General features: G+C 44.0%; 4 protein-coding genes across 4 annotated transcripts; 2 read left to right on the top strand and 2 right to left on the bottom strand.

Moving 5' to 3' along the window:
• Positions 1–15,868: 15,868 nt before the first annotated feature.
• Positions 15,869–25,028, top strand: CHRNA6 (cholinergic receptor nicotinic alpha 6 subunit; the record flags this gene model as incomplete). Its single annotated transcript, XM_082301158.1, has 6 exons — positions 15,869–15,947; positions 18,295–18,434; positions 19,601–19,645; positions 20,694–20,803; positions 20,944–21,928; positions 24,906–25,028. The coding sequence occupies 6 exons, from the start codon at positions 15,869–15,871 to the stop codon at positions 25,026–25,028; spliced, it is 1,482 nt and encodes a 493-aa protein (XP_082157284.1).
• Positions 25,029–30,865: 5,837 nt separating this feature from the next.
• On the bottom strand, positions 30,866–37,928 carry CHRNB3 (cholinergic receptor nicotinic beta 3 subunit; the record flags this gene model as incomplete). The annotated part of the gene is made up of 4 exons (XM_082302258.1): positions 37,887–37,928; positions 33,405–33,514; positions 32,298–33,180; positions 30,866–31,000 (listed from the first exon to the last, which is right to left on the bottom strand). Exons 1-4 carry the CDS (start codon positions 37,911–37,913, stop codon positions 30,866–30,868), a joined length of 1,155 nt encoding a protein of 384 aa, XP_082158384.1. The 5' UTR covers positions 37,914–37,928.
• Positions 37,929–55,986: 18,058 nt separating this feature from the next.
• THAP1 (THAP domain containing 1) lies at positions 55,987–63,379 on the bottom strand. Its single transcript, XM_082300928.1, has 3 exons — positions 63,119–63,379; positions 62,569–62,764; positions 55,987–58,526 (listed from the first exon to the last, which is right to left on the bottom strand). Exons 1-3 carry the CDS (start codon positions 63,187–63,189, stop codon positions 58,059–58,061), a joined length of 735 nt encoding a protein of 244 aa, XP_082157054.1. The 5' UTR covers positions 63,190–63,379; the 3' UTR covers positions 55,987–58,058.
• A 3,266-nt stretch (positions 63,380–66,645) lies between these two features.
• On the top strand, positions 66,646–68,386 carry LOC309584727 (transcription factor Jun-like; the record flags this gene model as incomplete). The annotated part of the gene is made up of 1 exon (XM_082300927.1): positions 66,646–68,386. One exon carries the CDS (start codon positions 66,646–66,648, stop codon positions 67,936–67,938), a length of 1,293 nt encoding a protein of 430 aa, XP_082157053.1. The 3' UTR covers positions 67,939–68,386.
• Positions 68,387–71,372: the final 2,986 nt, after the last annotated feature.

The following is a 71,372-nucleotide window of genomic DNA, read 5'->3' as shown; positions in this document are numbered from 1 at the left end:
GAAGGGATCCTGAGTGTGGAGGATAGAATAGATTTATCCCTCAAACCTCAACAGTCTTTGGTACTGTCTTTGCTCCTAGAACTGGCATCAGTACACAGGGTGGACAGGGTGTGGGGAGTTGATTTCCACAGCTTGCTCTGCCAAGCTCATTTAAAAAGAAGTCAGCATAGACATCAACTGCTCTTCCCTCATTCATCCAGGTCTTTGTTTCGTTGTAGGAAGTCAGGTTGGCCAAGCATGATTTCCCTTTAGTGAGACATGGCTGACTACTCCTTATACCTTCTTGTCATCTATGTGGATTGAGATAGTCTCCAGAATGAGGTGCTCCATCACCTTTCCAGCAACTGAGGTAAGGCTGACTGGCCAGTAGTTCCCTGGGTCCTTCTTCTTGCTCTCTTTGAGACTGGGGTGACATTTGCTGTCTTCCAGTCCTCAGGTACCTCTCCTGACCCCCATGGCTTCTCAAAGATAGCTGACAACGAGAAGGGAAACTTTCAAATTCTCTGGTTCAGCAGTGGTAGTGCTGTGTGCTACCATGCGAAGAACATTAACCAGTGGATCTTTCTCAGCACTGAATTGCACTTCATGCTACTAAACAAGTGGCTGTGATCAGCCACTGGTAGCTGGGCATGAGCAAATTCTTGCACTGTGGTTACAGTTTCCAGGTACTCCCAAATGCTACAAGGCATGCATGCCAGCTTTTATTTTGCAGCTGAACAAGATGGGAATATTTATTTTTTATATATCTATTTTTAATTATCACTTAACTTATCATTTGCCATAATGCTCAGTAAACAGAATCCAGAAGACTTTTTTTCTTTTTCTTTTTTTTTTCTTTTTTTTTTTCGTGAATTACAATTAAAATTCTGTGTATTTGGTCTGAAACCAAGTTTTGGAAATCTGTGATGCTGGTTGTGCTAATACGAAAGATGACTCATGGATGCAACTTTAGGTTCAGGGTAGATGCCAGTCAACAATTAATAAATACACGTTTGGAAGCCTGCCCCCCAAAATAGAGAGGCACAGGATGTACAAATTCTTACTTGTTTGTTCCACAGGACATGGATTGTAACTGATGTTTTGTGTGGGCTGTGGAGAGGCAGAGGCAAAAATAATAACAAATCAAAGAGTCCTCTAGAAAAATCAGAATGGCCACTCTCTGAGTCCTCTGGAAAGCTTACATTGGCTCATTTTGTCTAAACAGGTCAACCCAGATGTACTCAGTTAAAAATATATCTCCTTTACAAAGCTTTTGCCACTTTGACACAAAGTATGGCCATAATTTCTGTGTTAGACTTCCTGTGGCTATCACATGAGTTTGTGAGTCAACCCATTAGAAGCTTTTGCAGTTATGAACCATGTCAATAACTGAGAACGTAAGTACTCTCACTGCGCTGTGGTTGTGAGGCAAGTAAAGAAAACTAAGGGCATTGAGCCACTACCCCTTTCAAAACAAGGAATAAAGGTGTTTTCCTCTGCCTTCACAGCTTTATTGCTTATAACCAATCAACCAAAGTTCAAAAATAAATGCTTTCATTCTACCATTGCTATAACAAACCTGTGATTTGTCTCTAATCCCTTTTATGTCTCTCTAGTATAAGCCCTAATTAATGTTTAATTCCTTACTAAAGTCTTCCATTAAGGATTCACTTTATTTCTGGGAGGCATGGGGCCATCACAACTAACATGTATCATTTGTTTGACAGTTTTATGGTTCAGCTGGAACAATTTGCAGAGCTGTCCATCAGTATCTTCCCCATAGCTTTTCAGCCTTTCTATTTTAGTCATGAACTGCAGAGTAGAGCAGAGTAACAGGCCACTAAGTGATACTTAGAAAGTGAAGGAATAAAGTTCAGAAAAGCCACTGGAAATATTCTGCCTAATAATTTATTAAGTTGTTTTAGTTGTTTTGCAAAGGTTTAATGCTAGTGCATTAGAGCAGGAGTTGTGCTTCAGAGATACCTTCTTCTCTGCAGTGCAGTACTTGGAGTATTTTTGTTTCGTGGTTACACAGTTCTCTCCATCAAGAAGTAGCACTAACTGTCACTTCTCTGAAGCAGTAGAGGGGATGAAAGACACCTATGCTGTCTTAGCATGGCCTTGGCAGTGTGCTCTGAAAGGCTGGTAAAGCCTTTCTGTGCTCTCCCAGTGTTTGGGCATCATCTGATAAGGTACCAGCAGGGAGAAAGGAAGAGATGTCAACAACTTCAGCTGTTGGGCAGCTCTGCAGGTGCATTGCCTTGCAAGACCAGAACAAATCTATGCACTTAGCTCTCCAGAGCTGGGCAGTCTCAAGTTGTCTGTGAAATGGCTGGGCATCTCCTTTAGGTACTTGCATATAATTCTTTGACTTTTATCCTCCCCTGCACTACTGGTCTTGGACTCATAACAGATATTGTATCTTGATAGGTTTACCTGTGGTCACAGCTGTACACAAGCCATAAATAAATGGTGACAGTTTGTGATAACATTCCCATTTCATTGCCATTCCAAATGATAGTGCAGAATATTCATGCCAGCATTTCATACAGCTTCCCTATGAAGCCCATTCTTCTACAAGAGCCCCTTGCCAGCTGCTTCACCATTTTATACAGTGCTCTCAACAGGCTCTATCTAATGGCAGGAGTCTGCTAAAACACACAGTACTGCCGTGTGAAAAGCCCAGGGTTTGCACATCAGCCTTATGGCCACGCTTAGACTATGCAGAGTGAGAGAAACAAGTACTCCTGAGAATATGTGGGTGGGCACAGTGATACCCAAGCTAAAGTAAGGCGGACTTGTTGCATGGCTTGAAAGATTGTTGCTGTGCTTACCCCCGGTTTTCCATTAAAGGAGAAGGTGTAGGTTATAATTGTGGGTAGATAATTAATGGTTAAACTTCTCATGCAAGGTTTTCTCATTTGCACAGTAGAGGAGTGGGTGTGCTCAAATTCACTGAGTACTCTTTCTCAGGGAAGAGAACTCTTAAAATAATGCATGTTAAAATTGGCCGTTTTTAAAGTTCAGACAACATATTAAAAGAGACCACAAGGTCATTCAGCTTCAGGGGTTTGCAGCTGCTTCCCACACAGAACATGTGAATTCTTCTGCACAGTTAGAATTCCCAGTTTTACCTACTGCTGAAAATGGACTGGTGAACTCACTGAACTGGAGCACGACTGCTTTCCTCCAGAGCCCAAAGCATATTTAGCAGCTCAGCAGACATGAGCATTGCACACTCATCTGGGATTTAAGGGATATAGGCATCTGTACCTTTACATGCTGTGGTGCAGCCTGGACAGAACAGCACCATTGGAGGGATAAGTTTAACACAGTGCATCCATTTCAAGTAGTCCTTGCACTTATCCTTCCCTACCTATTGACATGAGTAGTAAAAATGTATATGCATGCGCAGACACAAACACACAGATAGATATTCCTCTTACCAAGAGTCAACTCTCAATTTCTTGTCAATCAGTTGTTGCTGTCTGCAAACATCCTACATTATGCTTTCCCTACCTGCTGGCTTCATTTTTCTTCGTGGGGCATATTTTGCTGCTCCCAGATTTCCATCTGACTAAACCTATATTTTCCAAACCAGATCCTCTTCTTTGGCATCTGTTTTGCAAACTTCAACCGTACTGATAAAAATTGCTTTACAGTTGTTGGAACTTTTTGGTTGAAAGTGGAAGGATGAAACAAACTACAGAAACAAGAGCAACAAAATAGAACTGAGAAACAGCTTTGATAGCTATTTTTGTAAGAAGTAACAAAGTATTCTGTGTGTACAAGCTACCAAGGCACTAAAATCTAGAGTGTTTATCAGACTGGCTTTGATTTTTAATAGTTTTCCCTTCCTAAAACTGACCATTTTCTTTTCAAGATATCAAACTTCAAAAAACCCCACAAATTAGTGAACTTAAACACAAATCAGTTTACCTGAAAAATTTCTACTGGCCCCAGAGGTGACCATGGAAAATGAGGTGCTCTTTGCAAAAAATGTGGTTTATTTCCTTTTTTGCCTTCTTGCAAACTCTGATCTTTTCTGAATTGCAAGGCTTCTAGCCATCTCTAAACAAGGGGATCCTGTTGGCTGAGCCAGCAACACTTTAGTTCCAGCAGATGTTAGCTGTCATTGCTGCTCACTTCTCATGGGTCTGCTCAGGGAATTTCACCCTTTGCTCTTCCTTGTCAAGCTGAAGCTCATTGACAATGTAAATATGTCAGACAATCACTGGCACTCTTGCTTGTCTTGGTGCTGATGTTTGACATGGCACCAACAGGCTGTGATGCCTAGCTGACACTGTGTGTGAGTTTTTTCTCTTCATCATGTTTTCCCCATAATGTTCACATTTGTGGCCCTGGAACATTATAGCTGAACTTGCACTCTGAATCCAAGGGGTGTCCTGCCAATTTATATTTACCTTCTTATCCTTTGATTCAAAACTGCTGCATCTTCTCTAGTACGAATGAATGACAGTTAAAGTTTGCCTGGCCTTTTTTGCACATTCCATCTCAACACATGCTCTGGCTTAGATTATATTTTCATATTTACATCCCTCCTTAAGCAGGTAATGCAGGATGATTTCAGAAGTTTTTAATAATGTGTTACCCAATGCTCTGACGAAAAACAAATCACAATACTTAGTTACAGCACTCAGCTGCCCAACTCTATTGGTGATTGTTATCTTGTTTTGCACCAGTTTTTGCTTCATTAGATACTAATATAGATGAGCCATGAGCTCAAATACCATAGATGTACAATATTACTGTTAGAATGCCTTGAGGCATCTATCATATAAAGTTAAAATGGGACCTGCTGCACAGCCTCGGAGGCCTGCAAAGGAATTGCTATTTTTTTTCCTCACTTCAGTCACCAAGTTTTCTCCGTAAAAACAAGCAAATTATTCTCATTATTCATGTAAGTCTACCCTGATTATTATCCATCTGACTGTCTTCCTTGTTACTGCCTATGTTTCAAGTTTTAGAGGGTGTTGATTGGTACAAGCATACAGGGAATGGATTCTGTGCCAGTGTCAGAGCCTAGAGAAGATCTGAGAGGCAAAACTTTGTTATTCTGTTGTGCCAGATAAAACAACAGGAGGAAAAAGGATAGGATCTAGCTAGCTGAACCTGAACCACCCAGAAGGCAGAGTTAGCTAGTCCCTGCAGAACAGGCTCTGAGATGTCTCTGTCGGAAGTCAAGCTCTGCAGAAGCAAATCTTCATTTGCGGATAGCAGAGAAAGCCTTGAAATGTACGCCTCATTTCTGGATAGCTAGGGCTAGATGGAATTAATCCCCATTAATCGGGTTATCTACTTCTGCCTGAAGCAAAGACAGGAATATCTCAGCTCTGCCTAAACCTAAAATTGCATCACAAAGACTGTCACATTGGCAACAGATCACCAAACACCCCTGGTCTAATCCTACTGCTATGTACAAAACTTGTACTTCAGACACTGCCTTGCTAGATAATAGCCAGTGGCAATACTTGTGTAACTAAAGCAGATGATGTTTTAAATTAATTTTTCCACTTCCTCCCTCTCTCAGTCACAATGTCCATTATGAGGCTGCTGACATTCTTTCCAAAAGCCTTTTCAGAGCACAAAAGAAAAGATGGTTTCTGACCATAATGACATCAGGCTTTCTCCTCACACTTTTTGGCCAGAGGCACAAGAGGTTGCTCAGCCTGTCCTAGAAATGTCAGAACTCATGTGGTTCTCAAAGCCATGCATTAAATGAAGTGTACAGGACTCTAGCTGCCAGACAGTAATTTAACAAAAATAAAGCTTTGCTATAAAAAGAAGAGTCAGTCAGCTCTGCTGATGGCCTCATGCCTCCTTCACTAATACAAAGTTATAAGGAGAGATGGACAAGTCCACTGACCCTCCAGAAGCGGGATCTTGCCACTTGATTGTTATTAACCTGAGTGCTTCCATTTGTGCCTTCAGTTACAAAATGACTGTTTTGTTAGCAGGATTGCTCTTCAGTAACAGAGGATGAGGCGTTACTTTTTCCTTTCTGAATTACCCAAGATTCGGATCTTAATTCATTATCCATTTAAATTGTAATGGCCGGCTGCTAGTCTCCTTTGGCGGACTTGAAGTGCTCTCCTTCCAATTGCAAACTTAAGCCAGCCTCAAAAGGTTAAAAAATTATGTTTCAGGACCTCTGGAGCTTTGGTACTTACACTGCAGTGTCTTTGTTCTTTATGCTGCTGCCGATTTAAATTCTGTCAGTCCTGCAGCAGTCTCTTTCTCAGCACACTTCATTTGAGAGCCATCAATTAAATAAAGAATTAAGGGGTTCCGAAATCAGTTTTTAAGAGGATTAAAAATATTCTCTGCTAAGGAAATGGATTTTTGTCTGAGTGGTTCTGCTTAGAGAAGGATGGCACCATTTTCTAAAGATAAAAGAGTCCTCTCCCTGTCCCTCATATAAATCAACTGACAGCTGAAATATTTTGCAGAGGAAATACGATGAAATTTCATGGGAGATGTCACTTGGCTGCTTGCTCTTCTGAAAGTATTGTATGTCATTGCAGTCATAGCGTGCTTCCCCTCCACAGGAGCTCTGTCAGGGAGTTTAGGTTTGGCCAAATACTCCTTTTGTTAATTTTTCTCAATTTACCTAAAAGGAAATTAAAATTTCTTGTGAGAATCTGCATGATTTTCTGATAAACTGTAGGAATGGCTCAGGTAAATAGCTTTGGGGTATTTAAACCAGCACTACTAAGGCTTGTCGTCACAATCTGAGTACAGGTTCTATGGCACAGTTCAGACTCATTTTTAGCACTGAGGTAACAATTTTCTCTTTCAAAGAGAACAAAATTCTCCAGAGACTCACACAGTTCCTTCTGGAGGGGAAAAATGTCCCCTCAGAAGAGTTCTGACAAAGGTCTCAGTTGGTGGGAAATCCAAGCACACTTAATGTGCTTTATGGCATCTGTTAAGGATCTGACATCAGTGCTGCTCTAAATTTGTGTGCTTTGATTGGTTTTCATGGCGTCTAAAGAAAAATATTTACACAATTTTTCAGTTCCACATGGAATCCTTACAGGACTATTGAGGTCTGACTGACTAAGTTCCTGCCTGTTTCTGTTGTTGATCTTGCTCTAAAATTTCTCAGGAACTTGTGTCTATAGTTTTAGCCAGAAGGGCTCCTCCTCACCAATTTCCAGTGAAATCTGATGAAAAACAGAAAAAGAGGCTTATTTTCAGATGACATTATGATTGTGAGTATGCCTGATTGTCCAGAAAGTATCTCTTAGTGGTTAGTGCATTGAAGCCCACATTTTCTTGTTCAATTTTTGTTGACTCCTCTGATTGCTCAGTGCTTTGGCTTTTCTAGTTGTTCATGTGACCACTGAGGTTCTTTTCCTCCTTGCTTTGCCTCTCATACCAGTTTAGAAATTGACTGCTTTGAAGATTGTCTGTCAGAGTGTTTGTGTAGAGGTCTTGCAAAGCAAATCTTTTTGACACTGGGGCTTTTTTGACACTGAAATTTGGCTGTCCATGCATTACGTGACTGCATTCTCACTTCCCACTGGCTTTATAAAACTCCAGAAACCTTTTGTGATGGATTGGGAAAACAGGCAGAAGGGGAATGCTCGGTTCTCTCAGAACCCAGTAGTACAAACACTTGTACTACTACTTTTCTTGTTCCGTAGTGGTGATGTGGTCTTCAGGAGCAAAAAGGGAATTAGCGAAGTTGAAAAGAGTAACATTCTCAATAATCACAAGGGATCAACACTGCTCACAAAACCAAGCACAGATAATCCCAAACAAGACTGTTTCTTCAAAATCTACAGGACACCAAGGATAAAAGCATCTCATAGACTCTGAAACAAATAGGATTACTTAATCTTCCAGCCACCATTTAGATTGTTTTCCATTCATTTGCATTTAATAAAGCAAGTTCCCACACAAAATTTTGAGTATGTCTTAAATATATTGAGCTCTTTTGCCATGTGCAAACATCCTTGCAGTGTCCATAAAGTGTTGTAATATCTTGGGAAATGTTGGAGAGTTGGACATGAAGAATTTTTAAGAGAAACATTAGTAGATCATCCCAGTGTTCCAGAATAAGGACTAAGGACTGAAGCCTTGAGAAATTTCAAACAAAGCTTGCAACCTCTTTTTGATATGTGTAGAAGCTGTGTCCTTCAACTTTCTCATCAGCTGAGAAAGTGTTTCAGATTTCAGGCCAAGGTACCATAGATATTTTCAAAGGTTCATTGACTAGTCTCATTTCAGGGGAAATCTGAGAAGTGAATGGCAGAACTCCTACAGACGTGGATTATTTACCTCATTTATTCACAAGTTCTCTCAAATGGAACATTTTTTTTATTGGATGGGATGCCTGCTGTGAACTCAACTCTGATTACCCGTATATTGCTAAGGCTTTCCTCCAGCATCAGCAAGGTAAATGGGTGTACTTTGTTTTCCAACCTGACAACACCTTTCCCCTTACTTAGCTTTCCTTAAGTTCTGTCCTCTGACAGCAGTAGTGACAGATGAATGTCAAGTTGCCTGGTTAGACCTGGTGCATTTTTGAGGTTTCTACCCCAGTTAGAAGCTACCATTTAATTACATTAGTGGATACAATGTTTATCACCATGAAGTCATACATTTGTTAGTTCTACTGCACTTGGATATCTTGGGGGCCAAATATTCTGGGAAATAAACCTTATTTGAGAAGATTTATCCTTAATCTTCAATCTAGTGTTCTTCCTGCTCCAGATTTTGGATAAAACTTAGGACAGGTACTGTATTTAACTTATTTCCCGTCTGATGGTTTGTTTTCTATGTATGTTGCTAATGGTTGAAGGAATAGAACTGTTCTTTATGTCATCCCTGCTTCCTGTTCAAACAGTATTTTTTCTTCACATATTTTTCTGTCTATTCACTGACCCTTCCAAATGTCAGTTTTTAATGAATTTTACAAAAAATTAAGTTTCTGTAAATTTATTGTGAATCAAAAACTGCAAAGAGGGAACAATCCAAATGACATTTGTCCCATCTGAAGAAACAACAGATGGACTATATATCTCATTTGGAAGTAGCCACATGGTTAGTCAGCACATACATGTTAGTTCACCATACATACACATAGCTCCTGCCTAGCTTCTATACACGTGGCTTTGTACCCCTTAGGAATGTAGAAGGGAGCAAGAGGAATGGTCACAGCTGTTGACATAATGGAAGTTTGGGGGCAATAGACTCATGCACAAAAAATAAGCTTCCATCACTCCTCCAGCTCACTGACCAGCCCATTTCCCTAATGACAACTGTGGTCCTTCTTTTTCAATTGTTAGGGGATTTTTTCCACACTAATTAGTTTAAGGACTCTTTTTTCCCCCTTTTTTTTTCTTTTCCCAGCCACCAAGTTCTCAATGGATTTTATAATTTCTTTGGAACACACCCATAAATTTGCTAAAATATTGTTAAGATTAAATCTCAGTCCACTAGAATACAGCCTCAGAGTAGTTATTAAGCCAGTGTATGACTGTAATCTTGAACTGTTGGATCAACAAGAGCACTGTGAGGTGTGCTCTGTTCACATGGTGCTTGAGTTACTTGCTCTTTGCAGTGGTCTATTATTTCATGAACTTGTAAGGGCTAAAACTGGGAATTTGCATCTTAATCCCTTTTAGGCTAGGCAATTTCAAACATTCCATCTGGAACTCTTTACTGCAGTCATATTCCCATCACTCACTTGATCAATCTGGCCCTGTACCTTTTGCTAAAGACCCCTACCCTTTCCACTCACCACACTCATTGCTATTGTATTTTCCCTAACAATATTGCAACTACACCCATTATCCTCACTACAGGGAAAGGATATGAAGAGACCTCCCTACAGTCACTGAACCCAACATTTTCAGGATGTTATGTCACAGCATCCATATGAGCACTTCTGTTTACACTTCTGCTTGATTTGGTTTTTTCCCTACTTAAGAAATGCTAAATTTCTTAGAAATAAAATGTTGGCTATACTAGCATCCCTGGAGGCACTGCAGATGTCAGTATAGAATTTGGTGGCTTCCACAAGATCATATTCAAGCTTGTGTGGTCTTTATGTTACTTCTGCTATCACAACTACGTGCATAAAGCTAGAGATTTCTGCTGATCTCTCTCTGTTATAGCTCTTTAGAGTTGCTTCAAAATATTTTGTGATTTCCATTTTGGGATTAAGGAGAAATGGCATCTATGGCAAGGAGGGTACAGAAATATCCAGTGCACCCTCCCTATAGTGTCAAAGTATGCTTGCAGCAAAGAAAGGTATTTACATTTGGAAAGTGTGGAAACATATATTTTACATGTTGAAAACCTACTCCCATGAACTGTTGCTTTTTTAGAATTCTAAGAAAGCTGAACGGAGGTGATTGGTTTGAAGTTTCGTTTCTTGAAATGGATCAGGTTTTATCAGCCTATATAGTATCCATCAAGTTACAAGAAGAGTTGGTCCAAGCTGGAGGTCAGTGAAGGTTAAAATAAGTGATGCTTTTTTACAGTGGAAGGTGCTTTGGGGATGTTGCCATCAGTGATGCTTTAGCTTTTAAAAAATGGATCTCTGTGTTGTACTCTGGTTACTGCCTCTGCTTAGCAGACAGGATCATGGGAATAGACATCCCCATTAATGTGCTTGGCTATTTGGTGTATATTGACTGCCTGACTTACTGACTGCCCACTTCACAGCTGGCCAGCAGGGGCAGACTCATAGAGGTGCTGTGGTTCAATCTCTTTAATACAAAAGAAAAGCTAAGAAAGGACTTTATTACAAAGCAAGCTATTGAAGTGGAGAAATCCTGAGCTCAGTTTGTGGAAATGCCCTAATCAATGCAAGCTTCAAGGCCTCTTCCCACACATCATTTAAAATCTGACTAACAACAACAACAACAAAAAGCTTTAATAAAAAAGATCCTGAACCATGAGTACATTATTCTGCATACAGTAGCCATTGAAGTTCCATCTTCACTCATACTTCACATCTCCTGCACACTGGAAGCCACTGGTCGGTGTCTGGTGGATCAGAGAGCAAACATTGTTGGCACATGAGATCCCAGAGCATGAAAGAGGCCAAAGGCCAGGGCTTAACACATGGGTGAGATCCAGGTTTTGCTGCAGAGAGTGTGAATGCACTTCTCAGGGTGTGACACTTGGCAAGCTGGACTGTACTAACACTTTAGCAAAGGGTAGTGTCCCAGAAGGGCTTCTGTGGCAGTCAAATGACTTCCAACAAGGCAGTGAAAGCTGGATTCGTAATATTCTTCTGATAAATTCTTTATTAGCCTGATTTATTGTAGTGATGTCAGAAGCTGAAACAAAACATTGGATCCCAACAGCACTCATGGCTAACACAGATTAATAGCAATATTTTATGTCTATGAGACTGCAGTTGTCACATAAAGGCAGGTACAGCTGCTGTCAGTATTGGTTCTATGAAGCCGTAGGAAATTATACTGTGTTGGGGAGGTGAGAGGTGGAACACAGACAAAGAGCCCATCAGACAATCATTTGCCTATTGAAGCGGGGAGAAGAGATAGGGCTGGGGGAATACAGTTCAGAAACAGGGCAGGAGTAACCAAGAAAAACAGCTGAGAAAGCATCTAGATGATGTCAGATAGGAGAACATAGAGAGCAATGATTTGCTCAGCCTTAGTAACAGAGGCACACTGGTCAGTGAAGGATAACTCTGACAACACAAAAGAATAGAATTCTGCTTTTACCTTCAGAAAGTATAAATATTTGTGACCCTTTTACCCAACTACTTGTGTGAAAAATGTCTCCTGGGGAGTCCTACTTTGAGCCCAGTGCTTGCTGAGATCAAACGCTTCCCTCAGAGGGTTGTTACAGGTGGCCTCTGCCTCCCTGCCTAATGTCTGCAAAGCCTTGAATGGTTGAAAAGTCTGCTTTATTTCTACAGGCACTGTCTTGAAAGATGTGGAAGATGACGGTATCCAAATGCCATGAATCAGAACAGAGCGTTTTAAGGTAAAAATGCTGATGAGTTGCCCATGAAGCACAGACATGGAAAAAGCACTAGTCCAAATAAGCTTTGCAAGCTAAACTATTCCTTCATCACTCAGAAGCTTCTAAGGAACTTCATGTTCCAGCCTTTAGAGCTTGTCCTTCAATTGCCTGCTCAATTTAAGCATCTCCCATTCTCAGAAATCTCATCTCTGTGAGCTTTAGCAAGTTTCCCGTTTACCTTAATTTAGCTAATGCATGAGATATCCAAGGCTGACTACAGAACTGTCAGTAAGATGGGAGAATTTGACTGATTCTTTCCCTATTCCATTACGGTTTCCTTCCACTGGCATCCCTTTTTACTGGCAGTAGGTGTCCCATGCCCAAGGAAGCACTGTGTGTGAATATGCAGAGAGGAGCAAGCTCTAATGAGTTGGTTGATTCCCTAATTGCTGTCTGCTTGCAAAAGCAGTAAGCAGCAGAGTAGACATAAAATTTAATGCTGCTGAGGTCCCACTCAGCTGTTTCAGGGAAGGCACTACAAGCAAATGTATGGGTATCCCTGAGCAAGAAACCAGTGAGGAGTGGCTCAGATCCCCAGTGCTTCCAGACCAGCAAAGGGTAACAGGTGCCCCTAGTGCAAACTCACTTGCCTAGTGGTAGTTAGCAAAGAGTTGACAGACTGTGAACTTCTCCACTGGATGCAGGGGCTTCTCAGCAGATGATCAGGACATGAGTGTCTTATGATAGAAAAGGTGTTTGTCACAGAGGTGTTTGTACCTGTCGCACTGCAGGTTAACCCATTGCATTGTCAAAGCCTACAAACTCAGATACAGCTCTTCAACAAAGGACTACTTGGCTCTAGAGGAGGAAATCAGCCATTCAAACCTAAGCCGCACTCCAGATGGATCTGTCATTAGGATTGCAAATAGCACCAGGGTTAGTACCTTCAGTTCCTGGGTGCACAGGCAACCCTCCAAAGGGGTCCTCTTGGTGTTGTTTTTTTTCACTGTCAATACCACGTACCTGTTACAACATCAAGCTCCAGTGGTGCAGTGCATCCATGTGCTAGAAACATTTTTGGTGGGCAGATTTTGTGCATCCCTGCAGGTTGCTTGCCCTCTTTTTCCTGAGCCACCTACCTTACCTGAAGAAAAGAAATCAGAGATTTTTTTCTGAGTGAATATATTCTTGGAGGGTAAAAGTACATGTGAAAGGACTAAATCAGCCTCTTCTTTCACACTTAAGAGGACAAAAGAAAAATGAAAGCCTGTCAATATGTACTTTCTGTTTGGGCCTGGCATTTTGATGGCTGTTTTGGCCAGCTCATATTAGATTAAATTAGGTACCTTCCGAAGCAGCAATGAATGATTCACAACTTTTTGCACTGCTTCCAGCTGGCATCCTTGTGCTGAGGCAGTATCTCAGCTGGTCTCTCTGCATTCTCCATCTGGGTGCCTCAGCAGCAGCTTGTCATGAGTCATTTTGAACTTTGCCTTCCTCTTCAGCCTTTCCCAAAGGCAGCACCCGCTCCAGCAGGGTCTTAGCAGCACAGCCCCTCCTGCCATCAGCTCACTGAATGACTGGTATTGCCTCCAAATTCAGCCTGCTTCCTCAGTCCCTTTCTCCTCATAACCAAGCAGTTCTTTCCCTCAAATGTGGCAGTAAGGATCATCTTTGCCAGCTGGCCTTGCACAGCTCTCCTTCTCTCTGGAGGGGAAGCACACTCATTACCCTCACCTCTGAAGACCTTTCAGTCTGCAGACATGCATGTGCAGGTCTTTAAGTTCTCCCACCTGATTCCCTGGCCTGGTACATTTTTTGGAAGAACAAAAAGTTTGAAAATGTCAAAACATTTAAAGTTGGGGTGAATTTGTTTTCAAATTGTATCTGACTATCTCACCATATGTCATCATCTAGAAGCACTAGACTTTAACAGGAGTGCATATGCCCTGACTGCAGCCAGCCACAGGCATCCTGTGATGCTGCATGGCTGCGTAATTCTGTTAGCCACAATGCACTACAGGCACATAAATTCAGGAAGAAAGTATGAACTCCATTCATTAAGGTGAGGAAACTGAGAGTTTATGGACCTGGTCTGTTAACATCAATCTAATAAACATTGCAAATTGGGAAAATTGGGCACAAAGCAGAATTTTTTTGTGGTTTTTACTTTTTTCCTTGGAAAATGTTGGCAAAATGGAAATTTAAAAGATAAATCACCATGCTGAAACCCACATTTTCGTCTTAAAATTATTTGCAAGGAGACTTTATATCTAATTTCTGTTTAGAGATGCCTCATAGCCATGCCTTGTGGTCTGCACTTACACTGCTGCTTTTGAGAGGGCAAAATGACTCCCAGACTTCCAAAAACACATGTGGTTTGTTTCTTTTGCTTTCTCATCTCTCTGCTGAAGGCTCCCTTGTCTCCAGTGAGCTCTGGAATGAGGCTTCTTCTAGTAATCCTTCAAGATTTATTTTTCATTCCTCAAAACTTGTCACATCCCTCAAAATTTACCATAGGCAACTTGGTCCTCTTCAGGTATCTTCTTTATGCATTCAGCTCATTCCTAAATCTCTTTCTTCCAGACAGCCCTCTTCCTTCCTATCCATACTTTAACAATTTGTATAAGTGACAAATTACTTTCTTATTCTGAGCTGCAGCTTTGCCTCTGTATTTTGCAGTATGAAGGGCATCCTTTTTTCATATTCTGTTTTTTTTTTTTTCTTCTCTCTATACTTACACAACAATGTAAGTGCCTGAAAATCAGCAGCATTTCTGTTTTGATGAAATTATTCATCCAGTCACTCAGATTTGTTCATGCTGGATTGAGCACACATAAAGGAGATTCCCTGGCTGAGCTGCTTTCTGGGAGGGTGGATGGCACCAAATAACCTGTGGTGCCTTCCACCCCGCTGCAGCTAAACAGGACCCTCAGTTTCTCAGATCCTTTTCCTACAGATTCTTTTCAGGCATTCCTGTTGCAAGGACATGTGTACTGAACACCTGAGGAGGGAACATGCATTAACCTCTAAGGGATCATGAGATCACGTTTTTTTAACTTCTGTGATTAAGAGTAACACTCTGTTTCAGAGAACTTTGCGTGTAACAGCACCTGGTGGCTTTTTTCTTTATTCAGCTCTCCCATTTCCATACTAGCATACTGGCACAGGAGACTGCGCACATAAGGTAAAAAAAAGTTAGAAGAATTGATGTTGTAAGCTGACTTGACTGCCAGGAAAGAACTTAGCATGCTTAGTTGCTCCTGTCAGATGGCAATAATAAGTCTACTTGCCTTAGATTTATTCACTCAGAATACTGTCAAGCAATTCTATCACTTGATGCTGTGCTTATTTCAAGATTCATATGGATTCTCGTAGAGGTGTTAAAACCCTATAGCACCCATTTCCATCACCCAAAGAGTCAGTCCTCAGCCAAGAAACTGAAGCTGTTTCACCTCTGCGTATTCTGACAGACACACTGAGGTGACCACCAGGCAATAGCTAAAGCAGCTGCTTTAGCAGGATGAGAGTTCTTAACCCTTGGGTAAAGGGCTGAGGGAATGTTCCCCCTGCTCCATGATGGCTCTCCTGTGTCTTGCCTTCCTTCCCTCTCCTGCACTCTTATACATTCCCCGAGGCAGGGGTGCGGGTGACTGGAAATGTGAAGTCAGCTGATAGGATGCTGCCGGACTCCCTTCGCTCTGCACGGCTTAAGCTCTCCTTGCCTAGCGCTAGTGAAAGCAACTCGGCAAGCCTTTGCTCAGCTCAGCAGGCTGCCGTTTGCTGCAGATACAAAACCGAAATCCATCCTTCCACCGCCTACTTACCATCAGGAGGGTTATATGTCTTCTTGCCTCTTGTTTCTTTCCCCAAACCTGTGTTATCAAAAGGAAGCTCTATTCTGCTGCTAGCAATGCGTCCTGAGAGGTGGCTATGTTGGTGTTGCCCTGCTTTCTGTGTGTGGGCATTCATGTTCACATCCTTGATTAAAGGTAGGCTCTCTTTGATACCAGTTTCTAGAATATTTTCTAGTCACTGTCTCTGCTTCTGTTTTCTTGAATGAGTTCAACGTAAAGCTTCTACCAGCTATTTCTAACCTGAAAACTGTAACATTTCAACAGTATTTAAAAAGACCTAAAGCAATACTGGTTTTCTGACGTAAAACTCTTCATTTTTGTTTGATAACTAATTGAAGAACTGTTTCTAGAAAACAATAAAAATGGAAGAGGAGTCCTAGTAATTTCATTTGGTGCTTGAATTTGCAAGTGCTCAAATAATGCAGGCTATGGATGTGCATGGTCAGTACTCACACTTTCAAAAGTGAGAACTTAATCTATTGTTGTTCACATTTGGTTTTGATCTGTGTTTAAATATGCTGCAGTCATTTCTGCACACAACTCTCACTCAGTTTAGCAGGATTTTTCTTTTAGGACACACATCTGTTTTGAAAGTCTCGCTTCTGCAGATGACCAAATGTGCATTAAATATAGTGCTTGTGTTAGCAAGGCATAAGATATTGTCTTAAAGCAGCACCATGAGATAAGACCTAAATACTTGTCTGGTTCTGTCACTTTGTTTTAAAGCATGTGTCTATTAAGAAGCCAGTGGGAAAATTTCAAATGAAACATGATTTTAGACTCATTGACTTTAGTCACGAGGCTTTATGTTCCCACAGCAGTGTACTTCTAGTCACAGTGCTATGGGCGGTGATGACGAAATCTGAAAAGAAAAATTTTGGTTGTTTTTTGAATTGAACAATGCACCATCTAAAAGCATCCAAACTTTATAGACATTCATGTGTCTTCTCTGAATGATGGTGAAAGGATGAAATGAAACATCAAGTTTTAAAATTTTTACTAAACTTTTCTTTCCATACATTTAAGTGACCAGTAGCCAACATTTCAGCTTGCAGTTATGATAATCCCCTGCAATTTCAGGATGCTTTGTATCACCTTGGAGGCAAAATCTCTTTTTCAAGAACAGGGAAAGGGCAGTCTAAGCATGGAAGTGCAGCATACTGAGACCAAGCGTCTCCCTGCAGGACATCTGTGCATCCACAGGCCCTTGTATTCACTGAGGGATATGTAAATTGCAAATTTGTGTTCTATGCTGTGCCAGAGACCATGCTGCCTGACACAAACCCCTTCTGTGTTTAATATTTGCAATCATAAAGGCTTATCATGGTTGCTTGTCTAATGTGTGCTAGTGCAGTCTGGGACTAATGCAAAAAACTTATGACAATGAGTCTGAAAACAAATTTTTCTTCAGTTCTATCAGTAATATCTTTGGGATCATCCTATAGCTTTGATAACACACCTGTGTACAACATGAGAAGGAAATTCTAAATCTTGACCTCATAAAGTATTTCTATTTTAGGTGCTGAATTACAGCAATGCATTGTAATAGCAGAGTTATTCCAGAAAATTGTTCTTCTGAGCTGATGTTGCCAGAGCCAGTATTATTTAATATTTTCCTTTTGAAATCAAAATGTATAACCTTTAACATTGTGAAAATGACTGTTTCAGGTTTGGACTATGTGTAGCAGGTTAGGAGCATTTTTCTTAACTCTGAGTCAGCTCAGTGCCTGTCACATACCTTGTTTCTTCTAAGCCACCTGGTCTGTTCTTCTTTAATGAGGGTTACAGCTGTGATCTGCTTCTTCCCAGAGAACATAGATACACGCTATAGATACTACACAGATGCATGCTATTCCATAAGAAATGTTAATGTTTCCACTTTTTTCTTGTTCACAAAGTTCATTAATAAATAAACTTTCTTCAAAGAAAAACTGTGCTATCTGGAGATTGGAAATATCAAACATGAGGATCAAATGCAGTCGTAGTGTTCAAGATGAGGAGGCATCATTGTAGTCACCTAATCACCTGACAGAGATTTTGATACAGTAGTTGCAGACTCAAGCTTTTAATTTCTAAGTAGCTATGCTTCTCATAAACACCCTCTTTTACCAGGAAGATTCACAAAGATTACATCTGTCACATTTCTACTTCTTCTATTTCACACCACCTTATTCTACTTTGATACCAGGTGTGATACCAGGGTGGGCCAAATGGAGCCCATAGGCTAAATCCAGTTTAGGGGACACAAAGATTGAAGCCATTACCTTACTCTTTGAGGAAACAAGGAGTAGCCAGCATTCTGCAGGAGGATGCTTTCAACTGACAGCATACTAGTAACCCTCTCCTCTCTGTGCTCTGATGGCTTTAAAGATGGTCAAAAGCATGAGATCCATAAATATAGCACAGACTAGTATGTTATCCAGCACCTTCTTCCCCTTTTTCTTACCTCTAGCTTAGCTGTTCTTTATCTTTACTAACACAGATACCACAGCCTGCAAGTCAGAGGAACGGTTATTTCACAAACTCTTCTCCCAGTACAACCAGTTCATTAGACCAGTGGAAAATGTGTCTGATCCTGTCACAGTGTATTTTGAACTGGCCATTACCCAGCTTACAAATGTGGTAAGACTCACTACAGAATACTGCTGAGCTTTGGGGATGGTTGTAAACACACGCAAATCGCTGAAGCAGGAGATGGAAATGTGATGGCTGCGTGCACCCACAACTCTCCTAGCTGGTATTTCATATGTGTCTAAGTGCACATACTGAGACCTTTGCTGTTCTTTCAGTCAGACAGGTCGTTCCAGTTGCTTGAACAGGCGGTTTGAATGACACGGATTCGTTTGCTTACTCTGTAGCAACAAACCCCTCTGCTTCAGGTAGCAGCCTCCAGAGCCCAGGGCAGAAGTACTGAATGTTCAAGCCCACTCTTCACAGGGCTAGCCCACTCCAGAGACATCTGATGTGTCCATGTTTTGTGTAGCATATGACCAGTTCTCCTGTGGGGCTACTGTCATTTCCCAGTGGTCCTGAGGGGAAAAATCTTCTCCTTTTTTACATGGTTTTTTTCAGTCTATTTGTTTCAAAATGACATAAGGAAAAAGTGGTGTTGCAACTGGAAGAGTGGTGTTTTAAAGCATGGAGGTGGGGATGAATGTTATGAATGTTGCATGTTTTGGAATGCAAATGGGTGTGGGGCAAACACGATGAGCAGGAGAGAGGCAATCTGGAAGAAGCAAAACGTCACCTTTCTGATTCATGACTGATTGGCAATTGCATTAAGTGACTGCAAAAAGAAGGTCTCTGTATAACAGTTACCTAATTTAGTGCTGGTCAAGTACATCTGCTCTAGAGGTCTGCATAGAAATCCAAGAACATTGTGATATGTGTTCAGATGGCATTTTCCTTGGATCTTGACCAATTCTGTACTGTGTAATCAGAGCTTTTTAAACACTGAATCTGACAAAATACACAGCCACAAGAAGAAGCTTATTCCTCTGGTACAGATCAGAGCAATTCTAGGTTGTGTGCTCTCCAGATATTCAAGCTCCTGGCAAAACAGTGCAGCTTTCTGTATGTCTGATATTTATGGAGCATGATTTTTCAGTAAAGCTTTATTAATTTTTCAGTAGGGCTGCACACAACTGTGTACAATGTGTAAACCTCTTGAAAGATGCTAGAAAAGAATCTGGCATTAGTTAATGTGAAATTCTATTTTCTGGTTTTATGGGCTAAGTTTTTGGTCATCTCAGGACACTGTAACTGGTTATTGCCTGTGTTTTTTATAGGATGAAGTCAATCAGATTATGGAAACAAATTTGTGGCTAAGACACGTAAGTGACTGTGTTGCATTTCTCATGCATTCTGCATTGAAATGATGAAATGTGTGTTATCTTATAAGTTACATCTATCGAACAAGTTCTTGTTTTGTAACAAGGATTTTAAAAACTAATAAGGAGAAGCTCCACAGTTGAAAAAGTAATTTCTCCATTCTTTTTACCAAGAAGTTACATCTTCCTTCTTTCCTGTGGGATATATTTTTCTTCTCCAACTTCATGATGATAGGTTTTCTTCTGGAAAATCTAGCTGGATGTACTCCTTAGAGTGATTAAATATGCAGCTCTGCAGTCCTAGGTCATCTCCACCAAAACATTTATTAGAAAAAGGAACATACCTCCATTTTTCCTGATAGTTTTAGTGCTTTTACATAGATAAAGATACTTAGAGGACCTAAACTGCTGCAAAAATATAGCTAACTTGCATCATTATTTTCAGGCACTGATTGTGGTCCATGCAAAGTTTTCTGTAAATGATACTGTACTTATGATAGGAGAGAGACCATGGAGCATGGCCCCATGATAGGGCAATAGCCAGCAATGCAAGAGAGCTGCTGTGCATCCCTTGCTGCCCTGACCTGGTTCCTACTCCTGTGGAAGCAATACTGTCTTCTGGCAGCAGCTGCCTGTTCGTGTGCATGTGTGCTGCCTAGCTCATGAGGGTACTGGTCTCCTCTGGTGCTGTTCTCCCCTAACCAATGGGGTGCTGCAGCAAGGCCCCTATTTCCTCTGGCAGTGGGGAGGTTATCTTTCACAGACAAGGCTCTTTACTGATGTGGGAAGACAGAGGAGAGATCCCAGCATGCCAGCAGATCATAACAATTGTCACCCCATGGCGTCACAGAGAACAGAGTAGCTAATCAAGGGGAGCAGTATTCACACATCCAGTGTTTCTCCAGGTCATGGCTTTGCTGTCTTTTGGACCATTGTCCCCTTCTCTGTGTGCTACACTTTTATCATACTTTCTTGTTTTACAGGAAGATCTGAGAAACAGATATTTGTTGATAATTTAAGGTTTTAAAATCCTTGTCCATTCTTCTTCCAGATTTGGAATGACTACAAACTACGGTGGGATCCCAGACAATATGATGGCATTGAATTTGTTCGGGTACCAGCAGATAAAATTTGGAAACCAGATATTGTCTTGTATAATAAGTATGATGATTCATTTTACCCATTTTATTGATTCATTTGACTCTTTCTCTCAAAAATATCCCCTTGCAGCACCTATGAAAGCACCCATTACTTTTTATTTCCATGGTAATTTTTTTTCTTTGCCTCATTTGTCTTTCCAGTGCTGTGGGAGATTTTCAAGTTGAAGGCAAGACCAAAGCCCTCCTTCGCTATGATGGAATGATCACCTGGACCCCACCAGCTATTTTTAAAAGCTCCTGTCCTATGGATATTACCTTTTTCCCATTTGATCATCAGAACTGTTCACTCAAATTTGGCTCATGGACCTATGACAAAGCCAAAATTGATCTTCTGATCATTGGATCCAAAGTAGATATGAATGACTTTTGGGAAAATAGTGAATGGGAAATAGTTGATGCTTCTGGCTACAAACATGATATCAAATATAACTGCTGTGAGGAGATCTACACAGACATAACATATTCCTTTTATATTCGAAGGTTGCCAATGTTCTACACCATAAATCTGATCATTCCCTGTCTTTTCATCTCATTCTTGACTGTGTTAGTTTTTTACCTGCCATCTGACTGTGGTGAGAAAGTTACTCTTTGTATCTCTGTGCTTCTTTCTTTGACTGTATTTTTACTGGTGATCACAGAAACAATCCCATCCACTTCTTTAGTAATTCCCCTAGTAGGTGAATATTTACTCTTCACAATGATATTTGTGACTCTGTCAATTGTCATCACAGTGTTTGTCCTCAATATACATTACAGGACTCCAACCACACACACAATGCCCAAATGGGTAAAAACCATCTTCCTTAGCCTGCTCCCCAAAGTCCTGTTGATGCAGAGGCCACTAGAACAGCAGAAAAAAAACACCTCCAGAAAAAACGAGAGAGCATCAGAAAGTAAGTTGGGCAAGTCAAAGCGCAGCAAACACAAAGACACCAAATTGCACACGGAGCAGCGCTGCAGCCACTGTGATAAGGCAGCTGAACTCCCAAGGACCAAAAGACGGCTGAGCCATCAGTCCCTGAAATGGATGGCAGAGCACATGGAGTACTCCCCAGAGGTGAAGGATGTCATTAGCAATGTCCAGTTCATCGCAGAGAACATGAGGTCTCAAAATGAAACCAAAGAGGTAAGGGAGGTAACCATCCCATTAGGGCTTGTTTTGATTGTATTGAAATCAATGGTGATGACAAGGTGGAGTGCCTGTGGGTAAAGATCAGGGGCGAGGTCAGCAGGGCACATGTCCTGGTAGGAGTCTGTTACAGACCACCTAGGCAGGATGAACAGGCAGACAATGAATTCTGCAGGCGGCTGGAAGAAGTATCATGATCACCAGCCCTTGTTTTCATGAGGGATTTCAACTTGCCAGATGGTTGCTGGAAGTATAACACAGCAGAGAAGAATCAACCTAGGAGGTTCCTGGAGTGTGTGGAAGATAATTTCCTGGCACAGGAAGCAAGCCAACCAGGGAAGGTGCCCCACTGGGCTCACTGTTTGTGAACAGAGAAGGACTACTGGGAGATGTGATGGTTGGAGGCCGTGGTCACAGCGACCATAGAATGATAGTTTTCAATTTGGGGTAAAGTTAAGAGGGATGCTAGCAGAACTGGACCTTCAGAAGCTAGACTTTGGCCTGTTTAGGAGGTTGGTTGTCAGAGACACTTTAAAGTCAGTCCTGAAGGTCCAAGGAGTCCAGGAAGACTGGGCATGGTCTAAGAAGGAAATCCTAAAGGTACAGGAGCAGTAAGACAGGTTGCTGGGGAAGAAGACCATCTAATGAATTTGCTTGTGTGAGGTTATAAATTTTTTATCCTATTTGGGATTACTGTCATAGAAAATGATGCACATTGGAATTTAAAGAATTCTGGGGCCACATCCTCATGTGTAAACACAAGCAACTAAAGGAAACTGCAGAAAGATGTGCTGACACTGAGACCTCACAAGGAGCAGGAATTCTCTGACACTTCAAGATATTTTTAAAGTGTTTAGAACCTAATGAAACATATATCTTTGATCTGTCACGGAATTTTTGCTTTTGAAGTTTTTTAGGTGCTCTATGATGGTAAAATCCATTTCAAAACTAAATACTGCTCTATTTGTATTGAAATTCACAAAAGCTTTATAAGGGAAATGTTGATGTGCATACTTTCTATCAGAATATTGTGTTGGAATTCATGCAACTTCTGTGAAACCTAAAGATTACCTTTTTTCCCCTAAAACCTAAAGATTACACTTTCTCTATTCCCTGCAGAAGAATTTTCATCTGAAAACAAAATCCATTAATTTCTGAATAAAGGACTAGAGTTAAGCTGGTGACTGAATTCATAGAATGAGCATGTAGTACGTGCCAGCCCGAAGCAAAAGACAGGAATTTATTGCCATAGAGGAATATGGGGTTTGAGCTGACCCTTGCTCAGTACCTATGCCCTTAGTGCTTTCCTTAACCCAAACATTTCGGCCTGGCTTTCATTATCACACCAGCTGCATAAAACATATCCATGTACTGATTCAGCTGCTTTCTCTGATGCTCTCCCAAAAAGAAGAAGTTTTGCATGCAGTCATCCAAATAACTTGCTGTCCTGATTATGCAGCTCAGGAGAAGTCCTCCTTTGCTAGTTTTGCTGATTTGCATTTTGCAAATCTCTCCTGACACATGAAATTGTATTCTTAGTCCAGTGTGTTCATCAGCAGCTTTGTACCTTACCTTTCAAAACATATTAGGGATAGGAAGCATGATTTTTCATTTACAAAAATCCCTTTTTCAGGGAGAAAATGGGATTTTTTCTCAGGCAAGGACAGACAAAAGTGATTCTGAAGGCTGCTTCTGCTTCAGCCAGATATACAAAGCAATATGGGTGATACTATGTACTAGTCCTGCATAAATAAAAACTCTTTAAAAATTGTAGCAACACTTACAGCTGTGGGAGTTCTTCCTGCATGTTTTTTCATGCAAAATACAGCTTCCATTTCTGATTTTCAGAAGTCCTCCAAGTTCTTCCCTGACTTCCAGCATGTTACTATCCATGGTCATGAAGTTTTCTTCAACCACCCTCTTTTTCATAACATCCCCATCACTCAACCCAACACTACTGATTTTACAGCTATCGTCTCAGCAGCCTTGGGAGGCTGGATAGGATTAAACCAAATACAATCCTGAAAAGTCTTACCTTATTTATCTTTCTCACCTGGGCTGAATTACCTTTATCATAGTTTACAACTTTGAACTTACCCTACTTGACTTTTACTTATGCTCCCCAATAACTGCCGCTGTATTCCTCACCCTCAATACAATAAAAATCCTAAACCCAGTATTTTCTGGGAGGAAAATATAATGAAATTGGGAAAACACATGGAAGATCCCTCAGCAGAGAGCTCTTGAACAGTCACTAGTTTATATGAGTGAATGTTCTTCTGCAGCAGTGTTTCTTGTGCAGTGCAAGTTTAAAGCTACGGTTTGAAGGACAGAAACTTCATTGAATGTGGTTCTAAGGTCTGTCTCTCAGCCATACAAAATCCACTCTGTCCTGCTTAGCACAAGATGCTGCATTGTGCTCAGTCAGAGCCCTTGTTTTGCTATAGTCCATGTGTCCATGTGTCCAGTTTTCTGAAATCAGTTGGGCTTGATTGGAGAGACCGTGTTTCAGGTCAGACCAGTATAATAGCAAACTGTGTCTTGCATGGGCTGTCAGGATAAATCCTTTGGCAGGGTTTAGTGATGTGCAGCTATGGTGGCTGTGCCTGCTGTTAAACCACCCCACCCCACTCTGCACCACTGATCTGCACGATCAGGTCCTATTTGTTAATGTCGGCATCACAACCATGGATGGGCTGCCCTCAGACTTGAATATTTAGAAAAATTCAGCAGACTAGGACAGTGTTGTATGTTAGCAGCCAAAAGTGGCAAAATACCATTAGAAAATCAGCCCTCTCTGAAGAGACTTGAAAACTGCAGCAACTATAAGCACAGCAAGCAACATTCCTGACTTGCATGTGTGTTCTTCCTCACATTCAAAAGCACAAGAGGCATTTCTATTGCATAATGTCAACTCACAATTGCATGTAACATTTCCTGTCGTTTATCCTTTTCTTTTTTTATTCTCTTGCAGGTGGAAGATGATTGGAAATACGTGGCTATGGTGATAGACAGAGTATTTCTCTGGGTATTTATAATTCTTTGTGTGTTTGGGACTGTAGGGCTCTTTATCCAGCCACTAATAGCAAAGACATAACTTGATCCACTGCTTTTTATCCACTTTTGTTCTTGTTTCATTTTTGGGTCAGAAATTTACCTTTTATTTCTCTCCTCTAACATAACCCTTCTGCTCACCACCTCCTCAGCACCCAGCCGCAGAGGGTCCCAGAACAATAAAGTATGTGTTGACATTTATGTTTGAAATCAGACAAGTCTTAAACAGTTAAATCATATTTGAAAACAAACGGACTTAACGTTAGAATGTGGTTACCATGTGAGGCATATACATTTGAAAACTACATACTTCTAAAATCTTTCCAAACGAATTTGATCTGCCACTTAGCTTTGCATGTGACCGAAGTCCCCTTTACTTCCTGATGGTGTGTACCAAGACCTTGATGAGCTTCAGCAGGACTTCCAAGCCACAGCTCTTGTCAGTTACAGTGGTCCTAGCCCACAGGTTCTGGTCTGAAAACTCTTGCTTGCTCAGGCTCAGACATAAACCAAACAGAGAAGGGTCTGTCCCTGAGCAGCTACTTGTCACAGACAGAATTGGTTTGACAGCATTGGATTGATCTGAATTTTCCCATTTTTAAAACCCAAGACCAACCTGGATTACACACATCCCCGTAGAAAAAGGCTGGATACCGTGAATCCTGTGCAAAGCTGAGCACCTTGTTTCAAACAGCTGTGCAGCAATGTTCTGTTTGCTGGCTCCTCGTGGGTCTGTGCTGTGTGTGCAAGCCTGTAACTGTAGGGACATGTCCTTTGGGGCTGATGTCACTGCTACGTAATCAGGTCCCAATCCTAGTGTGCTTCATCCTGAAACACTTTGCAGATGTGTTCCTGATGTGGTTTCTATAAAATGTGGATGGTTTACCCTTAAATCCCTTGTTTGTTTGTATTCCTGTTAGTTCTGTGCTAAAAGATTCTTCTTTAAAAGGCACCACTACAATTAAACCCAATGACTTCAAGAATACAAATCCCTTCTCTCTTATAAGAGCCTCTAAATTTAACTGTGCAGTGTCAATGCAGTGTTTTCAGTGTCTGACATGTATCAGTCTCGGCTCTGAACATCACCAATCCTTGGAATGTATGACTCCCTGTTTCTGAAGTCACTGACTGGCCTTTTACTCTTTTTTGATGTTTCATAATAAAGAGAATAGGAATGAGTTAGTGTATATGTTAGAGACAAAGGTGGAATGACAAGAATATAACTGTCTTAATCCACCCAGTCATGATTGTAGAAGAAAAAGTAGAAGAAAACTATTATTTTCTGTAATCCCCCTGAATGTTGCTTGATTATATAGTGACAGACAGACAGATTTATGAAAAAGCATGGTTTATTTTGTCAGCCTGTTAATTAAATATCACTCCTGAGATAAACCTTCTTGAAGAATTTGTGGTTTGTTGGGTTTTTTTTAATATTTCCTGTTGTGAAATGTGTTTATAGATGCTACTAAATGACATTTACTATGCTGGCTCTTTAATCAGAAAGAAGGTGAGGGAAAAGAAAGGAAATTCGAAGAGGAAAGCTGAATTCTGACACCAAAAACTTCGTTTCTACAGAAAAAACATCTGAGTGCCAACATTCACTGTTGCATTCTATGACCATCCAAACCATGAAAATATTGTGGCTCAAGGTGCACTGCAGTGGTGTCTTAAACATGACAGCTACAACCCCACAGTCTGACTTCAGCAAAATCCCTGATTTACAAAGTCGTCTTCTGTCTCTTTCTAGTGTACTATTGCCCCTTCCTTCCCTCGACTCAGTAACTTTTGGAGCCATCTTTTTGCCATTCTCAGCTGTGTTTGGCACATTCAGTACTGGAGCCTAATGTACTGCTGCCAGCTTTGTGAAGGTAGTTGACTGATTATCAAGAGTGGGGATGGGGGATACAATAAGCATGTCAGCATGTCGCCTTGAAGAAAGCTGCAGTGGGGCTGCCCCTGTAAGCAGACATGGAAGAACCCACACAAAAATGACATTTTTGCTTGCCCCAACTCTTGCTGAAGTTTGGGGGACCTCCTAACTGAAATAACAAGAAAAGCTACAACTAGAGGTGGTGCCATGCCAGATGTAGTTGGGTCACACATTGTGCCCAACCACAGGAAAGGTCTATTCTCACCCCATCAGCTCCAAAGCCACAGCAGCAATGCCCCTTATTATATCTCAGTGATGGCTGTACCACTGGCAGCAAGAATTCTCCTTTCCTTGGGAGTGATGGCATCTATGAATTAATTTTAAGAGCACACCAGCAATTCAGCATCTCAGCATCTCTTTACATCCTCTTCCCAAGGAAGACCATTTTTCCAGTTTGCCTCCACTAAAAGGCCCAGAAGAGTTTGTCATATTTATCTTTTGGTGAGTGGGTGATATATGTGGTCTTGCCAAGCAAGGCCACGGTCCCAGCAAACCAGTGTCCAGAAACCAAGGCAGCGTGTGTTGAGATAGTAGTAAGGCAGAGGGTTACTGGGTTTTTTTAAGATTTGGGATTTGCAGTGCTGTCATCCACAGGCAGAGCAGGTGGAGCAGCAGGAGGGGCCCCACTGGAGGACTTCTGCCCAAATATCCTCCCTACTTGTGTTTTTAGTGGCAGGCCTTTGTGGGAACATGTTGAATGCTTTTGTGGGCCAGATTTAGAGAAGCTCAGGAACAGGCAGCACAAGGGAATGAGAAGTGAGGCTACAGAGGCAGCAGTTCCAGATGCAATGCTAGGAAGACTGGAGGCCAGAAGCCATACCTGTGCAATGTTCATACATCTCCCACACATGAGCCCTGCTGATCTTCACCAGCATAAGCCAGAAAAAGCAACTTGGAATCAGACACAGACGTGTGAGACAGAGCAATGTGTTGCCTGCGGGTGGGCAACAAAATTGTTGCATGGCGGGGACAGGACCATCTGTCAGATGAACACCTGAGGCACTTGCCCAGGAGAGGAGGTTGTCATCTGTCACAGCTAACAGGCAGCCTCCTGGCAGCAGAGCTCACAGGGAATACCTATCACTACTGCAGCCCAAGAGTCTGGAAGCCCAAGAGCTTCCTGGTTCTTTTCCTACAAGTATTTCACAGTACTGTCTAGTGGAACAAATGCACTTTATGCGAGAAGAGAAGAGCAACTGATAGAATGGTCAATGTGAATGAGTTTTAAGCCAGTATCTTATGCAAAGACACCTCTCTGTATGTGCTAAGCTAAATGGATTTGCTCCTTGTTACGATCCGGTTTAGACCCAGAAAAGCAAAGCAAGCTAAGTCTCTGTGCATAAACCAAAAAGAACTTAGAAGGTTCAAAATTTTTCCAGAAATGAGATTAAAACCAAACGAGGTTAGATGTTGTTGCCAAAAAATTGATGTATTTTATTTAATAGTAAAAGAAGCAAAGAGAAGGGAAGAGAAAAGAAAGAAAGAAAAAGAAGTGTGCAGGGGGGGTGGGGGAACAGGGAGAGGTGACAGGGGTTAGGTGGAAGCAGATCACCCATCTGAGGGTCCCAATGACGTCTCGTTGCTCCCCTCCATCCGGTCTGCTCGTGGTGAGGGTCCCCTGTCACTGCCATGGCCACGCTGCCACACGCTGTGCCAGGCCGCCACACGCTGCCACACGCCCAAAGAGTACAGAATCCTGTGGATTAATACACACTTTGGGCCAGGTGGGAATGCCCACGTGCCTCTCTTGCAGGGGCCAGCTTGACACACTGTCCCTTGCAACACTGAGGGTCTGCTGCATCATCTCTGGTGCTCTGGTGCAGGGTCTGAGGACCCCTTTGAGGGGGGCCCCTTTGATGGGCCATGTCACCCCTTCTGCTGTGGATAAGCTTCACCCCCTGGTGAGGACCCCTCAGCTGGGCTGCTCTGCACAGTGGAGGATGGGCAGTCACTGCACCTCTGACCAGAGGCTTTTCCCAGATACCCAGAGCCTCTCCTCCCTCCACCCCTTGGTGCGAGGGTCTGTTCGAGCCTGGCAGCTGATAGCCCTGAGGCTGTGGTCTCCATCTTGGAGGTGTTAAGCCCATGCTCAGTGAATGTCCCCAGCCCTGAGTTGTTACTTTATCTTATCTTCATCATAGAGCAGTGTCAGGCCTCAGCACCCCATTCAGGGTGTGGGAGTCTTCTCTTCAGCTTTTGTAATACAGTTTTAAAAGTCCTTTAAGAAAATGTTTAAGTCATAAAATATAATATTTCAGTCTCTGACACTCCTACAATATAATAACCAGATCTGAATGCTTCTTGCTCAAACTCACATATAGAGCTAAAAAGTAATGCGGACTGCCAATCCCTCTGTTTGAATATAATCTATTCAAACAGAGGCAAAACTTTCAAAATGAGCTACAATCTAGCTTTGTTGGCAACAAATCGACAACATAGCCCAGTGTATGGACACCTCAGGAATCATTTACTAAATACATCTTTATTAATAATAATTGCACAAGTGAACAGAAGTTTTTGCATTGACACAACAAGATGGGATTGCATTGTCATGGAGGTCTGGTGTGCATGCATAATCCAAGCACAAGAACACCTCTATGTATTTTTAACACTTTCTAACCTCCATCCCTAGGGAGACAGTTTCAAGGCTAGCTAAAACTTTAACACATATTTAGATTGTCAAAAATTGGATCTCCAAACTCCTACTTAACCTTGAAAACATTTGCAAGTTCTGAATGGGATTTTCTAAAACACACCATGTTGGAAAACACTGTTCCAGCAAAAGTGGTGAGAGCTTCATTCCTGTGTTCAGGAGTTTCACCTGGATGTTTTCAGTCACATCTCACTTGCTTAACACTTTTAAGAGCTGTTTCTAATCATGCAAAAAGATCCCAAAGTAAAGGAATCAAAGGAATGAAATTCTGAATTGCCTGGGTAATATGGACAAGCCAACATCCAAAAATATATCTTCCTGGCGACCAGCCCACCCCATAGATCTCAAGAAAAACCCCACTCCTGCAGCAACCACAAGTTTCATCTGCCAAAAGCTATGTTTGCAGCTTCCCTCCAGCTGAACACTTCAGGAATATCACTGTTGCCTTATGGAGTAGCATAGCCACCTTCCTCTGTGCAGTATGCTTAAGTGATGTTCCACTTGTGAGCAAGCAGGTGAAGGAAAAATAGTTTCTAAATGTGGAGCAAGGGGAAAAATCCTCACTTCGTCAGCCTTCTGGTACATTACAGAGCAGCAAGCAAAATTACAAATAATACTGAAAGGTGGGCAATACCTCGTAGTTTCCTGATGGCTGAGGTGAGAGATCAAGTGTGCATGCCATAAAGGCTGGTAGCAGAGTGTTAAGTTCTGCTTCTGTCGAGCTCATCCTACAGCAAGGTTAGGCTAGAGAGTCAAGGTTTTGAGCATCCCATCCAAGAAGAATTTATACTTTTTCTGATGCATATGCCATGCAATTGCCAGTTCTGACACATGCATAAAGCAACCTGCAGAGACTTAGTGGTTTTCACTTGGAAACACAGATAAACTGAGTAGAGATTTGTGTTCCTGCTGTAACTTTTTTTATAATGTAGCATTTTAACTGGCAGATCTGCCTTCTAAGTATAATCATTGTGCAAGAGCCTCTATTTCCAATTTTAACTAATAATCTTGGGTTTTATAGTAATACTACCAAGCTAACAAGAAAATAATTATAACCCCATTGCACAGCTCCAGTTTACTTTAGGACTTGGCTGTACACCAAGCTCTTCTCTGATTTCAGCGGAATCTGTTACTGGCAGAGTTATATGAAGACTGAAAGCAGTAATCAATGCCCACTGTTACCACCACCTTCCTTCTTTCTGGCTGCTGCTTCCCCTCTTGCACAGCAGACACCAAGCTCAAAGGCACCACCATCCCTTGGCACTGTGCTTGTTTTATGTTACTGTAGGAGCATTTTCTACAGAGTGTTATTCAGCCACATCCGTAATGCAGGGGTAAAGATGAGAACTGAACCCGTCACTGACACCACCAGAAATAACCACAGGAAGATCCGATCCAGGACTTGAGCTACAAATTTCCAGTCTTGTACAACCTGGAAAGGACAGAGGGAGGATAAACATAAACAGTAACAAGCCTGGTACTTTGTTGATACTGCTACATATATTTCAGCCCCCCAAATCTGGTTTTAAAATTAGAAGTCTGTAGTATGCGGTAGCCTAAAACTAGCAGGGATCACCTTTTCAGCACTCATAGCTGCAAATTGCTCAAGGCTCCAAAACAGTTCCATAGCTCTATGCACATGGTGATACAACTCCTTCAGCCTGCGCAAAAGCTTTTAGTTAAGTGCATATATGAAAGTTTACAGACTTAGCTTTGAAGGTGGCTTTATAGTGAACTGGATTTCTTTTTACAGACCTGCATTTCCCTCCAAGTGCCAGGATGAGGCTCTGGCACAGCACTTGGACACAGTACAAGGGCTTTGATTTACTTGTGTTTGCTTAAGTGACTTGTTGACTCAGATTGGGTACACTCAGGAGGGGAATTTTGAATTTTGAGTATTGGCACAACTACTACAACTACACACAAAAGTGTGTTTATTAAGGTGATTCAAGGGACCTTTTTATTACAGTTATTTCAGCTTCAAACAGGTTTCAGTCATGGACAGTATACACATACTACATGTTTGATTTACTGCTCTTCTTTGTGCTATAGTCCTCTCAGCACAGTTTGAACAAAGCCCTAGCTCTTGCTAGGAGGGTGCTAACAGAAGTTTTTCTCTTTCCAAATGCTGCCAGATGCACTGCTCTGCTGTCCTACCCTTGCATGAGATGCATTGTTTGCACACAGTAATTTGCCATTTTGAAAGCCAGGAGGATCATTAAGAGGTGAAGGATAGCAGTTGGGAGCTAATCTGAACAGGTGTTAGTGAAAATCTAGAAGACCTCCACTCAAAACAGAGCAGCTACACAGTGCAGAATATGTGCTGGGAGGCCAGGACTGACACCTGGCAAATATCATAGAGCCTGCCTGGAAGTGTGAAAATTACATTTTCAGAGCATATGAGAGTTTAGAGGCTTCCACATTCAAGTGTACCCCAAATTTACACAACAAGGTTATTAAAATAATCCCAAACCAGGAATTCCTCCAGGAGAGGCTGCTGGAGTCTCTTGCCTCTGTGAAGAGCAGGGACTCCCACAGCAGAATACACTTCTCCTTAAAGCTATGTGTTGTCTCAGGAAACACATTATTTATCAAGATCTGAGGAAGAATATGTCTCAGAGGAGAGCAGGAAGATGAGGCAAAGACAAAAGCATGCAGAAAAGAAAAGAGCTTGGAGGCCATCGCTGTCAAGGAAAGTGTGATTCCCGCCTTGCCCTCCTTCCACCTACCTGTCTGATGAAATGCTCCTTTTTAACGTGCCTGGAAATGTACCGAATGGAGTCAGCTGCCTTTTCCAGAAAGGCAATAACAACTTTTTCTCCATCTTTTGCTTGCTTGTATTTCTGCTTCCCCAGAAACTTTGATTTCGAGGTGGTTTCCTTTTCTTCAGTCTCTGAGAACGAGTAGCGATCTACATGGCCCTTCATGCAGAGCAGACGAGGCAACTTCTGGAGAAAGAGCCTTTTAACCCAAGGAGCCATGGGGTGGTAAGTTGCTGAGGATCGGTGGTGGACATTGATAACAAACACAGTCACGATGATAGAGAGGGTCACAAAAATCATGATGAAGAGCAGATACTCACCAATCAGAGGGATGACTTTGGAAGAAGAAGGGATTATTTCCTCAATCACTAAAAGGAAAACAGTGAGGGACACTAGAACTGATGTCGACAGTGAAAGCTTTTCTCCTTCATCTGAAGGCAGGTAAAACACCAGGACAGTTAGAAAAGACAAACCCAGGCAAGGGATTATTAAGAAAAGAGTGTAGAACAATGGAAGGCGTCTCAACACAAAGGAGTAAGTGACAAATGGGTAAGAGTACAGCCCATCTTTCCTGTTGCCTTTCATACCTTTGGCGTTTAAGATCTCCCACTCCCCATTATCAAAGAAGTCTTTTCTGTCTACATTTTCATCCACTAAAATCAAGTCCACCATATTGCCATCATATGTCCATGACCCAAACTTCATGGAGCAGTTCTGCCTGTCGAAGGGGAAGAAGGTCACATCCATTGTGCAGGAGCTCTTATAACTGGCCGGTGGTGTCCAGGTCACCACTCCATTGTACTTCACTATGGCTTTGGTCATCAGGGATCCCTCAAAACGTCCGTCAGCACTGGGAGTTGGACAGGAAGAAACAGTACCGAGTTCAGGACTATGTTTGCCCCAGTCCTACCCCCTCTCAGCTCTGCTTTCTGTCCCTCACCTGGAGCACACGGTGCACAACATTCACACTGCCTAAAGAAGCAGCCCTCTGACAGCACACACAAGCCTCACAGTAGCTGACGTGCCTTGCCCAAGCTCTGGCCTAAGCCCAGAGCAAGGAGCCACACTACTCACTTTTCAAACAAAACAATGTCGGGAAGCCACAGAGACTCAGAGGGGACCCGGATAGCGGTGATCCCACCATATTCATCTGGATTCCAGGAGAGCTTGTGGTCGATCCATTCCTATAACGAAACAGCAGAGTCCTCTGCCCACTCATATGCAGCAGCCTCTTTCCTCACCCCTGCCTGTGCCTCAGAAAAACTGCATGCACAGCGCAGCGGGTAGAGCCTGGTGTGAGGCTGTTCAGCTGCAGAGAGGATGCCAGACAGGCACGGCTGGGAGACGTTAATCCCCACAAGCACTGCTCCTCCAGATACAGGTGAGACCCAAGAACCCATCCCTAGGCTGGCAACCTCAAGGCCAGCACTCCTGGAGAGCACTTGACTCTCACTTCATTCACCACCCTGCACAGCCCACCTGAGAGCAGGCTAGAAGGAAGGAGCCACTTCCCTTTAGTACAGCAGCTTTCCCTCCCACTGAGAACCAGCCCAACCTGGTTTTGGCTGGCAGCGACCCCATGGAAGAGCCAGGTGGTGTGGGTACTAGTACCCAAATGAGGAGAGGTGGCCTTAATTCACTTTTCAGTGGAGACCTGCCTTTTTTCAGTGGATGGAATACAACACCTCATACCTGCACACTGTCCTTGCAAAAAATAAATTGCTCTTTCATCAGAAAGACCTGCAGACTATTTCAGGAAAAATAATATGATGCTATTGTAAAGCATTTTGTTAGAAAAGCAGGGAGAGTCCTGTCCATTTTCATCATGCTGAAGTCTAGAATAACTTTTGTCTCCTTTTTTGGTTTTCCAAATAGGGAGATCATAACAAAGTGGCTCCAGCAACCTGGAGATTTCCACAGAAAAGCAATGGAAAACCAGCTCTCTGATCCTTGTTCATTATTGATGAGGATTTTCATTTGTCCACAGAAATAGCAGCAACATGATGCAAGAGCTGTAGGCTGTGGTCAATACCAAGAAGTGGAAGATGAACCAGTTTCCATTAAGCTGCAGCACTAAGAGATCTCCAGGGATGTGGAAGTCTCAGCCTTCACTGGGCAATTTCCTCCATGACTTAAGGATGAACCAAAAAAGCAATGTTCTCTATTAATTCTCCATGTTGTTCCCCTCTTATTTCTTTGATTCCACATGCTTTTCACAGCTATACCTACAGACATTTGTTATTGTTCATGTGTGGAAAGAGAAGAGGGGCCATTGCTGCTCATAACCTCAGCATCAGGGACAGAGAACACCACTTTTAGTATTAGCATTTCTCTGAGGATGGGTATCTAACTTGTCTCCAGCAGCCTAGGCGAAGTGGTCACAGTCTCACATATGTCCTGGACACTTCCTGCAATAGGTACAATGGGGCTGGAAACACACATCATGTAAGGGAATAGGCAGGGCTGAGCAGCAACCAACACAGTCAGCTTGTAGCTGCCACTAACACAAGAGCAGCAAATACCCTGTGAGCCACCTGGAATAGAATCATCCCTCTGGAGTTGAATTGGAGCAGCCCCTCGGCCTGGGTTATTTGCTCCGTCTGCAATACTCCTCACTTTCCCCCTGCCCTGCATTGATTTCTCTCCCAGCTAAAGTGCTCTTTTGTGTCTGCAGGGCAAATGGTTATGCCTTCCTACTAGAGCAGAGTATAGGTTGTGTGCAGATTTTGAAGATGAGCAGTTTAAAACAGGAATCTCCCTGTGGGCTATGCCGACACACACTGTAGCAGCAGATGCATAAGGTTCTTTCCTCTCTTCTCCCTTTTTTCCAAGCTGCTCCAGATGTTGCAATTGCTATGTCCAATTTCCCATTTCTGTGCTGTCATTGAAGAGTTTAACCCACCACTAGTGGAAGAAAAATCTGGACCCGGATTCTCGACCTGTGCTGGTAGACCCCGTAGCTTGCCTGAATCCAGACACTTTCTCAGCAACCACTAAAGGCTCCTCTGAACCTTGTGTGTCAGCCTGCTTGTTTATCAGGGACCACCATCTTGGGCATCAGAATGTTTGAAAAAAAAAAAAAAGAAAATGCTTGTGTCTAAGCTTTGCTTATCCAAGAAAAGTAAGACTCTTGCAGAGAAATTATGAAGGTGATCAGGAGCAATCAGCATGGATTCACTAAAAGTAAATCATGCTTGACCAACCTGATTGCCTTCCATGATGAAACAACTCCCTGGATGGACGAGGGGAGAGCAGTGGGTATTGTCTACCTTGCCTACAGCAAGGCTTTCGACACCGTCTCTCTCACAAGGTCCTCATAGGCAAATTCAGGACATTTGGACTGGACGAGTAGACAGTGAGGTGGATTGAGAACTGGCGGAACGGCAGATCCCAGAGGGTTGTAATCAGTGGACAGAGTCTGCTTGGAGGCCTGTCACTGGTGGTGTCTCACAAGGTTCCATACTGGGCCCAGTGTAGTTTAACTTATTTACCAGTGACATGGATGAAGGAGCAGATATCTTCTCACCAAGTTTACTGATGACACAAACTTCAGAGGAGTGGCCAATATCCCAGAGGGCTGGGCAGCCCTTCAGAAGGACTGGACAGGCTGGAGGGATGGGAAGAGAAGAAACTTCTGAAATTCAACAAAGGCAAATGCAGGGTCCTGAACCTGGGGAGGAAAAATCTCAGGCACCAGCACAGGCTGGGGGTAACCTGCTGGAAAGCAGCTCTGGGGAGAAGGACCTGGGGGTCCTGGTGGACAACAAGCTGTCCATGAGCCAGCAGTCTGTCCTGGGGGCCAAGAAGGCCAATGGGATCCTGGGGTACATTAGGAATAGCATTGCCAGGAGGCTGAGTGAGCTGATCATGACCCTCTACTCAGCCCTGGTGAGGCACATCTGGAGTGCTGTGTCCAGGTCTGGGCTCCTCAGTACAAAGGCACCATGGAGTTCCTCGAGCAGGTCCAGCAGAGGGTAGCAAAGATGATGAGGGACTGGAGCATCTCTTACAAGGAAAAGCTGAGGGAGCTGGGCCTACATGAATGCACAGCTCCCACAGCAGGACACCTGGGTCAGGCCACAGGTATTCAGTGCTCAGCCTGAGCTCCTGAGAGCACTTACGTGTGAAAATCAGAGCCTGTGCCTCATTTTCTGCTCCCTTTGCATTACCTCGGGCCTTAATGTTCTCAGCCCATCAGACGGAGAAGCAGTATTAGAAATGGTAACAACACCTGGGAGCCCAGCTCTGGGTAATCACAGTCCTGAGTTTCCCTGAGGAGCTGCCGTGGCTAAAATCTGAGGATTACCAAGGCTTCCAGAGAAATCAGTCTGTCTACAGTGCACAGGGCTTGGACCTGCAGGTGAAGCTGGGTGCTATAGCCTGCAAGGATAGTGGGTGGGAACGGGAGAGGACAGATGAGGGCAGAGAGGTGACCTTTACAGAAGGGCTCTGCTGTCTGCCCAAGTGGATACTTGAAGTAAGGAAGCCAAGATGTGGCCTTGTGCACAAAAGGGGCTCTACAATTGCAGCTGAAGATGGGGAAAATGTAATACTGCAGGTATTTCAGGGCAGGCTCCCAGCAGCTGTATTTGGATCAGAGAGAAATTTCTCCAGCAGAAGGGGAAATTCCTGTCTTCCCCACAGTGAGGGGAAGTCTGAGCTTTTCCCTCTTCAAGGGAGAGACCATCTCTACACACAATATCCATATGGGTTTTAGGGGGTCTTGGTCCAGCCAGAATCTCCCACTGGAGAACTACAGGACCCAGACTGAGACAAAAATTGACTCACATTTCTTGTCCACCAGCCCAGTGATTCCCAGGAACCTTTCTCCCTGGCATGATTTCAAGTACGGTTTGTTTTTTATGTCCTCTGCCTGGGATTAGCTGACATCTTTACAGATACTCACAAGGCTGAGAGACTTAAAATAATTGTCACAAGGTCAATAAACTGGTGCAATGTAACCTAAACCAAAAACAGTGTTCTTCAGGAGTGAAGAAGAAAGGAGACCTAACAGTTCAACTTGCACCTTTCCCGCATTTGTATAAATCACCATCAGTTCCAGAAGCAATTATGATAGAGAGATCTGATTCATTTGCTACAGCTTTTAATGGGAAAAGGTCTGTGGTCTGGCCTTTTTTTTCTCTTTACATATGCTGAGGAATGAAGAAATCTATCTGAGGCACCACTCTTAGCTCAGGCAAGGAAGACAGTACTTGTGTGACCTCTGAGACAGGATAGTCCCTCAGGGCACATACAACATCCCAGAGATAGCCAAGTGCAGTACCAGGTGTGTCGCTTCCCTGAAATACAGCTGGGGTGAAGGTCAGGAGAAGAGGGTACCCTGTGTCCTAAAGGCCTATCTGCCTGCCTTTCTGTCTCTTTATACATTTAATGAAATGAGAAGAGTGAAGTAAAGACTTCAGGTTAGGTATCTTGGTGCTGGCCACTCAGCATCACAAAATGGGATGGATGGCACAGTGGACAGCAGACTGGGATGGCTACTCAGCTCAGAAGCTCCACATGGGGAAAAGTGAGGTCAGATGTGGTCTAATTTACCTGTTTCAGCCACACGTTGGTTGTCATCAGCTGATTCTTCTCATCCTAGGGTGACACAAGGTAGAGAGGATTGCAATATCAAAGCAGCCATTAGAAACAGAGCCTATGCCTGCTGAGTCCCACCCTGTGCCAATATGAGGAGATTCCTATGGTCCTGCTTCCCCATGGGCTTGGGCTCTTCAGTCACCATTGAGGGAAAAGGACTGACTTTCTACGTGCTGTCCCTGCTATCACTGGGAGTCCCTGAGGCTGGAAAACTGAGGTCTGGCATTTCACAGGAGATCGAAGGAATCATATGCGAAAGAGCCAGGATGCAGCAGGGCTCAGCCACCAAGTGGTATCAGGTCACACAAGGCTATGGGCTCAGAGGATGGCTCATCTCCCTGCACTGCTCCACCTGGAGTGAGTTTGGGAAGACACAAGCTGAAACATTGTCCTAAATATGTAAATAAAGCATAAAATTGGAGTGTGCCTTCCACAGCACAAGGAGACATTACCAGGGGCTGGGGGATGTAAGGAGCACACTGTTGTGTGGGTACCTCTAGGCATTGTGCAAATTCCACTGTGCATTGCAGTGGAAAGGGAAGGAAAAATTTCCACATGGGCAGAAACACAGGATTATCTATTTTGCCTCTAGAGTTTTATCTGAGTGACCAGCTGGCTTAAAACTTTAACTACCTTTGGCCTCAATACAAGCTTGCTTAGAGGGAATAATGTCCGACCAGCTCTTACCCTTCCTCAGTCCTCTCCTGTAGCTGTCTTGTCATTAAACTGCAACATAGATGTCAAGGACTGTCTGGCACGGGTTGTTTGATTAAAACCTTACAGAAATGAGGTCTCATTCCCTGAGAACATCAGGGAAAAAAGAGCCTTCTGGTTTCCTTCAAAACAAATGAGTCCTAGAGTCCTTGCTGAGGGTGGAGGGAGGCAGAAGGTCATATCACCAGCACCATTTCACACTCAGTGTTTTGTTGCCCAACCATCACCGTGCATTTCTTGTGGCAGGAAGCAAAAGCTGATTACATTACCAGCCCTCCCAGGTGGAGGCACAACTGTCTATAAAAGAAGGGGTGTTTTACTGAGCCTAACACAACACTTACCACATCCACAAGCTGTGATATCTTTAACCCAAAAAGGACTTTGATGGTGTCATTGGAGTTTTCCACAGGGCGGACCCATTTCTGATAGCCTTCAAATAAGTGCTTGAGGAGTGCATCCTCATTTTCAGCAACTGAACTGAAGGCATTCACATCTGGAAGAGAGCAACACAGAGTGGAGAAGTTGCCATAAAGCATACATGCAAAATGCCATGACCTGAAGTGAGGCAGAGCAATGATGTGAGGAAAACTCACCTCTGGCCAGGTCTGCAGGAATTCAGATGCACAGACTCTCAGCAGAACCAGGGCAAGGGAAAGGAAAGGCAAGATAGCCCAAGCCCAACTCACATACAAAAAAAAATCATCAGGTCAGAGCAGTGACGACTTTGTACTAGGTTCATGTTTTCTATGGCCTTTTTGCCAAAGCAAAAAGAGCCCACCTGGCAGCAGCAGGAGCTGGATGATGCAGTCAGGGCTAGATCTACCAGGCAAGCACAGAGCCATCATGGTCTGTACCTGCAAGACTTGTGACTTCCACAATTGCTGACACCATGCTCCTCCTTCCCCTTGCTACCATGAAGGGGGAAGGGCAGTTCAGACCCTCCACCCTTTTGCAAACTTTGGCCCCGCTCCGTGTGATGTTGAGGTTCTGATACAACCTCCATGCCTTCCCTTGTGCACACACACAGCACCCAAGGGTGAGAAGGATTTTACCTCTCTTCAAAGCCACCAAGGAGGAAAAAGAATTGACTCCATACTGTAAGGATCACAACCACATAGCAGTGTCAGCAGTCAAGGGGGACCTCACAGGACACTGCCCAGGGCCCAGCTTGTGCTCTGCCAGCCCCAGGGTGAGCAGAACACCTGCGCCTGGATTGCCAAGCATTAGGTGCAAGAGGAGTCTGCAGGCAGAGGGTCATGGCCCAGGGATGGTGCCAGGACCTGATGGTGGGAGAGCCCTGGAGGTCACAGCCAATGTGCTCACACACCCGGTGCATCAACGAACAGAGCTAAGGCAGCCCCCAGCACATGGAGAGTGCCACATGGGGAGAAAGGGCATTCAAGCCCAGCAGCTCCTCTGGAGAGAAAACTGGAAGCAGAGGGTAGTGCTCTGCCCCTACACGGAGGAAAGGATGTGACCACAGACCCCTGTCTGCCCATGTCCTATTCCCCAGCAGCTGCTGCCCATCTCCTGGGCACGACAGGCTGTGCACTTTGTCAGGATCTGAGGCTGTGGGCAGGGCTAGACCTGACAACAAGCAACACAGCTGAAGGACTGCCCAAAGCAAAAACCTGCTCTCAGAGATTTTCATGGGACAAAATCATTTTTTAATGCTGTCTGGATCCCCTCAGGACAGCACAAGGTCCCAGCAACACTGTAATTTCCCACTTTCAGCCACAGCAAGATACTGTTCCTCTTTGAGGAGCTATAAACTCTGAAACAGGTATTGCATCTGCAACCAAAGAAAGAGAAAGAACACATTTCTCCCCCCTCACTGCCCACAACCTCAGAGGTCCAACCCCCTGACATATAAGAGTCTTTGCAGAGACTCCATCTCCTAGACATTTTGCTTTCCCTTTAGGAGATTCACAGGGGTGCATGGTTGTAAAAAACAGATTTAACAGAAAAGCCATTGAATAGAAAAATCCGTAACCTCAAAACATGCGGGACCAAAACCAGCCCTATCTTAATGCCAGAATACCTTGCTCTGTTTTTGTTTTAGTATGAAATCCTGCACACATATATGCAGCCACACACACTCTGTGTCTGTGGGTGTGCACAATCCCTCACAAAAGAAAATGGTGCCACTTCACAGCCCGCATCTCAAGTAAAGTTCAGGTCCCTAATGATCCAAGTGGGTATAGAAGACAGGTAGTAAAGCTGGGTGTGGGGCTGGATATGTTGAATCTCAACTGCTGAGGAAGCCACACAAAAGAGCGAAAAAGACTTGAGGAGTCTCACAAAGAAGAAAGTCAGAAGGAAGAAGATTGCTGCCTTTATAAGCCTCAGTACTTGCACAAAGACATTTTAAAAGCAGAAGCTATTAATGAGAAATAAGAAATATCATGTGAGAAAATAGCCTAACAGTTCCTTTGACCAAGCCCCATCTTATGATTAAACTAGATAAATCCATGGAGAAAACATTGAACAAAGTGGCACTGCCTTTGAAAAAAACAGAGAAGCAACCACAGGACAGATACATCCCTGAATTTACCATAGGGTGCACTGAGAGGCAAAAACTGGGGAGCTCCCTGGCACATTTACAAACATTCAATTACCCAAGCACAGTCTGCCATCTCCCCTCTCCCCCAGGTTTCTTGCTTCTCTCTGTGATCTGTGCAAGTAGCAGCTCCCCATGGGTGCGGAGCAGGAGTTCTGAGGCAGAAAGTCTGCTAAACAAACATGCAAAACACCCCAAGAACTACAGACAAGACACTAAGCCCTTCATCAGTTCACCTGAACCATTTCAGTTTTCCTCTTGGCGATGGAAATTCTCCCTTAATTCCCTTTAGCAGTGAAAAGCTGAGCTTAGGATTTTTTGTTAATTTCTAGCCAGCAACCACCCCAACATCAGTTATTAAACCGTGGTTGCAATACAAAGGCAGCAACTGATATAACCCTCTTCTGCTACTCACACAGTGTTTAGAGGAGGACCAAGGGAAGCCAGCATTCACCATATCCCAGAAAGCGGCAGCTAACCAGCCAGCAGAAAAAAACTTGAACACCTGCAGCTCAGCTTGGAAGAAGAAGAAGAAATCACACCTACCTGAGTGGCTCAGACACAAAGCAAAGAGCACTAGGCAAAGCATGGGCACCACCGTGGCTTTTCCTTTAAATCTGATCTTCTGTTTTCATAAGCAAATCGGTCTCATCTTTGTAGGGGACTAAAACAATCTAGTTAAAAATCAAGGCAGACAATTGAGTCTGCAAGGCAAGGCAGCACCTTTCTAGCCTTATCTTGCCCTCATTATGACGCTTGGTAAGTCACACTTCATTGATTTTCAGTCAGCTGTCACATCCCATAAGCCTTAAACAGGGCTCTGGGTCCTAAACTCTGACTGATCTCTTCGTGGCAGTATTTGGGTGGCTATAACCACTGCGGTCTAGGAGTACAAAGGAGAGAAGTCTTTTAAGGAGGAGAAATATATTTTATTATACTCCTAATTACAGCTGGAAAAAAAATAAAAACAGGCTGCAGTTCAGATCCAAAGATAAATCAGATGCCTTAAAGATTATTTGTTTGCTCCAGCTGTATCAGTTGGTCTAATAATAGAGGCAGACTCCCTACAGCCCTAACTCAGCTTATTCACTTCTGCTACACTTGCTGTTTAAGAGCCATAAAATGGATTTGGGAGGCAAAAAACCCCAGTAAGATGTAGGTGGGAAAACAACGCTGATTTCTAAATTTATATCTCATCACACGTACACAAAATATCACAGACAGCAGCACAGAAGTGCTTACACAGTACTATCCACTGGCAAAGCTTAACAGAGAATGTTGCCCCAGGGTCTTGTGTGTAGCAAGTGAGGATTATTTAGCCAGTTCCTCTGCAGTCAGACCTCTGTCAGTCCTGCCAGTGATGCCTCAGACACGGCTCCTTTCAGAAACCACCCGAAATTGCTGATGATCAAAAGAGATGCAGGTTCCTCTTTTCCCATCCCCCTGCCACTCCTCTGCCAAACGATATCAGGATCTTCTCTGTTTTCTTCTCAAATGAGAGTCACTTTGCTGTACCTCTCCAAAGAGGAGGTTTTCCCCTGAATTTCTCAAGTTCAAGGAAGAGGCATGCAAAATTCTTTTAGCTTGTCCCCAGACCCAAAACTCTTCCTGCTTTGATTATTTCTTGCTGGCTATTTAATTGCTTGCTGACTCTTACATGGGAAGCCTGGATCTTTTTCAGAAACACTGGGTCCACTTCTTGCAGTGGCACAGATTTTGGTACAGTCACAAGTTTTGTGATTCAGATTTGCCTTATCTAAATTCCTGTCCTCACAGAGGACTGATAACTGGCAGCTATAATCTTATCAGATTATTCAGCTTCCTGTAATGAAAAGTTGCCATTTATGAGTGGTTCAAAGTCACATTGTTGCTGCAAGTAACATTCTTGTAGTATTCTATCAATTTATTCATGGTTCTGTGGGCTTGCAGCCCACCTCATCCATAGCTCTCAGGCAGGCTGCTGGCAGCAACTCAGTGAGTTTGCTTTTTCCACTACTGTACCGCACACAAGAAATGTGCAATGGCCCTTGATAGTTCCTCATTTCTACCAGTGGTCACCCAGCGGGGCTAGAGGAGCAGCTGGCTTCCTCTGCACCCCTCCTCATCTCAGATGCAGAAAGCCATACAAAACCAACAGTGCTACCAAAAGACCATCTTCAATGACGTGTACTGGCAACACCAGCTGCTGTCACTTCTCAGTTTCCCTATTAGATCAAGACCAGGCACAAGCACACAACTTCTTGCAGTACACAGGAAAACTCCTTTTTTTATGGTGACATCAAGAGAACAGCAGTCATTTGGCTGTAGTGGTGCAGAGAGACAACACCACAGTCTGCCCCGAAGTGGAGTGGGGACTAAACACAATTATTTTGCCTGATGAAATTTTTCTGCAACAAGGTTACCCCTTTAAAATGTTCTCTGCAGACTAGCCCATGCTTTCCATCATGTTTGTGGTCCTGTACAGGACTCAGCACCCTCAGACGTCATCCATTATTTTGCTTCAAGACTGCAAGCCCCAGCCTTTGCCCACTGACACCTCTGATTGTAGTTACCACCTGAGATTGCATTCAACCATTGCTCTGTTAGACGATATGAGAGACACTTGTTTTTCACGGGGCTTTAACGTGCTGCCTTATGGTAATTGAGTTACTTTATTATCTGTCTATAGGAGTAGGCTTTTTGCTACTACATGATGGTTGCTTGGAGGGAAATATGAAGTATGGTTACATTACCATTGCCCCCACCCACTGCCTAGACTGTGACAAGAGGTAAGGACCAGGTTTGCCTGGTCACTGGCTTCCACAGTTACCAGACAACCAAAGGAGGGTACTGGAGAAAGAAATTTTGTTTGCCTTTTGTTTTCTATTCACAAGTCTTTATTCAGCATGCACTCCAACATTTTGGAAAGGAAGGTATGCATGAATACTCCATTTTGTCAGTCGGGCCATGAAGCATGAGGAGCATCCACCCTGAGATAGCAAATTAATTCTTGAGCAGAACTCTGCTCGTGGCATTACTTCAGTGGCTGTTCTCTGTTGAGAAAACATCTTTGCTTTTCCACAGGTTCATGGGATTTATAACTAATATGAGGCTGCAATTCCAGGCTGCAAAGAGCCAAGTACTGTCTGGGCACAAGCAACACTGGAGCTGACCCTCACCCTCTAGGCAGCACAACTGCCAAGAAAAGGAAAAGAGAAATCCACCTAGAGGCACAAATCCATCAGTTCAAGCCCACATGGTTAATATTAGCAGCAACTGAAAACTCGAGGTTGTGACAGACTGTCCTAAGCCATGTTACTTAAAGGCATCATGCTATCGAGCATGGAAAACACGGGCTCCAGGGAAAGGTGATGGTGCTGGCTGGCAATCAGAGGGTGGGAAACCTGGACTAAAGTGAGAAGGATGGTGAAGAGGAAGGACATAGATGGGAGATACTCAATCAGAACTGTGAGGCTTTGTTTCCAAAACCAAGCGCCAAAGTAGAGTTTGCTGCACCTCTACGTTTGTCAGCTGCAGGAAGGAGAAAAGAGAGGTGAGGCAGCACTATGGAACAAGAGACACTTTTCAGGTGGATGTGCCTTCTCCCTCCCAAACTCATCTCAGCTTCCCTGGTCCCTGAAGGTGATAGGACAGAAACCAAGGAAGGCCCACCTGGAGCACCAGGACTTGTAATAGAGCCAGGCTCCCCAGAGATCCCCAGGGAGGACTGAAGTAATCTTGTACCATTTGGCATGACAAAGGAAGCCAGCAGATGAAAACCTGCCCTTAGGGGTGAGGGAGATTTTCTGGAGCAAAAAATGGGGTGGGAAAGAGCAGAACTCCTGGAATCTCGTCTTTGCCCTGACACTTCTCAGGTCCTTCCTGATCTCAGTTCTGGCCAGCAGCAGACACCTCTCTTCACTAGCAGCTTCTCAAAACATGCATCTTCATGGGGCAATACCAGAGTTGTTTTTAACCAGCTCACCAGCAACTTTTGCAGCACCAGCATTTCCATATGCCAGAGGGAACAGTTTGGAGCCAACCACCCACCTGTCCATATACCCTGTCTGCTCTCCTCCAGCTTCCTGTCCCCCCAAACACACTCCTTCTCTCTCTTGGTTTGTTTACAGGCCCCACCAAGCAAACCCCATTCGGTCTCTCCCTGAGTGCCGTTTTCCCCTCTAATCCATCCCTCCTCCTCCACACACCCTTTTCCGACGGGAGCCGCACCACATCCCACCGCCCTCATCTCACAGTCGTCACTTTCCTCCTCCACCTTCTCCTCCTCCTTTCCCCCCTTCTCTCAGTCTGAGGGAAGGTGCTTTCCCCGGGTCCGTACCCTTTCGCTCTGCCGTGGCCGCTGTCCCAGCTCCCCGCCGTGGCAGGACGCGGGCAGCGCAGGCAGCACCGCAGGGCCCTGCGGGCTGGAGGACTCCCAGCCCTCCGGAAGGAATGGATACGGCTGCTGTCTGGGCTACGATGTCTATCACACGCTTTGTGAGCGCTCTTTGGGAGAGCAGCGTAACGTCTAAAAACTCATGGATGAAAATTCACACATTTGTGTTTGTGCCCGCCAAGGAACACGCAGCCACTCAGCACAGCAGGCTCAGAATGGGCTGATGGGCACCCTTGAGCAGGCTGCCTGAACTGAACACTTTCAAGTTCACCCAGGCAGTGGTTTCACCAGTGATCAGGCTCTGCGAGTACAGGGACAAGGTTTTGCAGAACAAGAGTCGTTTCAGTGCTTGGTTTCCTGACGCCTTCCTACCGTGAGGAACCCTCCCTACCCTCCTTTCCATTTCTACCACATCCATGTGAATGCAAACTTGAGACAGAGCTGAGTCCTTGTGCCATCTGACAGTGCGGAGTCCACATAACTGCCTGCTTCACACTGCTCTGTAAAAACCTCCCAGTGCTTCACGGGTAGTGCAGACATGTAGGGACACAGGTCTTTGGGAGGGGCAGAGGCTCTTCACCACTGAACGTGCATTAATATTTCTCATAGGTGGTGCATTGCCTTCTGCATTAGAATCTTCGTTTTCCTGTTTCAGTTCTGACTTTTAAGTGAGGTCCCATTTAGGAGTGTCTTGAGGCGCTGTGATCACTTTCTGAGTTTTGGTGACAATATCTAGCTTAGCATATGACAGTTTTCAAACCCATTTGTTCTGAATTAATAATAGTAAAAAAGGTCCGGCTCAGCTCAGCCATTTTCCCAGCTTTTCTTTCCATTTCATCAAACTCATCTCTGCTTTCATAAATGCCCCTCACAGATCAAATTTTATCTGCAGCATCATGGACTTGCTGTTCAGATGTCAGTGCTTGGAAGATATCAGGGGTAAGCAAACAACTAGCAAGGATCAAGACTTTGCAAGATATGAAAGCAAAATCTGTTTTAAAGACAGCTGCTTCAGGAATGACAGAGGAACTTGATTCATGCCTAACTGCATCAGCCTCTCAGTCTCTCATTTTCAATGGTTACACCTGCTGTCTGAAAGCCTTTATCCCAACACACGCAGTGCTCTATGACAAGAGGTTCTGCTTTCTCATTCTGATCTAATACAGGCTTTTTGTCTCCAAGGCAATCATAAAACTCAAAGGGCAATTCCTGCCATGTCCTATGGCCTTGATAAGCTGCATGACTCCTCATGCAGCTTTGTTCATTTCATCCACTTCTCTTTGGAGCTCCAGCACACAGCCAGAAAGGTGGTAGCTGATACTTTCTTTTTGGAGCTGCTCTATCTGATGTGGGAGGGTGGGGGACTCCCTTGAGGATATCATGGCAAAATCAGATGCTTCGTCAGAAATTGAATGAGTTCTACAAATGCTGTTCCTGCATTTGAGGGCATTTGCTCTTTATGCCCTTTTCCTGAGTCAACAGAGATGGTTGTCCTGTGGGTCCACACAGTCCATGCAATTCAAAAGAAGGGGGTTTTTTTTAGCTTTAGAAATGTATCTTGACAGAGATCATAATTCTGTACTGTCCAAAAGATGAAAACAATCAAAACTACTAGAAATGTTTGGAAGCCAATACTCTTCTATGTCTTTCTTCATTATTTTACTGTATGCTGTTGTGGTGCTGTTGGAAGCTACTATTTTTACAGAAAATGCAACAGCACTAATTGTCTCAGCCACATTCAGCCTTACAAAACTCAGGGTCCTATGAAGTGCATGCATTTTACTTCAGATCATCCCTGGCTAAAAAGCAGAAACTGCTCTGGCAGCAGACCAGTCAACAGACCAGACCTCACCTCTGTCAAAGTATCATAAAGCCACCTTCTCCATGGGAAATCAGCAGTGGGAGAGTTTGCGAGAGGTTATTCATGTAATACCACCTGCTAACTCCTATCCGTCCTTCTCGAAGGTGTCACAGCAGGGCTCAAGTCAGCCCTCTGCTGTTCTGAAGACTATTTCTTGGAGGCTTCTACTGGGATGTGAGCCTTTTATCCAGAGATGCCTTCTTGCCACGCTGAGTCTCATATTGTTAGGGTTATTGCCAAATACTTTATAAAGAATAATATTTATTCCTTCTAGAGGTTTCTTAAGATTAGATGGAAATGTTTACAGGTAGGAACCAAAGACAGTATATGCTGGACCATCATTTTGAACATCAGTGACATTTTGGGCTTCTATTTTTACTGATTCATAAACAGAGCTAGTACACTTAAATGTAGACCTAGAAACCAGCTTTCACATAACTTCCAGAATCTTCTATCCATAATGACTTATTATATGAAGCATTATAGTCCTCTTGAATGTCTACCTATATGCTTAAAATGCCATGTTGTCTACCTCCAGGTATTTGCTCATTATGTTAGGGTTTACAAAGCCGTGCTCATGATTATGTGCAAACAAAACCCAGTCAGACTTCATGCCTAAGAGTACTGAGTGTAGAAGAAATAAAGTCATGTGACATGCATGCATCATAGCCTATATCCATAACAGAACAGTTCTGAGTAATATCAACTAATATCAAGATGAGTGTAAACATAGCATAGCGTATCAGATACTTTCACAGTTTCTGAATTAACTCAGAGTATGCTTTTCATATAATTTGCAAAAATTAACCTTTGGGCAACATGTAATCATAACAAAAGTGATGTGAAAGTAATGTTAGGTAGTAGAATGCCCTGTAATTATTTGGTAATAATTATTTTGTAATTATTTGACATAATTTTGTAATTATTTGGTATAACTCATGGATATATCTTAAAACTGTGTAAGTTCATCAAATATTTAAAGTTATGAAACAGCAAACTGGAAGGTTTTGAGACCTAAACGGCTGTCTCTACTGGATGACACCTTTGATATTTGTCATTTGTCTTTCTTCTTACAAGCCAGAAAAGCTGAATACAAAACCAAATGTTTACATCACCTCACTGGAAAGCATAATTGATATTGATGCCTTTTCCTGGTCTTAAAATCAAGAGGCATACATGGTTAGAAGGGGAAAAGGGATTTTACCTTGGTATTTACTTTTAAGGATCCTTAGGTGTACACGTCCAGGTCATATGCATCGAGATGTACCCCACTGAGTCTTTCCCTGTGTCTCTGTGTCTCTCTCCTCTCGTGTAACCCCCCCAACATTGGGTATAACATTATAGGCTTTACTAATTAGCATATCTATCAAAGATTCCCCAATGAGAGGTTCAAGTGAGCCCCCCCTCCCCAAGGAACCTTCCCCTGGATGGTTCTATCTTGGTTTACAGAATATGTTCTGGAGAGGACCTTGGGGTCTGGGGCACACTGATCCCTAGCTACGAAGCTTCTAAAATGTTTAGTCTCCTAGCTTAACAAACAAGTCCAAGAATGTAGGCAAAAAGCACTAGGAATACAGAAGCTGTAAAAAGGTATAACAGGGGTATAAAAAAAAAGGCAAAAATCTTCATGGCATCAATATTACTTATAAAATAAGCAAAAACTAGTTTTGCCTTTTATACCATGTCAGAATATCCTATTTCCTGTAACTGTTTTAATGGCCTGTCTGTGCCTAGTCAGAAAAATTCAGCTGAAGGTATTTAGGTAACTTGGCCTATTAGTAAACCAATGCTGGGTTGAGTAACTCCCTGAACTGGGAGCAGAGTCCGACAGTTTGTGTATATTAGTAGGAGGAGGAACATATGGCCTAACAGCCAAAATGCTCTGCAGACTACTCCTATGGTGCAGGAAGAATGGGCTGGGAAGAGGTCCAGCTCTCCAACAGAAGGCTGATAAGTGTAGGGCCAGTCCCTGGCAAGTCAACGGATGATGGGGCAGTGTGCCAGGAGACAGCTTGCCATGGACCTGATAGAGCTTACAGAACAAATACCACCTCCACTAAACTTCACAAAGGCCCAAAAACACCTTTTAACTGCCTCAGGCCAAACTGGGCTGCTGTCATCCTTCTCCACATTATCATCCTTGTATCTCTTCACTGGAGCAGCTCTTTGCCTTCACTTTCAATGCAAATCAGCCAACAGACCTGATTTCATATGGTTTATAATGTTTTAAGGCTGTCAGCAAGCCCAAAGAGCTTGATGCATTAATGCCAGATGCAAACAACATGATAATCAGCTAAATCAAAAGGAGCAATAAAAGGACTGCAGAGTTTAATTCACAGTTTAATTTCTCTATGGGTAATGGGGATGACTATTTGCATAGGACTGCTACCAGGCACCTCACTCAGTCAGGTAAATAACCACTTACCATGGCAGCTGGATTTTACCTTACCATGATCTGACAGCAGCACAGCAGACTGCCACACTGCAGTCCTGTTGTGGACTGTTGTTTGTGCCACACTGCACACACATGATGTCTTGTTGTGACATCATGAGCAAGCACTTGGCTGCTGAAGCTATACATGACTTCACGACTTTGTTCCAAAAGAACAATGCTGCTTAGTCTTGTCTGAGACAATGAGGCTGCCACAGTAACTCTCTTCTGCACAAAGCTGATGAGAAAAATCCATGGTGGACTTCCCAATGATACAATAACATTTTCAGAAATTCAAAGAAGAAATTCTAGTTCCATGGGACTCAGCAAAGCTTTACCCAAAATGTTCAGAGTTAGGCTTTTAACATTTCAGCACTAGCAGGTCTTTTACAGTTGATTTTGTTTTTTGGTGGTGGTGCAGGAGGAGGGAAGATACATCAGTGGTGAGGACATTGCTCAGAAAACTCTCCTGTCCCCTGGGAATTGCTAAGCTCACTTTTATATCTCTTATGTGTAGGAATCAAGAGGCAAGCAGAATAAAAGCAAAACTCAGCTTGAAAGCACAGAGTGAAATCCATTGAAATATTAAGCAAGCTCCTCTTTCCTCAGGCCAGACTCATCCATTAACCCGAAACAGTCTTCAGAGACAGGCTTTTCATTCCAATGCTGTTTCCAACCGCATTTTGCATTTTCATCTCTGTGGCACATTTTATAGTATGAAACAGCAAAATTTACCCATCCATAATAAAAGGTTACTGCCCCACCTTCCAAATTCAATTCCCTGTTCAATTGCTGACAAGCTCTGTAACTGAATAGGTCAGTGTCCCATTATCATGTACAAAAGATCAAAAAATGTATTTAAAAACACAGATGTTTAAATTCTGAGAGTATTAGTAGAAAAAAACCCAAATGGATCTTTGTTAAGAGAGAAGAGTGATGCTGTAGAGGAGCAAGGCAAGGCACACAAGAACCAGAGAAAATTATATACTATTCAGTATTATAAAAGATTTCTAGCAGGGAGAAAAGTCTTACTTCTATACTCATATCTCATCACAGAGATGATGGATTTACTAGGTAGCAAGACTTTGTGGTGATCCTCCTGTGAAAAACAAGCAAGGACAATGTCATCTCCTGTATGTGTAAACTTCTGATTTCTTCTGTGACTGGAGTAAAAGGTGTTGAAGCAGGCTGGGCATTTATTTAGGGTAGGAATCCAGGCAGCATTGGGAACAACACAAGAAAGCACCATTTGCAGATATTTATTTAATTTAATTACATCTTATCACTGAAGTCATATACATGTCAATTACCTGGTGGCTATTATTTGAAGCAAAAAATCTAAGTTCTAGCAACCTTAGCAGACAGGCCAAGAGGTAAACATCAGTATTGATGGAAGGATGGTGATCACCATAGTGATACTATTAGTTTAAGTAATGTTATTATAAGATTGCTTGTTCATTTAAGATTTATTACATATGTATTTCAGTTTTTTTCCAGTTATATGAAAATTTACCATGAGGATATATTGAGTTTGTCAGCTGATGACAGTATCAAAGAAAGGCAATTCCACTGATCCTATAACTGTGGTTTGTGGGTGTCTATATTTTAAACAGATGATTTCCAAACAAGCAGAGTTCTTTAAGCTGAAACAGCTACATGCACATTCACTTGGGGGAATAGATGTTTCCTATTATACACAACCAAGAGATTTCCATGCTGTAGTATCTGTACTAGAGAACCTGCCCAGTTCCTCACCATGCTGAACACATAAATAAACTCTGAGCAATTGCAGTCCCTTGTCATGCAAAAAGAAAAAAGAACACTAGTAAAAATATTTTCCTGTCTGAACTCAGAAAGAAAGAAATTAAGATAATAACTGAAAGTATATACATACAACAGAATTTGAGGCCACTGTTATATAAATTCTTTTTCAGTCCCTCAACATAACACCACAAATATTCTTCTGACAGCAACTCCTAGAATTCCTCAGATTAAAATCACCACCACAAAATCATTCAATATAACACTGTATCAGCTCAGGACACCTATGGGACAAACCTGCATGATAAAGCTTAAAATAATTAGAAATTGAAACATTTATCAGTAAGGCCATCATCTGCGGCCTGAATTCACATGACTTCCTGTGGAAGGTGTAAGACTCCACCTTGGTGGCTCACAACAAGCTTGGGAATAACTCTCCCTTTAGATTTTCTTTACATGAGGACGCTATTCTGCTGGACCTGACAACATCAGCATCAGTGAAGTGATTAATGAAGAGTCTGATCCTGTCAATACAAAATAAAGAAGAAGAAGAAGAAGAAGAAAAAAGAAAACACAGAAAAAGGGCAAGAAATTTGGACTGAGCTGTAAAAGTAGACATCCAAAGCTTCCTTCTCTCAGACCAAGCACCTGTGGTTATTATCACAAACCTTTAAGTACAGGTGGAAGTCTTGGGATTTCTTAAACTGAGAAAAAATCCCTTCCTGTTAATATAAAAAAAAAATCATCCCTTCCTTCATGAGCCACAGGTACAAGCTGTAAAGTACCTGAAGACAAAAAAGTTCACTTTTTCTGCAAAAGACTTGTGAGATTCCTGAAAAGTATGAGAATGGGTGACTGACCCCTGCAATGGAGGAAGGCCCAGAGGAGATGGGCAAGAATGATATGCTGAAGGAAGAATGTAAGGAAAAACAACGAATTGTCATAAAATGAAATTATCTCAGCGCAAGAGGGGCTAGATTTTGCTTTAGGAATACAGCTGCATCATGCAGTCCTAAGATCAAATAAACAGCCTTCCCTGAAACAATTAGTCAAGAGTAATGTTTTCCTGAGCTAACCAGGCCAGCGTGGGAGGGTAGTCTGTATGTGACTCAGCCCAGTATAAAGTATAGAAACTAGACAACTCAAAAAATCTGCTTAAAAGGCAGTAACTGGCTTGAGCTGGTGTAACATGCATATTTCTTCCCAGTAACTGTGAGGACACAGTGTCATGACAGCAAGCATTTAGAGACCAGTACAAGGAATTTGCACAGTGTATCTAATTGTGATTCCACTGCATATTGCAGCTGCTATATTGTGATTGTGCTGCAATTCCAGTATATTGCTGTAACATTCTGCTAAATCAAAGTCCTGGATACATCTGTGAGAACTTGGTTAGAGAGTACTGGACTATGGATGCAGGCTACTAAATAAGCCCAACACAAAAGACGACACCATTACTGGAAGCAAGACCTCTTCCTTTTTCTGGATTACCTGTTCTAGGTCATTGAATTGAAGAGCTCTCAGTAGAAAGTCACACATCTTTCATAGCCTCAAATACTGAAGCATTGGTTCTTCTACAGATGGCTGGTACAGCCTCAGACTCTCCATATTTAATGGTCACATCCAATGAAACCTGAAAGGAAATGAGAAGCCTGCCTGATTTGCTCAAGACCTCCATGAACTTAAAAAAAACAGTCAAACCAAACAAACACACTACTGACTGGTCTGACAGTGTTTTCCATACTCATCCCTAACTAAAAGACCACTGGAACCAATTAAGAGACAGAGGACAATCACTTTTCAGAAGTTCCTAGAACGTGTGAGCCCAGGCCCTACACTCTATTTGCCCTGTACGATAGGAGGCACCTACAGAAGGATCAATGGCTCATTTTGCACAACGAAAAGCCTGACACTCAATGCAAAATGAACTCACACTGGCACGACTGTGGACAGACTTAATTAATAATTTAGTTATGACAATGTAATGTAACTATTCTCAAGAGAGGTACTTGAACCTTTCCTTCTCAGTAACTGATTTAAATGCTTTCTTTAACTTAGGAATATTTAAGATGACTTGTTTCGAGTTAGTCATAGCAGATTAAACAGCAACTTCGCAACACATTTGTTTGCCCATTTTTAAACTCTTTCAGCCTATATGACACTGTAAGGCCTTCTGCCTAATTTTGTGCAATAAAATGCTACAGTTCTATCAAAGATCTCTATGTAAAGATAGAATTTCCATTGAAAGCATTGAACAAGTGCAAAGGGAAATCGCTAAGAGCAATTACTGTCATATTTTTGAGTCATGTATCCTGTTTTTCTCTTTCTCATTTATAAACAAATCATTATCATGGCAGAGTATGGTAAATAAACTGCTGTGCTTAAAACAGCAGGAGTTACATACCTGAACTTGCAGTCATCAACATGCTTCAGCAGATTGTGTTTTGGTTGTTAAAATTAGACTATAGCTCACCCCTTTCCACCCTGCCAAAGCCACCTGATGAAGGTGTAAGCTGTCAGGAAACAAATAAGCCTATGGACTAAAACCTAAAACAGATCTCAGGAAAGAAAGAAAGGAAAAGGGCAACTAGGAATAACTGCCTGGGTCCAGAAAAGCAAGTAGCAGGAGAAGTCCTTAGGAAAGTAGTCAGGAACTGCTGAGGTTTTAGTTTTACCCAAGCAACTCTTTTCCTCCCGTTTCCTTCATTCAGAGTGGGACTTGCTTTGCACTTTCTTCAGCTGCAAGAGAACTTCTCCATGAGTCACACAGGACACCAAAGCCCTAATTCCTAAGAGAGCTGAAGGAAAATAGAATGTCAGCAAGACAGAAGATTTCTTGGACATTTTGATTTCCTTAATTTGCTGCCACAGTTTTTAATACCATGCCAGTGACAACGTAGACAAGGTGGTAACTGGAAATGCAGGAGTAAAACAGAGCAGTGACAAAGAACTCCCTCAGTATGACAAGAAGTAATTCAAGTATTTAGCTATTCAATTTTTTTCCCATAAAACATACTTCTGAGTTTGAAAAGTCCCAGTTAGACAGGGAAACCTAATACTTTGCGGAGGTGTAAGAAGAAAAAAAGCAAACACTACACATAAATCAGATACCCTGCTGCAGCAAAAGGAGAATTGGGGAAACAGGGAGAAGTAAGCCAAAACTTCTTTTTAGAAGTGGCTCCAGTTCCTATCTGTTGAAGCATCTGCCCATTTCAAAATAAATCTGTCTATAATTCAAGGATGGGACATTTTTTGCCAATTTTGCTATTTTCTAACTTGCTTGAATTACTCAGTTTATAAAACAGGCTTCAGTGAAAGGTATTTAAACAAATGCCAGCTACTGCACACACACTTAACAACCACATGCCATCCTACAATTCCAACCTCTGCTTTTTAATTCCCAATCACATCTTTTCAGAGACATTTATGAAATCGGTGCTAGTGCAGGTACCATTTGTGGCCAATGCAAACAGTAATTGTTGCAGACCTCTTTAACAGATGATTGCGTGGATGTAACAAATCCCATAAGAGGAAATTTTAACACATGCTTGGGGAAGATATTATGCTTATTAGCTAGAATTCTTTTCCTAGCCTTGCTAGTAGCAGAGAGCCTTCATCTTCTCTTTCTATACTGCTACCAAACAAGAAAGATTGTGAAAGAGTGGGTAGGGTGCAGTGCAGAAAAGTCAATTGCTAAAAGAAAATCAGTTGTTTCTGTACCAGTCTTTTTTCCCCACTTCAGAGCTCTGTAGTACCGAGCACCCTCATGGGTCTAATAAATTCCACACCTAGCCCTGACATGACTACATCAGGAGTTAACACGACTTTTTTTTAAAGTTAAAAAAAATAGCTGCTGAAGAAGAAATTCAAGCCTGTTGTCAGAATAGGCTGCACCTCTTCTTAGAAAAATCCTCTGGTAAGAAGAAAGCATGACCATTGGGCAGCAGTCCCCTCCTCAGCATGTTATTTCCAAAACAGTCCAGACAAGGAATAATCAACCCTCTCAACAGAAGAAACATTTATTTGAGTCAGCTGTTAAATCAACTTCACCAACGCAAATAGCTTAAAGAAAAAAAGAACTCCACACACCAGCTGTCTATCAGTGTACCTTAAATTTACCTTGCAGACTTAGTTTTGTTGGGCTGCTTTCCTGAAAGGAAAGGCCCAACAAGCACAGCAGCCAGAGCATAAGGTGGGGGCAAACAGGGAGCCTTGGCCAAGGTGGAAGGAAATAATGTTGAACATCAAGAGTAGGATTCAGAAGCAGCTGACATAATGCTCATTGCACCCAGAAGAGAGGATTTACTTCTCCTCATGCCCCGCTTTTGGCCGTGTCTTTAACTTGTATCACGCGCGGTACTATTGGCCTCCACTGCCTCTCCACTATGAGCCAAACCTGCTGCTTTAGTGAGCTGAAGTGCCCCACAGAAGGGTACAACCAGCACCAGAACTGGAGGACATAAGAAGGGTGGCAGCAGGAGTACGAGTACACAGCCAAGTGGGGGGGGGGGCAGACGCAGGTGGCAAGGGGTGTGGTACTGCAGCAATCCACTGTGCCTCAGGAAGTCACACTTGAAATTCCTGAAGAGTAAGAGAGGGTATTCTGCAGAGAAAACAGACACAATCTGCTATCTGGTCACACATGCCAACAGCATAGCAACAGTTTTTTAAACGTCTTTTCCTTGCCACTTTTGAATTTTACCAATTTTAAACACAAAGTGTAACAGCAACTTGGGAACCCAACATCTAAACAAGGAAACTAGTAGAAAATAAAAATGCAAAATGTCAAGACAATTTCGGCAAAATCCTGGGAAAAGAGAAAAGAGGGCAATTAAAAATCTAACACATCACTTGCTTTTCAAATTTTTAATTAGGTATAATAAATGTACACAAAAGGAAGCATCAGCATTTTTGTTCATTTTAAGTGTATGATACGGTAGGGAAAATAGACACATGGCATGAGTGAGGTCAGAAGTATCAAGACTGGTTTGAAACATTTCAAAATGTCATGCTAACGGGATATTAAGGGAAGTTTTTAAAGCCATCATGAACAAGGCTTGTTTAACATCAGAGCTAGAAACCACATTGCATAAAAGTTTGACACAGACTTCAATTTTCTTCATGTCTTGTATATCCAGGAATTTCAGCTGTGAAGCCTAAATTAGGGTTAGCCATTTTCTCTCATTTTGAATGAGTTCATTGACGAAATAAATTATTAGACGGTAAGTGCAAACTGCTGCACTGCTTTGTCATGCTTAATCTATTACTAGAAAGAGTCTTAATAAGGCTGAGTAAGAGGCAGCAGCATTTGAGATATTATAAACCAGTCTAGCACCAAGCAACTCCAAAGTCTAGTTCCCTATTTGCCCTTTGGTGGATGCCCTTTGGGGAGTGAAAAAAGGAAAGAAATAAAACCACTGCATACTGCAAAGCCATAAACATCTGACTCCCTGGATAAAGAAAAAACTTACTTCATTTCCTGAAGCTACACATGGTCGACATGTGTTATTGACACATGAAATTATGCAAAATAATTTCAAAACCAAGGACAACACTTGACCAGTTACAGTGTTTATGAGTAGATGACCCTACAACACACTGAACTGTGTATTACCAGTATACTTTTGCAAGCAGTCACTGTAAACAGTACATTGTCTTATTGACCCTGCCAACAGTGCAGTAACATACGTGTTCAGTTCAGCCCTGCACTTCAGGACTATTTTTAAGTGCCCTCAAAACAAAAGATGCTTCTACGGCTCTCGTTAGCTATGCTAATGAATTCTTCTCATCACCCTCAAAACACACATGTGGCAAACAGTTACTCCAAAAGAAGAGGTTCATTTACATAACTCACCCAAAGGGATCCGGAATTAGACTTTTTGCAGTGCTTCAAATGCATAGCAAACTGAAGTTGGAAGTTTTCCCAGACTGAAATGTGCATCTTATCTATCTTTCTGCAGCACTTGCAGATGTTAGCTGACCTAATTCTGTTCTTTCTAAAATCAGTGAAAACTACTTACTGGGGATTACCAAAGCCAACATTAGAAGTCTTGACAAAGCACTAGGTGTACAACCACCCAAATTTCACTCTCAGCCAGATTCAGTTCCCATCCCCTGTAAGTATGAGACAGACATCATTTAAAAAAAAGTAAATTTCTTTGTGTCTTCAATCTTGCATCTTTTCCTTCTGGAAGCAATTCAGATTTTGTAAATTAATTGCATATTCTAATTCTGAGATGCTTGCATCTTCAATATATTAAAAGTGTATCAAACTGAAATGACAATGAAGAAAAAATATCTTTTTTGTATGACTGCTTAATTACTGTTATAGAATTCTAGAGAGTCTTACATACAGAATTAGAAAGAATTTAGTTTTTAAACTAAATTTCTTGGCCTACCAAAGTGAAAACAGATGTTCTTGACTTCTAGGCAGGTACTTCTACGATTTCAAAATAGTCATTAGGCAGAATCACATAGCCTTTTCCTGCCAATATGTCTTTTTCTTTCTGAAACTGAACAATTTCTCTCAGTTTTTCAATCTGTCTTTCCTGACGCCGGCATCGCTGTTGTGCTGTCTTGAGCTTCTTCCGCAGTTTTTCAACTTGTTCCTCCAGCTGTTGAATTCTTTTTCGCTGATGAACTGTATCCTCTACGGTATAGTTATGATCACAAAAAACAGCAAGATTGCTGGGGGTCTGGAGAGGGGGCATCAATAATCCAATACTTGGATCTACAAATCTAGCATCTATTTGAGACAAGTGAAAAGAAGGAGTTGATGGAGATGGTGCCAGTACTGGAGCTGCTGGTGGTGGTGGTGGTGGCGGAGGTGGTGGTGGCGGTGGCAGTGGAGGAGGTGGCAGTGGATCTTCTGGCTGCTCTGCAAATTCCTCAGACTAGAAAGAACAAGACAAAAATGTACATTTAATGCTTAACATTGTTTACAACTCAACTCCCGTATAATAACCCCAGAACAAACTGAATAACCAGGTTTTAAATTAATAAAATAAATTTCAAAGCCAAGATTTCAAAAACTGGCAAACATTTCTGGGCCTGCTTTGTCTGGCTTCTCAACTGGACATAGTTTAAAGCAGCTTCATTTTAAGGTCTCTTTGAAACTCAAGCCCTTAATGTCTAAACACTTCTTTTGATGAGCAGATTTTTGAAATCTATATCCACAATTACCTAAGAAGCAAGAACACAGGCTGCAATTCCATAAAACAGAGTTCAGATGACCTAGTAACTCATCACTGCCATCCCCATTCCCCTTTGGCCCTCCTTCTTTCTGCTGTGTCACATCACTGTGTAATTGAGCCTATCAGCTAACTTAATCAAAAACACATCAGAAGCAGACAATCTTCTGCTGAGGTAGAATAAGGGTCAACTACTGAGCAGGCTGATAGGCTAGCAGCGCGGAGAGATAGACACAGCAACACCAGTCTTCTCAATAACTGGAAGGGACTCTGTCACTGGCTCTGGGCTGCAGCATAATGGCTTGGTTGCAAGAGACATCACGAACCAAAACAAACAGCTCTTCAACAGCAAAGCTGCCCTCTCATCTTTGGTATTTACTCTTTGCTCAAACATAGTTGCTAAAATGACAGAAAGCTATTCAATCTCCCACTATCACTGCATAAATTTTCTGTCCATTACTAAATGTCAAAGCAATGCAACACAACGTATGACCTACACCTGCCCTGATATGTGGAAGAAGTGAGAATCATGGATTCATAGAATGGTTTGGGTTGGAACAGACCCTAAAGATCATCCCGTGTCAACACCCCTCTGTCATGGGCAGGGACACCTTTCACTAGACCAGGATGCTCAGAGCCCCATCCAACCTGACCTTGAACACTTCTGGGGATGGAGCATTCACAGTTTCTCTGGGCAACCTGTTCCAGTGCCTCACCACTCTCACAGTAGAGAATTTTTACCAAATATCTAATTTGAACCTGTCCTCTTGCAGTTTAAGGCCATTCTCCCTTGGCCTGTCACTATCTGCCCTTGTAAAAAAGTCCCTTTCCAGCCTTCTTGTAGGCCCTTTTTAGGTACTGGAAATTTGTTATGAGGTTTCCACACCTTCTCTTCCCCAGGCTGAACATCTCCAATTTTTTCAGCCTGTCTCTCTAAGAGGGGTGCTCCATCCTCTGGTCATCTTCCTGGCCTTCTCTGGATTCACTCCAACAGGTCCCTGTCCTTCCTGTGCTGGGACCCCAGAGCTGGATGCAGTGTTCCACGTGGGGTCTCGCCAGAACAGAGCAGAGGGGCAGAATCCCCTCCCTCCCCTGCTGCCCACGCTGCTTTGGATGCAGCCCAGGACTGGCCTTGTGGGCTGTGAGCTCACACTGCCAGGTTATGTTAAGAAACAGGACTGCATAGCTGGCAGATGGAATGGACAGGGGAGAAGCACAGTTCTGCCTTTTGGCAGCAGCAAAATATCAGTTGGCTCAACTCCACTGCAGGGTTTCTTTTGCAGATAAAACTGCATGTTTTATCACATTGCTCTTGATAGGTCCACCTGTACAGTTCAGGACAACACAGATCCCAAACCACTTGAGTATAGGCCAGAGCACAGAATCAGATTCTTTCTTCCCCAAAGGAATCCAGTATAATTCAGAAATGCTTCTGTGCACACGTTGATTGAAAAAGCACTGTTGAAAAAAAAGAGCTTGCAAATTGCCTGTTAAAAAGAAAGCTTAAAACATTCTCAGTAAAAGAGGCACTGAAACAATTTTCTACCTACCCACCAGTTGCCAACACTATTAGTACGAAGAAAAGCATAAGGACTGGGAAAATGTTGATTTGAAGAACAGCCAACAGTCCTCACCATCAGAACATCAAGCTCATCAGATCTGAAGATCATATCATTAAGTTCCTTGGCTTAACATGCAAACAAGATAGTATTAGATGTTTGGGTGTCTAACTGTCCCTCATACAAACTACAACTTGGCAGACAATAACTGAAAAGGCAGTTTAGTGATTAGTATTGAAGGCAAGTGGTGACTGGCATTAAAGGGAAATTTAATATGCACTCAAAAGTAACTGATCACATGAAAACACAAAACCAGCCAACTGGTCTTATTTCTCAGTTATAAAAAACTGCTGCTGTTAGCCTATTCACATATGAATATCCTAAAGAACTTGACCCTTTCAGCTGTCACTATCAAATTTTTCTACAAAAAAATAAACCCTACAAGGCAAAGATAAAGCCAGTAAAAAGAAACTCATTCTTGCTGGAAACAAAAGCAAAAATCAGATCACTGCTGGACTGCTGAATACACAGAGACTATTTGAAGCTACAAAGCATATGCTACTTCTACATACAAATTACTATTGTCACAACATATCACAGAGAACAGATCTTTGGTATCACTGTGACATCACCAGTGACTTCTAATTACTTCTTCCAGGCAATAAATACTTCTCCTAAGACATAAGTAAAGAAAAATATACCAAATTACACTGTGCAAAAGAAAAAAATAATTTTCAAAATTTTTCAAAATACAAAATTCACTGTATTTCAAAATCAGTGTGGATTCAACTTCAAAACAACCACTACTATTCTTTGTTATTACATTGTTACCTGAAGATATGTGGCAGCTTATTCAAAAGTGCCACGAGACAAAGAAGAATAGAACTAAATCCTTCAGAATTAAAAGGCACTCACTCTTCTGTGTTTTTGTAGATCCAGGTATGACAGCGAAATTGGGAACGTGGCTCACTACTAATCCTGCTGCACCAACAGTACTTTTGCAGACTACCCTATACACCCATTCAGCTTTCAGACTGTAAAAAAATTTGCAAGTATTTTACACACAATGAAGAAAATGTGTATTGCACAGATAAGCAAGGAAGTGTAATCAAACAAAAAACACAGCCATATTTCCCTGTAAATTGTCCATCTTCTTATTTTTACATAGTTTATATTCTCTTATCTGTTACTAGCCACTTCTCATTTTTCAATTTTTATTTCTGCAGCAATCCAATATTGTATATAAATAGAAAAATTGAACAAGAGAAATCTGAATTTTCCTCTGTGAACTTCATCCCATTTCAATCTTTTGCTCCCTAGACCTATTGTATCTATCACTGTCTCCTTTACCACTTTCTCTATGGGAGAGCGATGAGAGAGCAGATATTTTATATCCTTTAAAGGAGTTAAAAATCAACCTTTTCCATTCTTGTCTTGAAGTTATTACATCAAGGAGGAAGAACTTGCAAGTGAGTTGCATCTCACAGTAAATTAATCTAGTGGCACAGCGAAGGAAAGAATACCTCACACAGAAAACTCTACCATCAGAAGTCAGGGACCAGTCTGGCTTTTGAACACAAGGTCAAGGCAAGACAGAGGTGGTCTCAGGACAGACAGACAGCAGGTGCAGGTAAGGTTCTGCCGCTCACTTTTAACTTTGCAAAGCCAGAGGGCCTCCTCTTAAGAGGACAGTGAAGTTTCAGTTAACATCCACCATCTCTTCAAGGCTAGCAGTAGCCATCAGCCATGGGAAGAGAATAATGCCATTTGCAAGCATTAATGAAGGCTCTCTCAGACTCCAAATACGCAGGAAATGCTGTAGAACAGCTCAACTACAGGGCAGTATCTTCTTACTTTGCTGCCATTCCATTTAATTCAGCACATGGATGCTGAATTAAAAGGACACATGAGCAGGTCAGAGCCAGAGTCTGCCTGTACAACACTGTGCACTCCAAAGTCTCGGACAGCCTCACAGAAAACAAGAAAAGCTGTTAGAGGTGTTTCAGTCACCACAGCCTTCCTAGTGACCCCACGTACACACCCTCAGCACCCTACCAGCCTTCATCCTTCCCAGACTGTATCCTTCCCAGACTGCACCCTCTCCCTGCTCGCTGCCCTGCCACGCTGCAACCAGTGACACGCACAACGCGTTGCGGCACCTGCAGCCATGGGTGCTTTCGGTTTACCTTTTCACCGGGTTCAGTGTAACAAAATATTGTGGGCACAGCATTCTCTTTTAGGAGCTTGTTATTGCACTCCCTCTTAAAGCAATCGGGGGTAAAGTGTTCTGAGCAAATGCTGCTGTACTTGGTCGGCTTGAAGTTTTTCCTCTTAACAGCAGCTTCCCACTTCTTGCAAAGATCGGGTCTTGTAAGAGGAAACCTGCAAGTAAGAGGTACTTTCAGCTTTTCTGGAAAGCGTTATAACCCGGGGGCTCATGGCCAGAGCCAAACCCCTCCCGCCCCCCAGCAGGGGGTGGTCTCAGCCCGCTCTCGCTCTGAAACAGGCAGCTCAGAGGATCCCGTCCCTTGGCTTTCCCCAGGGAGCCGCCGAGAGGGGCGGGCGAGGCCACGAACAGACACATCCATCCATCCATCCATCCGTCCGTCCGTCCGTCCGTCGATACTCGCCCGCCCGCGCGCACTACCTCTCGGCTCCCCGCGAACCTCGCGCGCGCGGCCCCGCGCTGGCCCCGCCCCCGGGCGCGACCCCGCCCCGGCGCCCGCGCGCGCTCACTTGTGGAAGGAGATGGGCTTCTCTTTGTCGTATCGGTTCCGGCAGCGGTAGGCGGAACAGGACTGCACCATCCCGCCCAGCCCCGCGGCCGCCGCGGCGCGGCCTCCGTGGGGACGGGCGAGCCGGCGGGGCGCCGCGAACTCACCGCCGGGCACCCATGCTTCCCCCGCCTCCCGCGGCCCCCCCGCACGCCCGTGACCCTCCGGAGAGGGACGGGAACGGGACGCGCGGCCTCTCCCAACTCCAAGATGGCGGCGCCAGCTTCAACGGAAACTCTCGCGGTAGTGGCGCGCACCGCGCTCCGCCCACTGGGCGCGTCGGCGCGCGGGGTGGAGGCGGAGCTTTGTTTGGCGGGCCCTCCAATCCAGCCGCCTCCTTTCCCTCGCTCCGCCCCCTTGTCGGGGCCGTGCTCCGCCCGCACCCCCGCACCCACAGCCGGGCCGCACCGCCCACACCCCCCCGCACCCACAGCCGGGCCGCACCGCCCACACCCCCCCGCACCCACAGCCGGGCAGTGGCCCCCACATCCCCTGCACCCACAGCCGGGCAGCGCTGCCCACACCTCCCATCACGCGCAGCTGGGCAGCGCTGTCCACCCCCTCCCGCATCCACAACAGGGCAGTGCCTCTCCCCCCCGCACCCACAGCTGGGCAGCGCCTCCCGCCCCGCTGGGCACAATCCCGGGACCGAGGGCTGTGCTGCGGTCGTTCCTGCAAGGAGAGGGACCCTTCAGGGACTAGTCCGGCCGCGCCATGCCCGAAGTTCTGGCTGGGGATGATCGCCCCATCTGGCAGGCAGGGCTGCGGTCGGGCGGGCGGGTGTGCACAATGCGGCTGTCACAGGGGCAGGAAGAAGTTGGTTCTGTGAGCCCGGCGGGAGGTTCTGGCTCTCTTCGAGAGGAAAGAAAAAGGAAAAAAAAAAAAAAAAAAAAAAAAAAAGGGGCGGGGGAAAGGCAAAAGAAAACAACGCAAAGACCACATTGCCGTAACACGCAGGTGAATGAAGGATGTGTAAAACAACTGTCACTCGCCTAAATGTAGGTTGCAGGTGCATTAGCAAACAGGAGATAGATCTCTCAATAAATCTATCTGTTGTACAAATAAGTTTATTTTGAGCAGTTTCAACATATTACCATTCTTGTAGGCTCACTTTTGAACTCTGCATTAGATCAGCAAGTAAAACCATCCTACAGGAGTGACAGTTTTTGTATAGGAATGACGAAGGAACCTACCTTTAGGTGAGTGATGAGAAAAAGCTGTGGAGGTTCACTTGGGTCGGGGGACATGGTCAGGAAATCTCTAGATATAATGTTACACCCCAGTCAAGTGTAACATTTTATCTAGAGATTGCCTGACCATGTCCCCTGACAGAAGTGAACCTCTGCAGCTTTTTCTCTGACCCCACACAGACGATTGTTTTCTCCTCAGTCTACTTTCCCCCTCTACACTTGCTTTGTGAGGGAAAGAAAAGAAGGTGTATTGGCTTTGGAGTCTGTGGCTTCTCTGCCTAGGCAGCCCTCTTTGCCCAGCTGATGGAACGTACCAGTCACTACCATTTGCTTGCCCAGGAATATGACAGAAGAGCCTGTATAGCAGCTTCAGCAGTACTTCCACAAAGGCACTCGCATGAGCTGTTTTCAGTACTCAGTGTTGGCTGAGCACTGCTAACTCTGCCCCCTCTCCTGCTAGGTCAGCCAAGAGACAAGGAAACCAAAATAAGCTCTTTCTAACACTACCTTCCTCACCAAGAAAAATATGGTTACTCCTCCCCCATCCATGTGAATGCCTCTGTCCCTGGCCTTTGCCTGATGGCTTTCCTCTCCCTCGAGTCCTGCTGTTGCCAGTTTTCTGGGCAGCAGTTCTGCCACAGCCTCAGGGACCAGAAGAGCTGGGCCATCTCACAGCAATATGAGCTGGGAGTGGCCAGAGCCAAAGCCCAGGCTCACCAGCCTAGCCAGAGTCCTGCAGCACAAGAGCAGAGCAGACATTAATGGTTGGACCCACTGACACACCCACACAAGGTGAGGTGATGAACCAAGTACAAGGTCCACCCAGGTAATTCAGGCAGGAGCAGCAGGAGATTGTGCCAGGAGCAGAACTGGAAACACAGGTCTAAAGTTCACCCAGGAGATGGAGCTGAAGAGAGCAACAGCTGTGACATAGCCGGGCAGGGACTAAAGGTACCAGGCTGTGTTGAAAAGGAGCTCTTGCCCCATGAGCAAGAGTTGGGGGCCCCAAAGTACTTGAGTCAAGGTCATCAAGACCTTAGTCCATGCACCTAGACTCCAGCTCTCCTATGGACCTGAAGAGGGATCCTGAGTTGAAGTCCTTCTGGATTTGACACTAGTGTCCATCTCTTTTTCCATTCCTGGTTTTGGAATGAACCTAGGCAGAAGGGAGGCACAGTATGGCCACACAGATTGTGGGGCTAAGAACAGAGCTCAGCAGCTTCACTAGACACTGTGAGAAGTGGCACATGGTCGTGATATGTAGGGAGGAAATGCCTGGGGAGAGAGCATGAAAGCATAAGTAGGTTGCAGAAGGTGACTGAGGTAACTGAGGGGTTCCACCAGAGATGAGGAGATCTAGTGAATGTGTAGATGAGCCATTGAGACCCTCAGTCAGCAAGCTGATTTTAAAGACTTAAATGAGAGCTTTCAGCAGCTCTGTCAGGATCACATTGGATCCTGAAGCAAAAGGGATTTATAAAAGACTGGGTGGAACTAAATTTCCTCATCCCATAGGAATTTCAGAAACTTGGAGAGAGGCAGAGGCAATTGTCTTGAGTAAAGATAACAAATAAATACAACCCCCAAACTGGAAAATGCTATTCACATTTCAGTAATTTTGAAAATATTGAAAATACATCTAGGCCATTTCAAATCTTTTAACTTTTTTTTTTCCCAGGAAAAAAAGGCTTAATCAAATCCATGTCCATCTTCTGACTGACTTTTAGTTTGACTAGTTGGCATGTTTCCTGATGGCCGAGCCATTTCCCCGTCAGACTTTCCAGCACCGTGTTGTCGGGAATCATTAGTCGGACACCTGCACTATCCTGTGCCCATCCATCACAGACCGAAGGCACAAGCACTTGCCCCCAGGAGCCGCCACGCGTGGCCATTGATCTTTTTCCTCCTGCAGGACTCGTCCCCTGGCCGGACTGATGGCCCCGAGAAACCCCTCATTCCCGGACGAAGGCCCCGGCACTGCCTTCTTTCCCACACCGCAGCCACGGGGCGAGTTTCCGAGGGGGAGGAGCAGCACGTGTTCCCCACGGACACCCCACCGGGAAGCCGTTCCGCGCAAGCCCGGCGGGCGGGGGAAGGAGCAGGCGGGGGGGACCGGCGGCGGCAGCAGGGAGGCGGCGACGGCGGGGCGGGCAGCGGGCCCGGGGCGTGGCGCGGGTCCGGCGGCGCCGGGAGGCGGCTCAGTCCCCGCTGCCAGCCGAGGGCGGCCGGCCCCGCGGAGCAGCCGCCCAGCCCGGCCCGCCCCGCGCCGGAGCCGCCGCCGGCCGGCGAGGGCGGCAGCATGAGCGGCGGGCGTAGCGGGCGATCCGCCGTGAAGATGGAGGCACCGTTTTATCCCGAGGAAGGACTGGAGCTGCTGCCCGACTTCGTACCGCTGCCGGGTTTCGGTACCGCTGGCGGACCTGGAGCCGATGCGGCGGCGGGGCAGAAGCTGCTGCTGGGCGCCGGGAAGAAGCGGGACCTGCCGGCTGCCGCCCCCGCGCCGCTCCCGGGGCCCTTCGCCCTTCGCCCGCCTGCCGGCGCCCGCGGCAGCGCGGCGGCTCTGCGCTTGTTACCGCCGCCCGCCGCCGCCGCCGCCGCCGCCCCGCCGCCCACCGCGGGCTCCGCGGAGACGGGGAGCGGCGGCGGAGCGGCGGCGGCCCGCGGCGGCCCGGAGGCCGCGCTGGGGTCGGCTGCAGAGCTGCCGCTGCTGAAGCTGCCACCGGCCGCAGACCTGGAGCAGCTGCTGATCCAGGGGGGCGCGGGGCTGGGCGCGGGCAGCCCGGGGCCGACGGCACCTGGGGCGGGGAGCGGCGGGGCGGCGGGGCCGTTCCTCTACCGACAGCCGGTGACGCAGGAGCAGGAGGGTTTCGCCGACGGCTTCGTCAAGGCCCTGGCCGACCTGCACAAGCAGAACCAGCTCCTGGCGGCCCCGCCGCCGCTCTCCGCGCCGGGACCCTGCTGCACCGCCCGCCCGGGGCCGCCGGGAGCCCCCGCCACTGCCGCCGCCGACCCTCCGGCCGTCTACACCAACTTGAGCGGCTTCAACCCCGCGGGGCCGCTGAGCCCCTCGGGCAGCGCCTACCCCTCCGCCTCCGCCCCGCCGCCGCCGCCGGGCCTGGCCTTCGGGGCGGCGGGTCTGGGGAGCGGCCGGCTGCCGCCGGCGCGGTCCCTGGAGGAACCGCAGACCGTGCCCGAGGTGCCGCCGTCGGCGGGCGGGGAGGGCGGCAGCAGCGCGCCGACGCCGCCGTCGCTGTCGCCGCTGGACGCGGAGAGCCAGGAGCGTCTGAAGGCAGAGCGCAAGCGGCTGCGAAACCGCATCGCCGCCTCCAAGTGCCGCCGGCGGAAGCTGGAGCGCATCGCCCGGCTGGAGGAGAAGGTGAAGGCGCTCAAGGGGCAGAACGCCGAGCTGGCCGCCACCGCCAACCTCCTCCGCGCCCAGGTCACCCAGCTGCAGGGTCGCGTCCGCAGCCACCTCTCCTCCGGCTGCCACATCAACGCCGCTGGGCATCCTCCTCCTCCTCACGCCGCCGCCCAGCCGCGGGAGACTGCCCCCGAGGCGGCCGCCGCCGCGCCGGAGACCAGCGCCTGCTGAGGAGGGACACCCTGCCGGCCCCATCCCGCCCGGGGGCACCGCGGGGCCAAGGTGCGCGCCCGCCGCCGCCCTTCTGCTATGATTATTATTATTTTTATTATTATTATTAATTATTATTATTATTTATTTGCGCCCGGAGAAGGCCTTTTTTTGCGAGAGCCGGGTGTTGCTAAGCGTTTCCCGAGTTCTGTCGATGTCGCATTCAGCAGAGAGGGTTTCCGTGGGTGGTTCTGGGGCAGGTGGTTGTTAGTTTTTCAGTGAAGTACTTGAGGTCTGTAGAGATTTCCGAAAATAAGAAAATTACTGTTTACAGAAAGATTCAACTTTATTTTCATGGGGGATATAAAACGTGTGTTTCCTAATACACCTTACTGAACTGTATAGCAATGGATAAGCTTTTCAAACTTAAAAAAAAAAAATAGCCAGAATCATACCTTTTGAAAAGATGTGCGTGTATATATATATTTAAAACATAATATGGCTATGTATATTTTCTTGGTATTGATAAAGAACTTTTTTAAAAATACTGTCTTTCTCTAGAGCTTTAATTTGCCATTGAGAGTTAAGACAGCTGTGTGGGTGCTCTTGCACTTACATGGCTTTGATTTGCAAGTTGAACCTTGGAGGGAAATGATTTTTGTTGTAAATCTTAAACAGATTGAAATGCATTGCTGACTCAGTCATAAGAAAATAGTTTTCTAAACCTGTATGCTCCATATTTCTTGTGCCAGTGCAAACTTGGGGCATTGATAGTTATTTATTGAAACTTGAACACTTTTTGGACGTTGCCTAGACCTTATTTTTCTAGATAACATGTTAGTAGAGAAAATGGTTACTTTGGCAAAAAGAGCTTTACTTTTTTTTTCTCTTTTTTTCCTTCACTGTGTACATTCCAGTAGTGTGTGCTCTTTCCATAGTATAGTAACAATTCAGTGCTATACAGAAAAGGGCTCAGGTTTGGGGTGGGTTAGCTGTAAAGGTGATAATTCCATTGTATTCTGTTTGAATAAATCACAGAAATATTATGGAGAACTAGATTTATTTTTCAGTAGAAATCTGTGTATCTTGCTTCTTGGTCTACATCGTTCTAAAGAAACTTTCTGCAATACTCTAGAGACAGAAAGAGTTGATACTAGAATGTGAAATGTTTTTCTGGTTGGGAAGAATTGGTGTGATTTATTTCTTTGTCGAGAATTTACTAGTAGAAGAGTATAGCAAAGGAACTATTTCTTCTGATTAGACATAATCCTCAACAAGTTTTTGAAAGCTTTAGGTCCCTTGCTCGGTGCCACTGCATTCCATGCTTCTGCTGCACCTGTGTATTTTGAGTATAGCCGCTAGCGCAGCGCTGCCGAGCCCTGTGGCAATGGTGCAGTGGGAAGGGTCTGTCGGAGTGTGATGGTCACCTCACCAGAAGGCCCTCCGTGCGGAGGCCGCGGGCCGGCCCTGCTGCTGAGGGAAGGCAGGGCTTCTCCTGAGCAGATCCAGCTGCTGTGTGGGGCCCTCTCCCCTCGTTGAAACTGTGCTAAAAACTCTGCTTGAACTCAGAGGCAAATCTTTCATGGGGATATGTGTCTGTGCCAGCTGGTGAAAAGGGGGAATCATATGAGGAGCCAAGAGAGCATAGACATCTCTAGGTGTACTGCAATTGCTCAGATCTGTTAAAGCCACTCAGGAGCTGGTAAACATCTCTTACTTCTTCTGAAGGCTACAGCTGATGATTTGAAATACAATAAGAATGAGATAGACTCACAGTTTTTCATGCTTTTATTGGGGATATGTGAGCGCTATCTGTTCAGAAAGTTGAGCTGCAGCAGTCAAGTGTATGAGCTTTTCCTTTTAGTGCATAGTTGTTCCTGGCACATGTATGAAATTATGTGAAAATGCATAGTTACACTGTTACTGTAGCTGAGATGCTCCGAGGATATTTCTTTTCGTAATGCATATGCAAATTAGGTAGAAGCCATATTAATCGTTGTATAACTGTTTAATCATGTCACCAGAGCCTTTTTTGGTCGTTGAACATGATTGCCTGTAACATTACTTTCTGCTGTTAGAAATACCAATGAGCAGATAAAAAAATATTTTGATCTTAGCACAGGTTTAAAGATTTCTTAAGGGCATTCTGAACCATACAGCATACAATCTGTAGCACTGCCTGTTAAATAATAACTGGGTGAAAAATGTGGTTTTTACTTTGGTAGTCATCACCCATCCGCAAAGTTGCTGCAAGTCTGGAGAAACCAATAAAAAACTTCTTTCCCCCCACACTTAACACTTTTCCCTAGTGAGAGAGGTAATGCTGCCTGGTAGATGTGAGATACTTTACTGCATATGTAGTGAGGTGGGGTTTTTTTAAGGAATCCTGGAAAAAATCATAAAAAATTACATGGGTAAACACTATTACTTTGGTCCTTGTCTTTGCAAATGAGTGTACGGCTAGGTAAAGATCTTGTGGTAGAACACAGGACAATGATGAACGAAACTGTGCAATACTTGGTCTTTACTTATGTCATAATTTCTGGTCATAGTAAATTAGCAATATCTGAGAGACATGGGGGATCCATAAGGCATGGGAAATCATTGCAGTTCCCCTTCCCAGACATGGGCAAGGCTCTAGTGGTCTATAGTCTAGCAGGGTTATAATGAGCTGCCCCCTTTCGGCATGGTAATGTTAAAGCTGAAAACCACCCCACTTGAGTTTGAACTTTTCTGCAAGAGGAGTCTTGCACCCAGCATCTCAAAGACCTCATGTAGTAACTTCTTTGATAGCCTGCTTTCTGTTCTAGCTGACATCTGTTCAGTGGTAGAAGTGGTGACAGGCCAGCTCTCTTACCCTGATGACTGATGAGAGATTACTAGTGAGGCTGGCAGCTCCAGCTCTCTGCCAGAGGCTACTGTTCTGGTAGTAGAGTCATCCAAAAGAAAGTGTCTTCTGTAGAGTGGCAGGTTACCTTTATAAATGCCTTTTTTTTAGGTGGCATTTAGGCTAAAAAATAGGATCTAACACTGGCAAAATTTGAGAATAATGTTGGGGTGGTTGGGGTTTTTTTCCTGCTTGGGTTGGTTCTGCTAGAGGTTGCTGCATTTTTTGCAGGTATTTGAGTGGAAAGCCTAAGCACCTAACACTTTAAACCAATATAAAAAGACTCAGGAGTACTTACCTGCTGCAGCTGTCAGACTTGAATGTTCCTGTCTTCTAAAATGTATCAATACTCTGACTTTTAGCCCTGCTGTGTTCCTAAATCTTTAAATATGGCTTCTCTATTTTGTGTGCCTTTTTGCTTCAGTTTGTTGCTAAACGTATGTGTCTTTTAGGTTTTGATTTTCTGCCAAAAACTTTGGTCACTGTGAGATGCTAAAAGATAGATACTGAGTAAAAATTTTCCAGACTGTTTGTATGATTTGCATCCATGTAGCTCCTTCTCAGTAAC

This window comes from Coloeus monedula (genome assembly GCF_965178545.1).
Source record: "Coloeus monedula genome assembly, chromosome: Z".
In the NCBI taxonomy this organism is placed as follows: Eukaryota; Metazoa; Chordata; class Aves; order Passeriformes; family Corvidae; genus Coloeus; species Coloeus monedula.
Note: the sequence above shows the minus strand (reverse complement) of the source record. Positions and strands in the feature narration are given on the sequence as shown.

Bases quoted from the DNA above. Each gene is read 5' to 3' on its own strand.
- THAP1 (XM_082300928.1), bottom strand. From the start codon at position 63,189: ATGGTGCAGTCCTGTTCCGCCTACCGCTGCCGGAACCGATACGACAAA. The intron at 62,765-63,118 runs GTGAGCGCGCGC...TCTTACTTGCAG, and splicing joins AAGCCCATCTCCTTCCACAA to GTTTCCTCTTACAAGACCCG. The intron at 58,527-62,568 runs GTAAACCGAAAG...TGTTCTTTCTAG, and splicing joins ACACTGAACCCGGTGAAAAG to TCTGAGGAATTTGCAGAGCA.